Here is a 64,964-nt window from a genome sequence, read left to right as displayed (position 1 = left end):
ATAACTTCCAGGTATGTGTGGATACTGCGGGAGGTGCAAAATTCGAAATACATCCCGTGCCTAATTCCCCTTCGTACCTCTGTTCGAGCGTGGAGGCCCAAGGAGGGGCCAGACGAGGGGCCGGCAGAGAGACCAGCGTTCCGGACCAGGCCACGGATGGGGACGAGCGGAGGGTGTCCAACTCCGTAGCCGCTGGAACTTGCTTGATTCGGGTCGACGAAGATGGTGGCACTGACAAACTACATCTGTTCAACTCCACGGTTGTCGACGATCGGTTCTCCGTTCTGTCCGGGACTACCACCGGAGGTCGCTTCCACGTCGCGCACCTCGGCTCTACTCGGCTGGGGGGTAACGGCGGGCTGGGTGAGTCCTGTTCCACTGCCCCGATGTCGCGCTGCAGGCTGAATGATCGCGACGCTGCAACAAGACCCGCTGCGCGCAAAAGTCTAAACCCAGCGATTCTGAAACTCAGAAAACACAGTTTTCTCCGTACAGTAAACCATGCTAGAATAATTTGGGACACTCACGCCAAACCCAAAGGACTTTTCGGAGGACATCTGAATATCCGCAGTCTCATCCCCAAAAGTGATCAAATAAAACATCTACTTGAGCATTCTAATTTGCACTATTTATGCCTCTCTGAGACCTGGCTACATAGTAACTCCCCCCCGGCTGCTGTTAACATATCTGGATATAATGTATTTAGAAAGGATAGATCCGAAAATAGGTATGGAGGAATAATGTTTTACATCAAAGATACCATTCAATGTAATCAGATTCAATTACCATGTGAAAACGATCTTGAATGTATTGGTTTGAATGTGATATTGTCTCCCCAAATGTCTCTCACCCTTATTGGAATCTATCGTCCACCCACTGCCAAAAGCATTTTCTTTGAGCAAATTCAATCTATGCTAAAAGGATGTAATCTCGAAAAGGAGGTCATAATAATGGGTGATTTCAACATCAACTGGGAGAACAAATCCGTCAGGAAACCCTTAAAGCAGGTTGTTGATGCTTTTGATTTAACTCAGCTGATCAAAGGCCCTACTAGGATCACCTCCACAACCCAGTCACAGATTGATCTTGTATTCAGTAATAAACCAGAAAGGATCACTAAATCATTCAACATGGTGACAGGTCTCTCTGATCACAATCTGACACTCATAGCCCGGAAACTCACTAAACACCGTTTTAATTTTACCACAAACAGAAAGCCACAACGTCCCAGAATACCTAGGGGTAACATCACTGAATTTGAGAACACTATCAAAGAGATTAATTGGATATATAATCTGAAAAATCTTAATGTTGAGGAAGACAGTCAGGTCATGATCTCCACCATCCAGTCCATAAAAGGTAGATTCCAGAAGGTCTCAAAACCAAAACATGGGCAAAAAACATCTCTGCCATGGATAAAGGGTGACATCTGGAAGATCATGAAAGAACGGGATAGGGCACTTAAATCAGCCCTCAGTTCCAAACTAACTGTTGATAGACACAGATTTGTTATGCTTAGAAACAAGGTCACAAAAGAAATCAGGAAGGCAAAAGCTAACTTTTTTATCCAAATATTAACTGAAGCAAAGGGCAACCCTAAAATAATTTGGAAAAATATTAAGCTGCTGGCAGGGAAAACTGGTGACAACTCAGAAGATCAAATCCAGGTTAACTTAAATGGCAACTTAACACGTGACCAGCAGGAGATCGCCACCGCCTTTAATTCTTACTTTGTAGATACCGTTAAGTCTCTCACACAGAATGCAAACAATGGGCCCACCATTCTCCCCTCCACAGACTTTACTCAACCAGTCTTCAGCCTAAGACCCATTTCTGAAACTGATGTGCTGAAGGTGATAGATTCACTTAGAAACTCTAAAGCCTTAGATGTATTCGGACTAGACACCATGTTTCTTAAGAATATGAAGGAGTCACTGTTATATCCCATCACTAAATTAGTTAATCTGTCTTTTGAACAGAATGCTTTCCCTAGGGTCTGGAAGCCAGCTATAATTACACCCATCTTTAAGGCAGGTGATAGAACCCATGTAAATAACTACAGGCCAATAAGCATTCTCCCCGCTTTCTCTAAGGTAGCCGAGAGGTGTGTAGCACAACAAGTAATTGCTCACCTCAATAGCAGTCCCTTCAGACTCCACCCCATGCAGTTTGGCTTTAGAGCCCAGCATTCTACTGCAACAGCCAACTGCTTCTTTACAGAACAGGTTAAAGCCAAGCTAGATAAAGGGGGAGTGGTGGGAGCAGTGTTTCTAGACCTAAAGAAAGCCTTCGATACAGTAAATCATTCCATATTAATTACAAAATTGGCCAAATTTAATTTTTCTCCTGACACCCTATGCTGGTTCAAATCCTACCTGGACAATAGAACGCAGTGTGTACAGATCAACGGTGTTTCATCCCCCATCCTCAATTACAGTGTCGGTGTTCCACAGGGCTCTGTGCTTGGTCCTCTTCTTTTCAGCATGTACATTAATGATCTGCCATCAGTATGTGCACGGGTGGATATACAGATGTACGCTGACGACACAGTCATTTTTGTACATGCACCCAACATCAAACAGGCAGCAGACAAACTCACTGAAGAAATGGTCCATGTCACTAAGTGGCTGTCAGACTCTTGCTTACATCTCAATGTGAAAAAAACAGTCTGCATGTTTTTCTCAAAGAGGGTGAATAATATTACAACAGAGCATCCTGTGTACATATCTGGTGAACAGCTTCAGGTGGTCCCTAACTACAAATATCTGGGGATCATTCTTGACTCCACACTCACATACAAAAAACAAGTGAAGCATGTAATGGCAAAAGTCAAGTTTAGTCTACATAATTTCAGATACATACGCAACAACCTCACAACTGAAGCTGCTAAACTGTACTTTCATGCAATGATCCTCCCTCATATCACTTACTGTCTAACCACCTGGTCACACACTCACAACACAACCCTGAAGCCCCTACAGTCCGTCTATAAGCAGGCTATCAAGGTACTTGACATCAAGCCCAGACACTACCACATTTGCAACATCTTGCCCAAATACCATCTTCTGTGTTGGGATAGTCTTGTCAAATTCCATAACAGCTGCTTAACCTTTAAAATTCTTAATGGCCTTGCACCTCCCCCGTTGAGCACTTTCATAACACAAAAGACCAATAGCAGACTAACCAGAGCAACAGCTCGCGGGGACCTAGTGGTCCCAGGCAGGAGAAGCAAGTTCAGCCAGCTATCATACTCTGTCACAGCTTCCGTCACCTGGAACACTCTCCCATCACACATAAGACAGAGCACCACATACAGGTTCTTCACACACAACCTCAAAGCCTGGCTCATTAACAACCAGGTGTGTCAGCACTAACAGTCTCATGCCTGCCATGTCCGTATGTAGCCTGCCTGTCTGCCTGTCTGCCTGTCTGCCTGTCTGCCTGTCTGCCTGTCTGCCTGTCTGCCTGTCTGTCTGTCTGTCTATCTGTCTGTCTGCCTGCCTGCTTGTCTGTCATGTTTGATCCTGTGTCTGCAGGATTGTATTGCACAGCTCTGTTTGCTTGTTTTTGTGTTGTTGTCTTTTTAAACAGTTTTTAAATGTTTAAATGTTTTTAGCGGCTTCTAACACCGTGCCCAGGGACAACGGTTGAAAATTAGCTTTTTTAGCTAACACTGTCACATTTACAGTCATGTTTTTATTAATGTGTGCTGTCGATTAATGTGAACTGTCCCTGTACAAATAAAATCTTAATAATAATAATAATAATAATAAAAAACCTCATTCTAGAACATTCTAGAATGTTATTGACATTCTAGAATGTTATTGACATTCTAGAGCATTTGTTGATGTCATGTTTGTTCCGAATGGTGGTCACATGACTACACTTGGTCACATGACTTCTCCAGACTAAAAAACCTGCAAAATAGAATTACAAAAAGGGATAGGCTACAGAAAATATATTGTATTAATAAAAGGTTTGTCTTCCTCTATAATCTTCCTCTACTCAAACTGACAAAGTTTTACTTTTCAAACTTAATTACAACACTGCAGGCCATCGCTCTCTCTCTCTCTCACATACACACACATCAAATTTGCTTCAAAATGAACACTTACAAATCAAAGTTTACTAGATTCTGGGGCAATACATTTGGTCAACACACATCTCTCACTCGTAGCTCTGGTGACTGGAAGTCCCTGTCATACTGGAGAGTATTTATTTGTGAACTTCACAATAGTTGTGCAGAACAAAATAAGTATTGATAAGAAAAGGAAAGTCCTCCTTTTTGTGTCCTACACCCTCCTCAAAGCCGCAAACCGTGACTTGAAACGTCCGCTCATTGTATATATTTGTGGATTATTTTGTCCAGTCTTTATTTTTTAAAGGAAACACTGAATAAATCATCTCATCCATCATTTACTCTCGTCATTTATTGTTGTTTAAAAAAAATTACCATTTCAAAAAATTGTTACAGGCTAATTGAAATCTAACTCTGCTCTAATAAAAGTAATTGTTTTATACATACAGTATATGTATGCAAAATTGTTAATTGTGATGCACCAGCTGGTATTTTGCTGGTGATTGAAATCAGGACAGTTTAAAGTATGGTCCTGGATGTGTTGACAGCATTGACGTTAACTTAAGGAAGGAAATTAAGAAGCTGGTAGTGCAAAATTGAGTTTTCATGTGATTTGATAGTCATGGTATTGTGAAGGACTTCTTTGGGAACAAAGAGATTCATTTTTTATTAATAATAGCAGAAGAAATATCTAAGTTGTAAAAGTAATAATAAAGATAGAACAGATTGATAAAACTAAATAAAGTATCACGGAATATTTGTACAAAAGTACAAAATATGAAGACTTGTAAACGCTGTAGCTGTTTGAGTTAGGGCGACATAAAGCGTAATGGTACTTTAAGATCACTTTCAAAAGCCGCACTTAAATATAACTCAGGATAATCAAATACTGCCAACTGAGAGCAGATAAAGGCTGAAGGAGCCTTTTCTCTTAACTTTATAGTTTGCATAGAGTTTGCATGTGAAGTCTTCCATCATTTAAATCCTGCAATATTTCATATTTGACCTCTTAAAAATTACAAAATTTGCGCAATGTTAATTATTTAATCGAAAGTTTTTCATAACACAAATGCAAATGTGATTTTGTACATTCAAGCACATGAACATGATAAATCATTTGTAAAATGTGACACTTTTAATGAGCGCAACAGCAAGAAAGCACATGACAAAATGAACAGTAATAATATTAAATATAATAGCACACAAAGTTATTTTGGCAGCAGTTTCAAATTTCCTTTTGTTAGACTGCTGAAGTCATGAAGGATGCCCACCTTAACAAACGTGGAGTAAGGATACAAAACCTGGTTTTAATGACCTGAGAAGAGAGCAGGAGTTTTGTTTTGAAACAAAATTTTGAACTGAGCCATGTTGGTTTTTAAAAAGCTGACTTTTCAAAATGAAACGGATTACTTTTCTTTCTTCAGGTCAAACGCGCCATAGAGCGTTTGACCTGCAGAGGGAGCCGTTGCTAAATAATAGAAACCCTCTTGCTGATTGGTCAGTTTTGTGCTTCCAGATTATCAGCAGTTATGTAGCACAAATGATATATATTTTATATATGAATATGTCATGAATATGATGAATATGTCAATGTATAATGTTTGAACCGCTCTTAGTCTGGGCTCTCCCCTGAGACCTGTTTGCCTTGGGAGACCCTACCAGGGTCCCCGGACAACATATAGCTCCCAGGATCACTGAGCCACGCAAACTCCTCCACCACGTTAAGGTGGCGATTCACGGAGGAGTATCAGTGTGTGCCTATGTGTGTGTCTGTGTGTGTGTGTGTGTGCGGGGGGGAGGGGGGGGGATAGGGTAGAAGTATGTGTGTGTGTGTGTGTGTGTGTGTAGATAGGGTAGAAGTGTGTGTGTGTGTGTGTGTGTGTCTTCTCCCTCTCTTTCTCCTCTTTCCTGTCCTTCTTCAGGATCTTTTCGACCACTTTCCTGGCCTTCTTCTCCTCCTTCTTAAACTGTGCCTTCCCCTTGTCAGTTTGCAAATCACATCACGTGATTCAGCTCAGCCAATCAAATATGGCTATTCTGACAAGTTTCCTGACTCGAGTGAGATGTACACACACCGGGGGAGAGACGAGGAAAGAGAAGGAAGAGCAGGAGAATAATGCTTGAGTCAGAGAAGTTATTTCACATAACGTTCTCCAAAAAGAGAAAAGTGGTCAAAGAGACCAGAGTCTTGAACCAAGAATGAACAGACTCTTATAGGTTCATTCTTCACACGGACAGTTTATAACCAGTGTGTCTCCAGTACGTCGCATATGTTTAGAGACAGTGACGATTAATAAAAGCGGTAAATGAAGCGACACTACCAGACAAAGCACAACTCAAGTTGAGCAAATGTTGCCACTCACATAAATATACAAAATAAAACTAAGGCCGGGTAGGTTAGGGTAGAAGTGGGGATAGGTTAGAAGTGGGGATGAGTGAGGAGAAGAGAAAGGATGTTGCTTCTCTTTTCTACTTCCTCTCCTCTCTCTTCTCCATCAATTTCTTTTCTTTCTTTTGCCTTTTCACTTCCTCCTTTTCTCTTTCCTCATTGTCCTTCTTCTCCTTCTTCTGTCTTTTCAATTCCTCCTTTTCTCTCTTCTTGTTCTCTTCCATCTCTTTCTTGTCCCTCTTCTCCTCCTCCTTCCTCTCCTTCTTCAGCGTATTTTCCGCCTCCTTCCTCTCCTCCTTCAGCGTATTTTCCGCCTCCTTCCTGGCCTTCTTCTCCTCCTTCTTAATCTGCGCCTTCTCCTTGTCAGTTTGTTGGGCGAGCACTTGAAGCCTGAGGTTATCTACCTGGAGGTCAGCGTTTTCTCTCTGGAAGCTCTCCTCCTTTGCAGCAAGTTCGCTTCTCATCCGATCTTCCAGAGCCGTGAGTTTTATTTTCCACTCCGCCTCGCTCCAGATGAGCTCGCTGTCTTTCTGAGTAGCGTAGCTCTCCAGGTCCAGGATGGTCAGCTTCTTCTGCTCCTTTTCAAACTGCTCCTTCCCCTTGTCAGTTTGTTTGGTGAGCTCTCGAAGGTTGATGTTATGTTCCTGGAGCGTTTTAGCGTAGCTCTCCAGGTCCAGGATGGTCTGCTTCAGCAAGTTCTGTTCCTCAGTTTCGAAATTTGCCGCCATGGCCATCATCTCGTTGTTCTCTTTCAAGGACTTTACAACCTGGTTGAACTCGGCATTCTCGTTCTGCTTTTCAAGCAGTCTTTGATTAAGAGAAAGGATAATTTCGTCCTTCTTCTTCTCTGTGACCACCTTTTCTTTTTTTCTACGCTCTAGCTCTGACTTGAAAGCATCGATTATTTGCTTTTTCTCACGGTTCCAAATGCGCTCTTCTGAGGCCATCCGCTTCTTCATGGCAAGAATTTCTGATTTCTTAACCCTGATTATTTCCAGTTTCTCATTGTCCCAAGTGAGCTCTTTGCTGGCCATCTGCTTCTTCATGTCAACAATTTCTGCTGCCTGCCTTTCACAGAGAACCCTGATTCTTTTCTGTTCCTCACGGTCCAAAATGAGCTCTTTGGCGGCCATTTTCTCCTTCAAGGCAACACTTGTTGATGCCTGCTCGTTGTCTGTCTTTTGAAAGTCCATTTTGGCTGTTCTCAAGTCCTGTATTTTTTCACAATGGTAATGCGCTATTGTTGCTTGAGTGCTACTTTGAGTATGTCTCTCTGATGGATGTCAAATGATAACTAAGTAGAATAAGGTTCTAGAATGACACTGACTGCATTGACATTCTAGAGCCTTCGATGATGTCATGTTTAGTGATGTCACGGAATTCTTTAACCGCCTTTGATGATCAAAGGCGGTTAAAGAATTCCGTGACATCACTAAACATGACATCATCGAAGTGTCATCCTAGAACCTTATTCTAGAACAGGGGTGTCAAACATCCGGCCCGCGGGCCGCATCCGGCCCGCCACGTCATTTTATGTGGCCCGCGAATCCGCCAGCAAAAAAAAAAAAAAAAAAATATATATATATTTTTATTATTATTTTTTTTTTTACAAAAATTAAAAGTTAGATGTGAAAATAAAAATATCCCCATGGTCGAAATTATGAGATAGAAAGTCGAAGTGATGAGATAGCATGTTGTCTGTGTGCCGACATTAAAACGATCACAACAGGTGGACAGGAGATGCAACAACCCATAAAGAGGATTTACAACAAGTGATCGTGTCTTTCTCAACATGCGTACTTCTCTGCACTTGTAAACTCGTGGACTTGTGAAACGTCATCAGTCTCAGCCCAAGTACTGTTCCAATTCAAAGTTCACATCGAGCGGAGATGTTTGAGTATAAAAAAACTTTGAGTTGAGCCATTCGCGCCGCCGGTCTCACCGGGGGCTATTTGTGTTCATTCGCACTGGACGCGTCGGAGAGGGGGCGGGGCTTATCGCCCTGAAAGCCGTTCAACTGTCCGCCATTAACCATGGAAAAAATAACCTCTATTTCTGCTTAGTACGTGTTGTGGAAGTCACAGATATCCCGGGAAACTAAACTAAATATGTTAGGAGTGGTTACATTTACAACCGGCCCTTTGAGGGCGACCGTGATGCTGATGTGGCCCCAGAGTGAAAATGAGTTTGACACCCCTGTTCTAGAGCATTTGTTGATGTCATGTTTGTTCCGAATGGTGGTCACATGACTACACTTGGTCACATGACTTCTCCAGACTAAAAAACCTGCAAAATAGAATTACAAAAAGGGATAGGCTACAGAAAATATATTGTATTAATAAAAGGTTTGTCTTCCTCTATAATCTTCCTCTACTCAAACTGACAAAGTTTTACTTTTCAAACTTAATTACAACACTGCAGGCCATCGCTCTCTCTCTCTCTCACATACACACACATCAAATTTGCTTCAAAATGAACACTTACAAATCAAAGTTTACTAGATTCTGGGGCAATACATTTGGTCAACACACATCTCTCACTCGTAGCTCTGGTGACTGGAAGTCCCTGTCATACTGGAGAGTATTTATTTGTGAACTTCACAATAGTTGTGCAGAACAAAATAAGTATTGATAAGAAAAGGAAAGTCCTCCTTTTTGTGTCCTACACCCTCCTCAAAGCCGCAAACCGTGACTTGAAACGTCCGCTCATTGTATATATTTGTGGATTATTTTGTCCAGTCTTTATTTTTTAAAGGAAACACTGAATAAATCATCTCATCCATCATTTACTCTCGTCATTTATTGTTGTTTAAAAAAAATTACCATTTCAAAAAATTGTTACAGGCTAATTGAAATCTAACTCTGCTCTAATAAAAGTAATTGTTTTATACATACAGTATATGTATGCAAAATTGTTAATTGTGATGCACCAGCTGGTATTTTGCTGGTGATTGAAATCAGGACAGTTTAAAGTATGGTCCTGGATGTGTTGACAGCATTGACGTTAACTTAAGGAAGGAAATTAAGAAGCTGGTAGTGCAAAATTGAGTTTTCATGTGATTTGATAGTCATGGTATTGTGAAGGACTTCTTTGGGAACAAAGAGATTCATTTTTTATTAATAATAGCAGAAGAAATATCTAAGTTGTAAAAGTAATAATAAAGATAGAACAGATTGATAAAACTAAATAAAGTATCACGGAATATTTGTACAAAAGTACAAAATATGAAGACTTGTAAACGCTGTAGCTGTTTGAGTTAGGGCGACATAAAGCGTAATGGTACTTTAAGATCACTTTCAAAAGCCGCACTTAAACATAACTCAGGATAATCAAATACTGCCAACTGAGAGCAGATAAAGGCTGAAGGAGCCTTTTCTCTTAACTTTATAGTTTGCATAGAGTTTGCATGTGAAGTCTTCCATCATTTAAATCCTGCAATATTTCATATTTGACCTCTTAAAAATTACAAAATTTGCGCAATGTTAATTATTTAATCGAAAGTTTTTCATAACACAAATGCAAATGTGATTTTGTACATTCAAGCACATGAACATGATAAATCATTTGTAAAATGTGACACTTTTAATGAGCGCAACAGCAAGAAAGCACATGACAAAATGAACAGTAATAATATTAAATATAATAGCACACAAAGTTATTTTGGCAGCAGTTTCAAATTTCCTTTTGTTAGACTGCTGAAGTCATGAAGGATGCCCACCTTCACGTGTGACCAGCAGATCACCACAGAGCGTATACAGTGAATAGTGAAATACACAATACACCTTTGACTTCATCCTTGAAGTTTTTGTTTTTATTAGTTCGTCCATCAACTTCTGACGAGACGACTATCGCCGAGCACGCAGTCCCACAGCCGACCTCTGCACCACAACTGCACACAAGACAGGGTTGAGTGTGTGTGTGTGAGTGTGTGTGTGTGTGTGTGTGTGTGCGTGTGTGTGTGTTATTGATACCAGCATATGTGTTTGCATGGCTCCTGCTTGGTGAATACAGGGCAAGTGCACAAATGTGGGTCACCCAAGCACACCTAAACAACACGAACAAACGTGGAGTAAGGATACAAAACCTGGTTTTAATGACCTGAGAAGAGAGCAGGAGTTTTGTTTTGAAACAAAATTTTGAACTGAGCCATGTTGGTTTTTAAAAAGCTGACTTTTCAAAATGAAACGGATTAATTTTCTTTCTTCAGGTCAAACGCGCCATAGAGCGTTTGAAAGACTAAATTAAATTGAAATAAAGCAAAATATCTGATAAAAAAAGTAAACAACACTAACTAACAGTTCTTTGCACTACAGGCGCAATTTGATCAGTGGTCAAAAGGTTCTGAAAAGTACCAATTCCAATTATTAGGTACTGCAAAATTTGAAGGATTTAGGAAAAATAATCCATGGTTTTCTCTGACAAATGTTTTTTTCACATTATGTAAGATTCTGTACTTGTTTTCACATCCACTGCAACACATTTCAGGGATAAGTTTTATATAACCTAGTCATATGAATGCAAAATAAATGGCAGTGTTGATGAATATGAATATGTCATGAATATGATGAATATGTCAATGTATAATGTTTGAACCGCTCTTAGTCTGGGCTCTCCCCTGAGACCTGTTTGCCTTGGGAGACCCTACCAGGGTCCCCGGACAACATATAGCTCCCAGGATCACTGAGCCACGCAAACTCCTCCACCACGTTAAGGTGGCGATTCACGGAGGAGTATCAGTGTGTGCCTATGTGTGTGTCTGTGTGTGTGTGTGTGTGCGGGGGGGATGGGGGGGGGGGGATAGGGTAGAAGTATGTGTGTGTGTGTGTGTGTGTGTAGATAGGGTAGAAGTGTGTGTGTGTGTGTGTGTGTGTAGACAGGATAGAAGTGGGGATAGGATAGAAGTGGGGATGGGTGAAGAGAAGAGAAAGGATGTTGCTTCTCTCTTTTCTACTTCCTCTCCTTCTCTCTCTTCTCCATCAATTTCTTTTCTTTCTTTTGCCTTTTCACTTCCTCCTTTTCTCTTTCCTCATTGTCCTTCTTCTCCTTCTTCTGTCTTTTCAATTCCTCCTTTTCTCTCTTCTTGTTCTCTTCCATCTCTTTCTTCTCCCTCTTCTCCTCCTCCTTCCTCTCCTTCTTCAGCGTATTTTCCGCCTCCTTCCTCTCCTCCTTCAGCGTATTTTCCGCCTCCTTCCTGGCCTTCTTCTCCTCCTTCTTAATCTGCGCCTTCTCCTTGTCAGTTTGTTGGGCGAGCACTTGAAGCCTGAGGTTATCTACCTGGAGGTCAGCGTTTTCTCTCTGGAAGCTCTCCTCCTTTGCAGCAAGTTCGCTTCTCATCCGATCTTCCAGAGCCGTGAGTTTTATTTTCCACTCCGCCTCGCTCCGGATGAGCTCACTGTCTTTCTGAGTAGCGTAGCTCTCCAGGTCCAGGATGGTCTGCTTCTTCTGCTCCTTTTCAAACTGCTCCTTCTCCTTGTCAGTTTGTTTGGTGAGCTCTCGAAGGCTGATGTTATGTTCCTGGAGCGTTTTAGCGTAGCTCTCCAAGTCCAGGATGGTCTGCTTCAGCAAGTTCTGTTCCTCAGTTTCGAATTTTGCCGCCGTGGCCATCATCTCGTTGTTCTCTTTCAAGGACTTTACAACCTGGTTGAACTCGGCATTCTCGTTCTGCTTTTCAAGCAGTCTTTGATTAAGAGAAAGGATAATTTCGTCCTTCTTCTCTGTGACCACCTTTTTTTTTCTTTCTAAGCTCTAGCTCTGACTTGAAAGCATCGATTATTTGCTTTTTCTCACGGTTCCAAATGTGCTCTTCTGAGGCCATCCGCTTCTTCATGGCACGAATTTCTGATTTCTTAACCCTGATTATTTCCAGTTTCTCATTGTCCCAAGTGAGCTCTTTGCTGGCCATCTGCTTCTTCATGTCAACAATTTCTGCTGCCTGCCTTTCACAGAGAACCCTGATTCTTTTCTGTTCCTCACGGTCCAAAATTAGCTCTTTGGCGGCCATTTTCTCCTTCAAGGCAACACTTGTTGATGCCTGCTCGTTGTCTGTCTTTTGAAAGTCCATTTTGGCTGTTCTCAAGTCCTGTATTTCTTCACAATGGTAATGCGCTATTGTTGCTTGAGTGCTACTTTGAGTATGTCTCTCTGATGGATGTCAAATGATAACTAAGTTTCCCAGAGGATTTGAGGTACCTATATCAACTTCATCAAAGGCGGTTAAAGAATTCCGTGACATCACTAAACATGACATCATCGAAGGCTCTAGAATGTCAATGCAGTCAGTGTCATTCTAGAACCTTATTCTAGAACATTCTAGAATGTTATTGACATTTTAGAATGTTATTGACATTCTAGAGCATTTGTTGATGTCATGTTTGTTCCGAATGGTGGTCACATGACTACACTTGGTCACATGACTTCTCCAGACTAAAAAACCTGCAAAATAGAATTACAAAAAGGGATAGGCTACAGAAAATATATTGTATTAATAAAAGGTTTGTCTTCCTCTATAATCTTCCTCTACACTGTAAAAAAAATCCTGTGTAATATACGGTAAATTACCGACAGCTGTGGTTGCCAGAACTTCACCGTAAAAAATAAAGTGAGAATGTATAATACATCACGGTATATATTTTTGCAACCGTAAATTTCACAGTTGAGAACAGTTTTTTGTTTACGGTACATTACTATAAAAAACAAGAGATTTCATAAACCTGTTTACGGTAATATGCAATTAAACGGTAAATTACCGGCAGCTGTGGTTGCCAGAACTTCACCGTAAAAAATAAAGTGAGAATGTATAATACATCACGGTACATATTTTTGCAACCGTAAATTTCACAGTTGAGAACAGTTTTTTGTTTACGGTACATTACTATAAAAAACAAGAGATTTCATAAACCTGTTTACGGTAATATGCAATTAAACGGTAAATTACCGGCAGCTGTGGTTGCCAGAACTTCACCGTAAAAAATAAAGTTAGAACGTATAATACATCACGGTACATATTTTTGCAACCGTACATTTCATAGTTGAGAACAGTTTTTTGTTTACGGTACATTACTATAAAAAACAAGAGATTTCATAAACCTGTTTACGGTAATATGCAATTAAACGGTAAATGAACTATATTCCATGGATATTGAGGCAGTAATAGCTTCCAAACATCAAACAGATGGCAGAAATGAAGTTTGGGATTTGGTCATTCACAACCTTGCCGTCGACACTTAGCATGAACTGCCTCGATGCATAGCAGGAGGTTCCTACAAAATAGACGTAGAAAATAATTACAGCAAACCAGCCATTACCATCCAAAAAAAAGTGAAGTGGATCTGGACCAGCAAACACCAGCATTTTGAGCTGGCACAGGTGTTTGAAGAATAAACAACAATAACAGAATGAACAACAAATATGTATTCTTCAAAACCTTTTTTAGCTCAAAATGCTGGTGTTTGCTGGTCCATTTCATTCATTTTGGAGTAGAAGAGTCCCAGTGAAGCCTCAGGAAAGAAGCTGATAGGTCAAACTTAATGAATCTATTACACCGTTATAGAGAAGAAAATACTACTGGGAAGAAACACACCTAGCACTTTATAGCATGACGGTGCATTCCATGCAATATTTCCTTACATTAGTTACGGTTTCTTCAGTAAAAATAAATATCAACTTACCACATACAATGATGCATGGTGTCACCGGTAAGCTTTCCACTTCTACTTCTTTTACCAGACATGTTTCTGCCACATAGTGGAAGAGGTTCTCCTCTTTTTCATCAAAATAGGAGAGAAGGTGCACCATATCCTTCACATCTTCTGAGCAGCCCTCCAACTGTCCTAGTAGAGAGAGCCTTATCCTGATTTTAAAAACATACGGTAACGTCAGTTCAAAAAAGCTGTTACTCTCCTCTCCGACTGTAATGCATTATGTAGATATGCTTACCTCCAGAAGAAGTGTTTTGTTAGGAGTCAGGCAGTTGTTCTTCAATAGTGTTCAGGATAATCCCCACAGAAGAGCAGACGAGCAGCTCAGGTGCTGAGCACGTAGAAAGAGCGCGTAGAAAGCGCGCGGACGTGGGTTCAAAAGTTCAACCTGCGACCAGTGCTTTTTTTTAATTAATGTGTTGGTTGATCACTGCAGCCTCTCTGACGAGCAGCGCAGGTGCTGAGCAGAGCAGAGCAGAGCTGAGCGCGTAGAAAGGGCGCGTAGAAAGCGCGCTGAAGTGGGTTCAAAAGTTCAACCTCCAACAGGTGCTCCGACCACTGCCGCCCCCCCCTCTCTCTCTCTCTCTCTCTCTCTCTCTCTCTCTCTCTCTCTCTCTCTCTCTCTCGAAAATGCACTATATTACATTTATTTGAAAGTGTGTTTAAAGATTTAATTTGCAAATTGTTATGCTGCGTTCACACCGGTCGCGTTGATTTTTTGACGCACTGCAAAAAAGCGTCCAACGCACTGCAAAAAAGCGTCCAACGCGCCGCCGGTCGTGTTCACACCGGTCGCCGCAAAATCTCGTAGCGCCGGAGAGGGGGCGTGGTTTATCGTCCTGGAAGCCTCGATCTGGCCGCCATTGTTTTCCGCCGTCAACCATGACAGGAATAAGGACAATTGCTGCTTTGTACGTGTTGTGGAAGTCCCTCAAACATCGGAATGCCAAACGCCGTCATGTCTGGTTCATAATATTGTTCAGAGGAGCTCCGTGGATTGTATCGAGCTGTATTCACTGTGTCTAGCAAGCCACCGGTCGCTGTTTACTACAGCTGTAGGAACACAAAATAAACTGATTTGGCTGTGATTCAACGGCAATAAACCGACAAAAAGGGACTCCGAAATAACTACGTAATGATGCCGATTTGTACTTGTCTTCTCCGACAAAAAGGGACTCCGAAATAACTACGTAATGATGCCGATTTGTACTTGTCTTCTCCGACAAAAAGGGACTCCGAAATAACTACGTAATGATACCGATTTGAAGGTTACTGGTCTTCTCAATGGAGCTCTGATGGATCGGTGCTAGGCTATGCTAACATCGTAGCAGCTCCACCAGCACTCAATAACGTCACGTAGACGTAAATACGGCAGCGTCTAATTATTGTTTGTACCGTATGGTTTACACACACACATGCATACACATAGTTTGGTCCGGTCTCTGTTGATATGAGGTATCGTAGCGCTCTGGGTGAACACAGACGGCGACAGGATTTATTTCCTGATTCAACAACGGCAGGAAGCCAGTGATGACAGGGGGAGCAACTCAACGCTGATAGGCTATCGCGCCACAGCGTCACGCGATTATGTCGCTGAAGTTGAAAAATTTCAACTCGCGCGTTGGCGATTTTGCGGCGTCCAACGCGTCCACCGCGTCCACCGCACTGCAATAACGCGTCCAACGCGCCGCGGGATCGCAAAATCGAGGCGGGCCAGTCTCATCGCGTCTGTGCATAGACTTTGTATGTAATCTCGACGCGCGTCAAAAAATCAACGCGACCGGTGTGAACGCAGCATTAGACGTACAATGTTAGTATATTTTATATATTTGCAAATAGTACAATTATTGGCAATGTATGCCATGCCTCATGATCATGAACACAAGCTCGCTCTTCCATGTATGTTGAGTTCTTAAATTACACAAATATAACATGTAAATACATGATGTATACAACTAATGCAAATTAACCATGAACATCAAATATCAGATGAAATAATCAGCATTAAATACATCTGTATCAATAACCTAGAGGCACCGGTAAATATGACTAAATCTATGGTTTAAATACACTTAAAACTGGTAAACACTTTGACTTTGCATCTACTTCACGTTCACTAAATCAACAGCAAAATACGGTGGAAAAATAAATATCAGTGCCTACAACTCTGAACTTTTATTATTTTGGTTTTATTTTGGTTTTTCCGAATTAACGGTAAAACAGATCACTAAAACGTACACGGTCCGGTCTAATCTATATCATGAATTAGGTTAACGTGACTTCAGACGGGGCCGCTCTGTAGGTCTGCCAACGCCGCTGGACATGCTGCTCGCTAATCTGTGGGTTCTGGGACCCATATTTGAGAGATTATGGCAATTCTTGCATATGTCAAAAAATCCACTCATATAAGGGAATAAGGCATCAATTAAGCCCTTTGGGGCTGTTTTTGGGGACCTTAACTTGCAGCTACGAAGTCCAGATTATAGGTAGGTAATGGTGATGAGGGTTTCCCAAGGAGAAAATGAGTCAAATCTCTACCCTGATTTAAAGTATAAAAAGTTAGAGAAAAGACTGGTGAAAACTGGCTTTCGGCCATTTGGGAAAATAAGTGCCATCTGGTTCGAATCATCTCTGTTGGGTGCATTTGAAAAAACTTGGAAATGGCTTGTTGTCCTAATATTCACATATGATGGACAAAAGAGGACCCTCTTTAAGGCTCAATTGGATTCAAGTCATTAGCATGCCGACTATTTTACGAATAATAAATGCAAAAAATACGGGGCCGGCTGTTGAATGTATGATGCGTTTTACCTCCATTGGCAGTACAATGGTCCGTACATGTAACAGTAACACAGTGTAATATTTAAAAGTAAGAATGCAAAAATCACGGTATGGATTTTTGTTCATATTACGGTGTATTTCCGTTACAATACAATGTTTAGTACATTTAACAGTGAGATACCGACTATTTTACGAATAATAAATGCAAAAAATACGGGGCCGGCTGTTGAATGTATGATGCGTTTTACCTCCATTGGCAGTGCAATGGTCCGTACATTTAACAGCAACACAGTGTATTTCTTAAAAGTAATGAATGCAAAAATCACGGTATGGATCTTTTTTCATATTACGGTGCATTTTCGTTATCAGTACAATGTTTAGTACATTTAACAGTGACAAAATGTATTTTATACGAATAATAAATGCAAAACATACGAGGCTGCCTGTTAAATGTATAATGTGTTATTTCTCCATTGGCAGCACAGTGGTCCGTACATTTAACAGTAACCAAATGTATGTTTTAAAAGAAATGAGTGCAAAATGTACGGTATGGATTATTTTTCATATTACGGTGTATTTCCGTTATCAGTACAATGCGTAGTACATTTAACAGTGACAAAATGTATTCTATACAAGAAATACATGCACAAATTATTGTTTTAGCTGATATTTGTATTTACGGTGTTTCACTGTCCGATAAACTGAATATAACCGATTTACAATTTACGGTCTCTTACTGTTGTGATTTAACAGTTTATCACCGTAAAATTCACTGACTTTTCTTACAGTGATACTCAAACTGACAAAGTTTTACTTTTCAAACTTAATTACAACACTGCAGGCCATCGCGCTCTCTCTCTCTCTCTCACATACACACACATCAAATTTGCTTCAAAATGAACACTTACAAATCAAAGTTTACTAGATTCTGGGGCAATACATTTGGTCAACACACATCTCTCACTCGTAGCTCTGGTGACTGGAAGTCCCTGTCATACTGGAGAGTATTTATTTGTGAACTTCACAATAGTTGTGCAGAACAAAATAAGCATTGATAAGAAAAGGAAAGTCCTCCTTTTTGTGTCCTTCGCCCTCCTCAAAGCCGCAAACCGTGACTTGAAACGTCCGCTCATTGTATATATTTGTGGATTATTTTGTCCAGTCTTTATTTTTTAAAGGAAACACTGAATAAATCATCTCATCCATCATTTACTCTCGTCATTTATTGTTGTTTAAAAAAAATTACCATTTCAAAAGATTGTTACAGGCTAATTGAAATCTAACTCTGCTCTAATAAAAGTAATTGTTTTATACATACAGTATATGTATGCAAAATTGTTAATTGTGATGCACCAGCTGGTATTTTGCTGGTGATTGAAATCAGGACAGTTTAAAGTATGGTCCTGGATGTGTTGACAGCATTGACGTTAACTTAAGGAAGGAAATTAAGAAGCTGGTAGTGCAAAATTGAGTTTTCATGTGATTTGATAGTCATGGTATTGTGAAGGACTTCTTTGGGAACAAAGAGATTCATTTTTTATTAATAATAGCAGAAGAAATATCTAAGTTGTAAAAGTAATAATAAAGATAGAACAGATTGATAAAACTAAATAAAGTATCACGGAATATTTGTACAAAAGTACAAAATATGAAGACTTGTAAACGCTGTAGCTGTTTGAGTTAGGGCGACATAAAGCGTAATGGTACTTTAAGATCACTTTCAAAAGCCGCACTTAAACATAACTCAGGATAATCAAATACTGCCAACTGAGAGCAGATAAAGGCTGAAGGAGCCTTTTCTCTTAACTTTATAGTTTGCATAGAGTTAATTATTTAATCGAAAATGTTTTCATAACACAAATGCAAATGTGATTTTGTACATTCAAGCACATGAACATGATAAATCATTTGTAAAATGTGACACTTTTAATGAGCGCAACAGCAAGAAAGCACATGACAAAATGAACAGTAATAATATTAAATATAATAGCACACAAAGTTATTTTGGCAGCAGTTTCAAATTTCCTTTTGTTAGACTGCTGAAGTCATGAAGGATGCCCACCTTCACGTGTGACCAGCAGATCACCACAGAATAGTGAAATACACAATACACCTTTGACTTCATCCTTGAAGTTTTTGTTTTTATTAGTTCGTCCATCAACTTCTGACGAGACGACTATCGCCGAGCACGCAGTCCCACAGCCGACCTCTGCACCACAACTGCACACAAGACAGGGTTGAGTGTGTGTGTGTGAGTGTGTGTGTGTTATTGATACCAGCATATGTGTTTGCATGGCTCCTGCTTGGTGAATACAGGGCAAGTGCACAAATGTGGGTCACCCAAGCACACCTAAACAACACGAACAAACGTGGAGTAAGGATACAAAACCTGGTTTTAATGACCTGAGAAGAGAGCAGGAGTTTTGTTTTGAAACAAAATTTTGAACTGAGCCATGTTGGTTTTTAAAAAGCTGACTTTTCAAAATGAAACGGATTACTTTTCTTTCTTCAGGTCAAACGCGCCATAGAGCGTTTGAAAGACTAAATTAAATTGAAATAAAGCAAAATATCTGATAAAAAAAGTAAACAACACTAACTAACAGTTCTTTGCACTACAGGCGCAATTTGATCAGTGGTCAAAAGGTTCTGAAAAGTACCAATTCCAATTATTAGGTACTGCAAAATTTGAAGGATTTAGGAAAAATAATCCATGGTTTTCTCTGACAAATGTTTTTTTCACATTATGTAAGATTCTGTACTTGTTTTCACATCCACTGCAACACATTTCAGGGATAAGTTTTATATAACCTAGTCATATGAATGCAAAATAAATGGCAGTGTTGATGAATATGAATATGTCATGAATATGATGAATATGTCAATGTATAATGTTTGAACCGCTCTTAGTCTGGGCTCTCCCCTGAGACCTGTTTGCCTTGGGAGACCCTACCAGGGTCCCCGGACAACATATAGCTCCCAGGATCACTGAGCCACGCAAACTCCTCCACCACGTTAAGGTGGCGATTCACGGAGGAGTATCAGTGTGTGCCTATGTGTGTGTCTGTGTGTGTGTGTGTGTGCGGGGGGGAGGGGGGGGGGGGATAGGGTAGAAGTATGTGTGTGTGTGTGTGTGTAGATAGGGTAGAAGTGTGTGTGTGTGTGTGTGTGTGTGTAGATAGGGTAGAAGTGTGTGTGTGTGTGTGTGTGTGTGTAGACAGGATAGAAGTGGGGATAGGATAGAAGTGGGGATGGGTGAAGAGAAGAGAAAGGATGTTGCTTCTCTCTTTTCTACTTCCTCTCCTTCTCTCTCTTCTCCATCAATTTCTTTTCTTTCTTTTGCCTTTTCACTTCCTCCTTTTCTCTTTCCTCATTGTCCTTCTTCTCCTTCTTCTGTCTTTTCAATTCCTCCTTTTCTCTCTTCTTGTTCTCTTCCATCTCTTTCTTGTCCCTCTTCTCCTCCTCCTTCCTCTCCTTCTTCAGCGTATTTTCCGCCTCCTTCCTCTCCTCCTTCAGCGTATTTTCCGCCTCCTTCCTGGCCTTCTTCTCCTCCTTCTTAATCTGCGCCTTCTCCTTGTCAGTTTGTTGGGCGAGCACTTGAAGCCTGAGGTTATCTACCTGGAGGTCAGCGTTTTCTCTCTGGAAGCTCTCCTCCTTTGCAGCAAGTTCGCTTCTCATCCGATCTTCCAGAGCCGTGAGTTTTATTTTCCACTCCGCCTCGCTCCGGATGAGCTCGCTGTCTTTCTGAGTAGCGTAGCTCTCCAGGTCCAGGATGGTCTGCTTCTTCTGCTCCTTTTCAAACTGCTCCTTCTCCTTGTCAGTTTGTTTGGTGAGCTCTCGAAGGCTGATGTTATGTTCCTGGAGGTCAGCGTTTTGCTGTGTCAGGAGCTTGATGTCGTCCTCCTTTTGGTTGCGCCACTCCTCCTCCAGCTGTCTGCTCTGTCTCTGCAGATCCTGCTCTCTCTGGAAGCTCTCCTCCTTTGCAGCAAGTTCGCTTCTCATCCGATCTTCCAGAGCCGTGAGTTTTATTTTCCACTCCGCCTCGCTCCGGATGAGCTCGCTGTCTTTCTGAGTAGCATAGCTCTCCAGGTCCAGGATGGTCTGCTTCAGCTTCTTCTGCTCCTTTTCAAACTGCTCCTTCTCCTTGTCAGTTTGTTTGGTGAGCTCTCGGAGGCTGATGTTATGTTCCTGGAGGTCAGCGTTTTGCTGTGTCAGGAGCTTGATGTCGTCCTCCTTTTGGTTGCGCCACTCCTCCTCCAGCTGTCTGCTCTGTCTCTGCAGATCCTGCTCTCTCTGGAAGCTCTCCTCCTTTGCAGCAAATTCGCTTCTCATCCGATCTTCCAGAGCCGTGAGTTTTATTTTCCACTCCGCCTCGCTCCGGATGAGCTCGCTGTCTTTCTGAGTAGCATAGCTCTCCAGGTCCAGGATGGTCTGCTTCAGCAAGTTCTGTTCCTCAGTTTCGAATTTTGCCTCCGTGGCCATCATCTCGTTGTTCTCTTTCAAGGACTTTACAACCTGGTTGAACTCGGCATTCTCGTTCTGCTTTTCAAGCAGTCTTTGAGTAAGAGAAAGGATAATTTCGTCCTTCTTCTTCTCTGTGACCACCTTTTCTTTTTTTCTAAGCTCTAGCTCTGACTTGAAAGCATCGATTATTTGCTTTTTCTCACGGTTCCAAATGCGCTCTTCTGAGGCCATCCGCTTCTTCACGGCAAGAATTTCTGATTTCTTAACCCTGATTATTTCCAGTTTCTCATTGTCCCAAGTGAGCTCTTTGCTGGCCATCTGCTTCTTCATGTCAACAATTTCTGCTGCCTGCCTTTCACAGAGAACCCTGATTCTTTTCTGTTCCTCACGGTCCAAAATTAGCTCTTTGGCGGCCATTTTCTCCTTCAAGGCAACACTTGTTGATGCCTGCTCGTTGTCTGTCTTTTGAAAGTCCATTTTGGCTGTTCTCAAGTCCTGTATTTTTTCACAATGGTAATTGTGCTTGAGTGCTACTTTGAGTATGTCTCTCTGATGGATGTCAAATGATAACTAAGTTTCCCAGAGGATTTGAGGTACCTATATCAACTTCATCAAAGGCGGTTAAAGAATTCCGTGACGTCACTAAACATGACATCATCATGTTCTAGAACAGGGGTCGGGAACCTATGGCTCGCGAGCCAGATGTGGCTCTTTTGATGATTGCATATGGCTCGCAGATAAAACAAAATATTCTCACTTGTTTTAATCCATCCATCGATTTTTCACTGCGCATGTCCTGTTCAGGGCTGCAGGAGCAATTGTCGACGAGTATCGTACATTTCAGGACGAATGGACCGAAGAATTCGCCTTTGTGGAGAGAGCGGGTTCTGCGGTGTGTCTAATTTGCAATGACAAAATTACATCGTTGAAACGGTCGAATGTAAAGCGGCACTTCGACACGCGCCACGCTACCTTTGCATCAAAATACCCTGCGGGAGACAGCAGAAAGAAAGCGTGCGCGCGTATGGACCCGGCAAGGTGACTATAATTCGGCTAGCTTTGCTGGTTCTTTAGCAATAGTGAGGAACGGAAAACCATTCACAGATGGCGAGTATGCTAAAACGTTCATGCTGGATGTAGCCAATGAACTTTTTGATGATCTTCCGAACAAAGAAAAGATAATCAAACGGATACAAGACATGCCTCTGTCGGCAAGAACTGTTCATGATCGTACCATCGTGATGGCAAACAAAGTGGAGGAAACGCAAGTGAAGGACATAAATGCAGCGCCGTTCTTTTCTCTGGCTTTGGATGAGTCAACAGACGTGAGCCATTTGTCGCAGTTCAGCGTGATTGCAAGATATGCTGTTGGTGACACACTGCGCGAAGAAAGTCTTGCTGTTCTGCCATTAAAAGGGTCCACAAGAGGTGAGGATTTATTCAAGTCTTTCATGGAGTTTGCTCAAGAAAAAAGTCTACCTATGGATAAACTTCTCTCAGTGTGTACTGATGGTGCTCCGTGTATGGTGGGGAAAAACAAAGGATTTGTGGCGCTTCTCCGTGAACATGAAAATAGACCCATCCTAAGTTTCCATTGCATTATACACCAGGAGGCACTTTGTGCTCAGATGTGTGACAGGCAGTTTGGCGAAGTGATGTCGCTACAGTCCTTCAAAGCACGCTTTGGAGAATTTCGTGAGCACACTCGTCTTTTTAAGTTCATCACCCATCCAAACGAGTGTTCACTGAACACAGCCGACCTGAATTACATCCCTGGTGTCTCCGTCAGAGATTTTGAAGCAGAAGTGGCTGACCTGAAGGCCTCAGACATGTGGGTGAATAAGTTCAAGTCACTGAATGAAGATTTGGAAAGAATCACACGACAGAAAGCGGAGTTGGCGAGCAAGCACATGTGGACAGAAATGAAAAAACTCCAACCCGAAGACCAGCTGATTCTCAAAACTTGGAACGCGCTTCCTGTCACATACCACACACTGCAGCGTGTGAGTATTGCTGTATTGACCATGTTTGGATCTACGTATGCATGTGAGCAGTCATTCTCACATCTTAAAAACATCAAGTCCAACCTACGATCACGTTTAACGGATGAAAGCCTCAACGCTTGCATGAAGCTTAACCTCACCAAGTACCAACCCGACTACAAAGACATCAGCAAATCCATGCAGCACCAGAAGTCGCATTAATGGTGAGTGTTATAACAACATTATTTAAAAGAATAAATTCAGAGGCTTATTATACTGACATTTAGTTGAATTCACTTTTAAAATATATTATATGGCTCTCACTGAAATAAATTTCCAAATTTTTTGCTTTCATGGCTCTCTTAGTCAAAAAGGTTCCCGACCCCTGTTCTAGAATGTCAATGCAGTCAGTGTCATCCTAGAACCTTATTCTAGAACATTCTAGAATGTTATTGACATTTTAGAATGTTATTGACATTCTAGAGCATTTGTTGATGTCATGTTTGTTCCGAATGGTGGTCACATGACTACACTTGGTCACATGACTTCTCCAGACTAAAAAACCTGCAAAATAGAATTACAAAAAGGGATAGGCTACAGAAAATATATTGTATTAATAAAAGGTTTGTCTTCCTCTATAATCTTCCTCTACTCAAACTGACAAAGTTTTACTTTTCAAACTTAATTACAACACTGCAGGCCATCGCGCTCTCTCTCTCTCACATACACACACATCAAATTTGCTTCAAAATGAACACTTACAAATCAAAGTTTACTAGATTCTGGGGCAATACATTTGGTCAACACACATCTCTCACTCGTAGCTCTGGTGACTGGAAGTCCCTGTCATACTGGAGAGTATTTATTTGTGAACTTCACAATAGTTGTGCAGAACAAAATAAGCATTGATAAGAAAAGGAAAGTCCTCCTTTTTGTGTCCTACACCCTCCTCAAAGCCGCAAACCGTGACTTGAAACGTCCGCTCATTGTATATATTTGTGGATTATTTTGTCCAGTCTTTATTTTTTAAAGGAAACACTGAATAAATCATCTCATCCATCATTTACTCTCGTCATTTATTGTTGTTTAAAAAAAATTACCATTTCAAAAAATTGTTACAGGCTAATTGAAATCTAACTCTGCTCTAATAAAAGTAATTGTTTTATACATACAGTATATGTATGCAAAATTGTTAATTGTGATGCACCAGCTGGTATTTTGCTGGTGATTGAAATCAGGACAGTTTAAAGTATGGTCCTGGATGTGTTGACAGCATTGACGTTAACTTAAGGAAGGAAATTAAGAAGCTGGTAGTGCAAAATTGAGTTTTCATGTGATTTGATAGTCATGGTATTGTGAAGGACTTCTTTGGGAACAAAGAGATTCATTTTTTATTAATAATAGCAGAAGAAATATCTAAGTTGTAAAAGTAATAATAAAGATAGAACAGATTGATAAAACTAAATAAAGTATCACGGAATATTTGTACAAAAGTACAAAATATGAAGACTTGTAAATGCTGTAGCTGTTTGAGTTAGGGCGACATAAAGCGTAATGGTACTTTAAGATCACTTTCAAAAGCCGCACTTAAACATAACTCAGGATAATCAAATACTGCCAACTGAGAGCAGATAAAGGCTGAAGGAGCCTTTTCTCTTAACTTTATAGTTTGCATAGAGTTTGCATGTGAAGTCTTCCATCATTTAAATCCTGCAATATTTCATATTTGACCTCTTAAAAATTACAAAATTTGCGCAATGTTAATTATTTAATCGAAAATGTTTTCATAACACAAATGCAAATGTGATTTTGTACATTCAAGCACATGAACATGATAAATCATTTGTAAAATGTGACACTTTTAATGAGCGCAACAGCAAGAAAGCACATGACAAAATGAACAGTAATAATATTAAATATAATAGCACACAAAGTTATTTTGGCAGCAGTTTCAAATTTCCTTTTGTTAGACTGCTGAAGTCATGAAGGATGCCCACCTTCACGTGTGACCAGCAGATCACCACAGAGCGTATACAGTGAATAGTGAAATACACAATACACCTTTGACTTCATCCTTGAAGTTTTTGTTTTTATTAGTTCGTCCATCAACTTCTGACGAGACGACTATCGCCGAGCACGCAGTCCCACAGCCGACCTCTGCACCACAACTGCACACAAGACAGGGTTGAGTGTGTGTGTGTGTGTGTGTGTGTGTGTGAGTGTGTGTGTGAGTGTGTGTGTGAGTGTGTGTGTGTGTGTGTGTGTGTGTGTGCGTGTGTGTGTGTTATTGATACCAGCATATGTGTTTGCATGGCTCCTGCTTGGTGAATACAGGGCAAGTGCACAAATGTGGGTCACCCAAGCACACCTAAACAACACGAACAAACGTGGAGTAAGGATACAAAACCTGGTTTTAATGACCTGAGAAGAGAGCAGGAGTTTTGTTTTGAAACAAAATTTTGAACTGAGCAATGTTGGTTTTTAAAAAGCTGACTTTTCAAAATGAAACGGATTAATTTTCTTTCTTCAGGTCAAACGCGCCATAGAGCGTTTGAAAGACTAAATTAAATTGAAATAAAGCAAAATATCTGATAAAAAAAGTAAACAACACTAACTAACAGTTCTTTGCACTACAGGCGCAATTTGATCAGTGGTCAAAAGGTTCTGAAAAGTACCAATTCCAATTATTAGGTACTGCAAAATTTGAAAGATTTAGGAAAAATAATCCATGGTTTTCTCTGACAAATGTTTTTTTCACATTATGTAAGATTCTGTACTTGTTTTCACATCCACTGCAACACATTTCAGGGATAAGTTTTATATAACCTAGTCATATGAATGCAAAATAAATGGCAGTGTTGATGAATATGAATATGTCATGAATATGATGAATATGTCAATGTATAATGTTTGAACCGCTCTTAGTCTGGGCTCTCCCCTGAGACCTGTTTGCCTTGGGAGACCCTACCAGGGTCCCCGGACAACATATAGCTCCCAGGATCACTGAGCCACGCAAACTCCTCCACCACGTTAAGGTGGCGATTCACGGAGGAGTATCAGTGTGTGCCTATGTGTGTGTCTGTGTGTGTGTGTGTGTGCGGGGGGGAGGGGGGGGGGATAGGGTAGAAGTATGTGTGTGTGTGTGTGTGTGTGTAGATAGGGTAGAAGTGTGTGTGTGTGTGTGTGTGTGTGTGTGTGTCTTCTCCCTCTCTTTCTCCTCTTTCCTGTCCTTCTTCAGGATCTTTTCGACCACTTTCCTGGCCTTCTTCTCCTCCTTCTTAAACTGTGCCTTCCCCTTGTCAGTTTGCAAATCACATCACGTGATTCAGCTCAGCCAATCAAATATGGCTATTCTGACAAGTTTCCTGACTCGAGTGAGATGTACACACACCGGGGGAGAGACGAGGAAAGAGAAGGAAGAGCAGGAGAATAATGCTTGAGTCAGAGAAGTTATTTCACATAACGTTCTCCAAAAAGAGAAAAGTGGTCAAAGAGACCAGAGTCTTGAACCAAGAATGAACAGACTCTTATAGGTTCATTCTTCACACGGACAGTTTATAACCAGTGTGTCTCCAGTACGTCGCATATGTTTAGAGACAGTGACGATTAATAAAAGCGGTAAATGAAGCGACACTACCAGACAAAGCACAACTCAAGTTGAGCAAATGTTGCCACTCACATAAATATACAAAATAAAACTAAGGCCGGGTAGGTTAGGGTAGAAGTGGGGATAGGTTAGAAGTGGGGATGAGTGAGGAGAAGAGAAAGGATGTTGCTTCTCTTTTCTACTTCCTCTCCTCTCTCTTCTCCATCAATTTCTTTTCTTTCTTTTGCCTTTTCACTTCCTCCTTTTCTCTTTCCTCATTGTCCTTCTTCTCCTTCTTCTGTCTTTTCAATTCCTCCTTTTCTCTCTTCTTGTTCTCTTCCATCTCTTTCTTCTCCCTCTTCTCCTCCTCCTTCCTCTCCTTCTTCAGCGTATTTTCCGCCTCCTTCCTCTCCTCCTTCAGCGTATTTTCCGCCTCCTTCCTGGCCTTCTTCTCCTCCTTCTTAATCTGCGCCTTCTCCTTGTCAGTTTGTTGGGCGAGCACTTGAAGCCTGAGGTTATCTACCTGGAGGTCAGCGTTTTCTCTCTGGAAGCTCTCCTCCTTTGCATCAAGTTCGCTTCTCATCCGATCTTCCAGAGCCGTGAGTTTTATTTTCCACTCCGCCTCGCTCCGGATGAGCTCGCTGTCTTTCTGAGTAGCGTAGCTCTCCAGGTCCAGGATGGTCTGCTTCAGCTTCTTCTGCTCCTTTTCAAACTGCTCCTTCTCCTTGTCAGTTTGTTTGGTGAGCTCTCGAAGGCTGATGTTATGTTCCTGGAGGTCAGCGTTTTGCTGTGTCAGGAGCTTGATGTCGTCCTCCTTTTGGTTGCACCACTCCTCCTCCAGCTGTCTGCTCTGTCTCTGCAGATCCTGCTCTCTCTGGAAGCTCTCCTCATTTGCAGCAAATTCGCTTCTCATCCGATCTTCCAGAGCCGTGAGTTTTATTTTCCACTCCGCCTCGCTCCGGATGAGCTCGCTGTCTTTCTGAGTAGCGTAGCTCTCCAGGTCCAGGATGGTCTGCTTCAGCTTCTTCTGCTCCTTTTCAAACTGCTCCTTCTCCTTGTCAGTTTGTTTGGTGAGCTCTCGAAGGCTGATGTTATGTTCCTGGAGGTCAGCGTTTTGCTGTGTCAGGAGCTTGATCTCTTCCTCCTTTTGGTTGCGCCACTCCTCCTCCATCTGTCTGCTCTGTCTCTGCAGATCCTGCTCTCTCTGGAAGCTCTCCTCATTTGCAGCAAGTTCGCTTCTCATCCGATCTACCAGAGCATTGAGTTTTATTTTCCACTCCGCCTCGCTCTGGATGAGCTCAATGCATTTCTGAGTAGCGTAGCTCTCCAGGTCCAGGATGGTCTGCTTCAGCTCCTTCTGCTCCTTTTCAAACTGCTCCTTCTCCTTGTCAGTTTGTTTGGTGAGCTCTCGAAGGCTGATGTTATGTTCCTGGAGCGTTTTAGCGTAGCTCTCCAGGTCCAGGATGGTCTGCTTCAGCAAGTTCTGTTCCTCAGTTTCGAATTTTGCCTCCGTGGCCATCATCTCGTTGTTCTCTTTCAAGGACTTTACAACCTGGTTGAACTCGGCATTCTCGTTCTGCTTTTCAAGCAGTCTTTGATTAAGAGAAAGGATAATTTCGTCCTTCTTCTTCTCTGTGACCACCTTTTCTTTTTTTCTAAGCTCTAGCTCTGACTTGAAAGCATCGATTATTTGCTTTTTCTCACGGTTCCAAATGTGCTCTTCTGAGGCCATCCGCTTCTTCACGGCACAAATTTCTGATTTCTTAACCCTGATTATTTCCAGTTTCTCATTGTCCCAAGTGAGCTCTTTGCTGGCCATCTGCTTCTTCATGTCAACAATTTCTGCTGCCTGCCTTTCACAGAGAACCCTGATTCTTTTCTGTTCCTCACGGTCCAAAATGAGCTCTTTGGCGGCCATTTTCTCCTTCAAGGCAACACTTGTTGATGCCTGCTCGTTGTCTGTCTTTTGAAAGTCCATTTTGGCTGTTCTCAAGTCCTGTATTTTTTCACAATGGTAATGCGCTATTGTTGCTTGAGTGCTACTTTGAGTATGTCTCTCTGATGGATGTCAAATGATAACTAAGTAGAATAAGGTTCTAGAATGACACTGACTGCATTGACATTCTAGAGCCTTCGATGATGTCATGTTTAGTGATGTCACGGAATTCTTTAACCGCCTTTGATGATCAAAGGCGGTTAAAGAATTCCGTGACATCACTAAACATGACATCATCGAAGTGTCATCCTAGAACCTTATTCTAGAACAGGGGTGTCAAACATCCGGCCCGCGGGCCGCATCCGGCCCGCCACGTCATTTTATGTGGCCCGCGAATCCGCCAGCAAAAAAAAAAAAAAATATATATATATATTTTTATTATTATTTTTTTTTTTACAAAAATTAAAAGTTAGATGTGAAAATAAAAATATCCCCATGGTCGAAATTATGAGATAGAAAGTCGAAGTGATGAGATAGCATGTTGTCTGTGTGCCGACATTAAAACGATCACAACAGGTGGACAGGAGATGCAACAACCCATAAAGAGGATTTACAACAAGTGATCGTGTCTTTCTCAACATGCGTACTTCTCTGCACTTGTAAACTCGTGGACTTGTGAAACGTCATCAGTCTCAGCCCAAGTACTGTTCCAATTCAAAGTTCACATCGAGCGGAGATGTTTGAGTATAAAAAAACTTTGAGTTGAGCCATTCGCGCCGCCGGTCTCACCGGGGGCTATTTGTGTTCATTCGCACTGGACGCGTCGGAGAGGGGGCGGGGCTTATCGCCCTGAAAGCCGTTCAACTGTCCGCCATTAACCATGGAAAAAATAACCTCTATTTCTGCTTAGTACATGTTGTGGAAGTCACAGATATCCCGGGAAACTAAACTAAATATGTTAGGAGTGGTTACATTTACAACCGGCCCTTTGAGGGCGACCGTGATGCTGATGTGGCCCCAGAGTGAAAATGAGTTTGACACCCCTGTTCTAGAGCATTTGTTGATGTCATGTTTGTTCCGAATGGTGGTCACATGACTACACTTGGTCACATGACTTCTCCAGACTAAAAAACCTGCAAAATAGAATTACAAAAAGGGATAGGCTACAGAAAATATATTGTATTAATAAAAGGTTTGTCTTCCTCTATAATCTTCCTCTACTCAAACTGACAAAGTTTTACTTTTCAAACTTAATTACAACACTGCAGGCCATCGCTCTCTCTCTCTCTCACATACACACACATCAAATTTGCTTCAAAATGAACACTTACAAATCAAAGTTTACTAGATTCTGGGGCAATACATTTGGTCAACACACATCTCTCACTCGTAGCTCTGGTGACTGGAAGTCCCTGTCATACTGGAGAGTATTTATTTGTGAACTTCACAATAGTTGTGCAGAACAAAATAAGTATTGATAAGAAAAGGAAAGTCCTCCTTTTTGTGTCCTACACCCTCCTCAAAGCCGCAAACCGTGACTTGAAACGTCCGCTCATTGTATATATTTGTGGATTATTTTGTCCAGTCTTTATTTTTTAAAGGAAACACTGAATAAATCATCTCATCCATCATTTACTCTCGTCATTTATTGTTGTTTAAAAAAAATTACCATTTCAAAAAATTGTTACAGGCTAATTGAAATCTAACTCTGCTCTAATAAAAGTAATTGTTTTATACATACAGTATATGTATGCAAAATTGTTAATTGTGATGCACCAGCTGGTATTTTGCTGGTGATTGAAATCAGGACAGTTTAAAGTATGGTCCTGGATGTGTTGACAGCATTGACGTTAACTTAAGGAAGGAAATTAAGAAGCTGGTAGTGCAAAATTGAGTTTTCATGTGATTTGATAGTCATGGTATTGTGAAGGACTTCTTTGGGAACAAAGAGATTCATTTTTTATTAATAATAGCAGAAGAAATATCTAAGTTGTAAAAGTAATAATAAAGATAGAACAGATTGATAAAACTAAATAAAGTATCACGGAATATTTGTACAAAAGTACAAAATATGAAGACTTGTAAACGCTGTAGCTGTTTGAGTTAGGGCGACATAAAGCGTAATGGTACTTTAAGATCACTTTCAAAAGCCGCACTTAAATATAACTCAGGATAATCAAATACTGCCAACTGAGAGCAGATAAAGGCTGAAGGAGCCTTTTCTCTTAACTTTATAGTTTGCATAGAGTTTGCATGTGAAGTCTTCCATCATTTAAATCCTGCAATATTTCATATTTGACCTCTTAAAAATTACAAAATTTGCGCAATGTTAATTATTTAATCGAAAATATTTTCATAACACAAATGCAAATGTGATTTTGTACATTCAAGCACATGAACATGATAAATCATTTGTAAAATGTGACACTTTTAATGAGCGCAACAGCAAGAAAGCACATGACAAAATGAACAGTAATAATATTAAATATAATAGCACACAAAGTTATTTTGGCAGCAGTTTCAAATTTCCTTTTGTTAGACTGCTGAAGTCATGAAGGATGCCCACCTTAACAAACGTGGAGTAAGGATACAAAACCTGGTTTTAATGACCTGAGAAGAGAGCAGGAGTTTTGTTTTGAAACAAAATTTTGAACTGAGCCATGTTGGTTTTTAAAAAGCTGACTTTTCAAAATGAAACGGATTACTTTTCTTTCTTCAGGTCAAACGCGCCATAGAGCGTTTGACCTGCAGAGGGAGCCGTTGCTAAATAATAGAAACCCTCTTGCTGATTGGTCAGTTTTGTGCTTCCAGATTATCAGCAGTTATGTAGCACAAATGATATATATTTTGTAATAGTATATCCATATCTGCAATCAGTCTGCAATCGTTTAGGTCTGAGACTCTTTCTGTGAGCTTGTTGACCTCATAGGATTATTACGTATGTTTTCCTCCCATGTAAATCAACTTTTGTCGATGCATATTCACCATTTGCAACAGTACTCATGACCATAACAGCCACATATACTAAAATAAAGCACAAAAAACAATAATACCTATGTCGGCACATTGAGTAACAGGTTGCAGCATATGCAATAAAGGTAATTAATTAAGTGAATTAAGTTCATGATTTACAGACTCTAAAGCTCAACACCCAGGATATTAAGGTTTACTTTACATCGTATATTATATATCATACATAATATAAATGACACAGTATTATGGTCATCAATTGCATCAGTGGTTTTTAATACCCATTACACTGTAGGGATGTCCCTCTATCTGCCTCCACAAAAAGCAAGCATGTGATGTCATCCACAGCCCCAGCCAGCTCTTATCAGGACAGCTCAGTGTCGCCTCTGACTCTGCTGCGAAACACACGCTGAAGAAGTACTCTTGAAGACATCTCTAAAACAGTGTTTTTTTCTCTCTTCAACTCTCAGACTGAAGGAATACTTTTTCTGCCATTGTAAAGGTAGGTTTCTTGAATAGTTCCAGCATGTAGATTTTGATTCATATTTAAGCACTGTGGTCATGAAAACAGGTCAAATGTTCGTTTTCGAATGTCACATTGAATTGTGAAATGTTATACTTCAGGATATATGTTATAGGCCACATGGATAACAGGGATGCACACATACACATCAAGTTGTTAAATGTGAGAGAAACAAATATGCTGCCTCTTAACTTAGCTTGAGTAAAATGTGATGAAAATCATCTCACAAAAATCTGTTTATTTACTAAACATGAGTATTATGAAACTAAATATGTAAAGCTAATGTGTACATATTAAACGTATCCATGAATGTCTGCCACTTTGTGGAAACCTCGTTTGGTGGAAAGTCTTTCTCTCTTTGAGGGATCGCATTGCTTCTTAGAACTCAAATTGATTGGGATCATTTTAAGGTCAAGTAAAAAAAGAGGGTTAAGTTATGTTGTTGTGATTCGTGTACTTTCACTGTATTTTACTGGTGTTGAGTTGTGTTGAGTTGTGTGAAGGCCTATAGGGGCGGATGATGCTAACTAGATTGGGCTCACAGAAGGCTGTGGTCATAGGTCCATGATACTTGTGTGTAAAAAGAATACGGTACATGAAATAAATATAATCTCTTAGTAACAATCACCTTTTCATAACATAGAAAACTTCCAGTCTATATATATATATGTATATATATGTATATATATATATATATATATATATATATATATATATATATATATATATATATATACATATATATATATATGTGTGTGTGTTATTTACTCACTTTAAACAGTATCATGATAGAGTAAAACTATTGATCATTATTTGATTCTATGCAGCAGAGAGAGAGATATGATGTTTTGCTTGTTACTGCTTTTCCTATTTAGAACTGTCATAATTTCCACTGTTTCACATCTTGTAGACATACAGTAATTGCTTAACATTTAGTTTTCGGATGAAAGCATCTGTATAGCGACTTTGCAGCACATGCTTTTGCTTATTTTGCCACATTTATGTCTTTTGGCCTAACCTTAGTTAAACTTGCGTGACGTGCATAATAAGTAGGGGTGTAACGGTTCACAAAATTCACGGTTGGATTCGATACGATACAGTGGAGCCACGGTTCGGTACGTTTCGGTACAGTAGAAAACTATAAATGCCAGAGAAATGTACTTGATTTTAAAATATATTTATTCATTACAACTAACATCATGAAGTTATTCTTTGACTTTGAACAATGATGGAACTATACCTGAGTGACCCATCTTCTGGGGTGTCTTCTTAGCAACACATAAGCATAAAAAACAAAAGCTGCTCCTTAATGTTATGTAGTATTGTTACTTACATCTTACTTACATCTTGCAAAAGAGATTTTTAATCTCAATGGGACTACCTGGTTAAATAAAGGTTTTTAAAATTTTTCTTTTTTTTTTATTCAAACGTATTCGGTTCGTCATGCGTACCGAACCGTGAGCCTCGTACCGAACGGTTCAATACGAATACACGTACCGTTACACCCCTAATAATAAGTATGCAGGAAGGAAGCTGTGAGGAACAGAGGAAGCAAAAGGACAAATCTGTAACCCTAACGTCCAAAAATGGAGACCTCCCTTTCAAAATTTAAAACATGGCTTTGCAGACAAACTTTCTAACATTTAAGTGTCTATTGTTACAAAGTCTGTAACAGTCTATGCTCTCCTTTTCTCAGTTACAAACGTACCTCAGAATACCCACGGTGATCAGAGCACAGATGGATCTAAACTGCTTCACGTATCTGCTGGTCCTGTGCGCCCTCAATAAGGTATAGCTGTTATATATCTGATTCTGATTCTGATTCTGTTGTATCTGATCTGTGCAGTGGTTCAGCTGAAATATGCTGTTTTAGCTAAATATGTCACCTTCACATTAACGTATTGTATGATTGTGCAGCGTCATCATTTCTTTTTAGATCATCCAGTCAGTTTTGAAGCAAGTTGTTTCAGTTATTCTATTAATTCGATTTTTTGTTTTGTTTCTGTATTCCATATATTCTGGCCATGCATTTGTGAAATTAGAGCAATATGATCTCAGTACTAAATATCCTGTTTCTAGAATATTTATAACCATAACTAAAGTTGTTTGCTTCTAAAAAGCAGCCCTCCTGTTATTTCTCTTTATTTGATTGACAGAACCATCAAATCTTCCGGATGCCGTCGTTAAAGGGACACTCCAGCGATTTTGATATTGTGCCTCCATAAAGTTGAGGGACGAGTGAGAGACAGATTAAAAGAAGAATGGAGAAAATTGCAGCAGTAGAGGCTGAAATGTAAGGCAAGGCAAGGCAAGGCAAGTTTATTTGTATGGCACATTTCAACAACAAGGTAATTCAATGTGCTCCACATGAAACCATTAAAAGCATAAAGGCGAAAGTAAAGGAGATTAAAAACATACATTGAAACAATAATCGATGTCTCCCTGAGACATTACGCTGCACGCAATCAACCATACACTGCCGCAATTCTGCAATTACTCGCACACAAACCACGTCTGGAAAAGATCTCTGGCGATCTGCGTTTTATAGTGTACGCCTTGCACGAACTCGGTCCCGGAGGAAATGGCGACATATTGTGCACTTTCTAAATTTGAATCGATGTCTCCCTGAGAAATGTACTATTATTTCGGTCCTGATATGGGTCAAAGTTATTACTACACTTCCCATAATTCAACTTGATAGTAATTGTAGCTCCCCCAGAGCCCTTGAAGACATAATTCTGCTTGTGACATTGTCATTGCATTAAAATGATTTATATCATGTGTTTTGTCAACTTAAGTTCTCATTTGTTAGCTCTCACTTGACAGTTGCACTCTGATTTTGTATATAATCTCTCTAAAGCTGCTTGTTGTGGCGAGCCCTGACGACGAATACCAGGAGCATCTGAACCATCGGGGGGAACATAAGTGGACGCGGAAACAAATCGCCACGGCCCAGTACGAATGTTTCCAGAGGATTGTGAAAGAATCACAGCGTAAAACAAAAACAATAGGTGAAAGGACTGTCTCAAAAACATCTTTTGATGTTACTATAATTCATATTAAGTCACTGTAACATTTCACTGTGTGTCCGTTGTCAGCAGGGCCAGTGTGCAACAGGACGTGGGATGGGTGGCTGTGCTGGGATGAAACTGAAGCCGGACAAACGGAGCAGAGCTGTCCGGACTACTTTAAAGATTTTGATCCTAATGGTAAATTTAGTTGTTAATCCTTACTAATTTTACAAACCTTTAATATTTATTGTGTAATATTGAGTTGAGACTATAATATTAGACATTTACTAGCTTGGAGCATAAAAACACTCCTATATATCTGCAGTTAATACTTATTTTGAGAGCAGTTTCCCTGTTTTTAAAAGCTTAATTCTAGTTTTTAGATGATGAATCTCGTCGGCGAGCTTTCTGATCATGAGTTAGATGTGACGTTTGACACCACTATTATGCCTGTACGTTAGCTTAGCATACGGACCAGCATAAAAACTGTGGATCGGTAAACAATCAAAGTTTTCATCTCCTCTAATTACCTCACTAATTAGCATGCTGTAGCTCATTTCTGTATTCCGTGAACAGAACTGTAAAATCGTGGTTGCAAATTTGTTGACAGCAATTGCATCGAAAGTCTGCTCAGAGACAGGCCAGTGGGGACGCCACCCAGAGAGCAACAGGACGTGGACAAACTTCACAAACTGCGAAGCCAACACAATACATCATGGGACAGTAAGGAGGAATAAAGACAATAGAAATATGTAAAACACCTTTGACTGTGGACTTGCATTCATTTTGTTTTCTTGCAGGTGGCAATGACTCACTTCTACTTGGCCATGATTGGTCACGGCCTGTCGCTGGTGTCACTTCTCATATCATTAGGAATATTCTTGCATTTTAAGTAAGTGTAGAAGCTTTATTTATGTCTCAGTTATGAAAAGTCATGTCTAGTCTGAAATGTCTTCTCTTGTAGGAGTCTGAGCTGTCAGAGGATAACGCTCCATAAAAACCTCTTCTTCTCATTCGTGCTGAACTCCATCATCACTGTTGTCTGGCTTACAACAGTGGTGAAGAAACAGGGACACACATACAACGATTCTGTGAGTGATTCGACTCGACACGTTGAACCAAACAACATTTTCAGCGTCGGTAAAATCATGACGGCTCGTTTTCTCATGTAGGTGAGCTGCAAGCTGCTCATGTTCATCCACCTGTATCTGTTGAGCTGCAACTACTTCTGGATGCTGTGCGAGGGCATCTACCTGCACACTCTGATTGTTGTGGCAGTGTTTGCAGAAAAACAACATTTCATGTGGTATTATCTGCTGGGCTGGGGTAAGTAAAGCCATCTGTCAATATTTCACTCTGCACATTTCACTCTCTCACACTGAAACGTCATAAAAGTTCTCATGTGTTTTGTAGGTTTTCCACTCGTGCCAGTGGTGATACATTCAATAGCACGTCAGTGCTACTACAACGACAAGTGAGTCTTCTTGATCTAAAGGTATGATTGTATCTAAATCATGTGTCTCCATACTGTATAGTATGATGATCTGATTTATGCATTCACAGATGTTGGGTCAGCTCAGATACTTCCTTGCTGTACATTATCCACGGACCCATCTGCGCCGCATTGGTGGTAAGCACCAAGCCCTCGTGGGATAGACACTTGTCAAGACTGTTGTGCAGCCGTCCTTACTTGTTACTTGTTGTGAGGGATCTTTTCCTTCAGTATGGTCATCATGAAAGTGTTGAAAATGATCGTCACCATGTTAAACTTTCCTTTGTTTTTGCGTCAAATGTACAACAATGCCTTTTGGATTCCAGGTGAATCTTTTCTTCCTGCTGAACATCGTTCGGGTTCTCATCACCAAGCTGAGGGTGACGCACCAGGCCGAGTCCAGCCTCTACATGAGGGCCGTGAGAGCCACCCTCATCCTCATCCCCTTGCTTGGCATCCAGTTTGTCCTGCTCCCCTACAAGCCCCAGGATCACTGGGTCTCTGAAATCTACCTGTACATCATGGAAATCCTCATGCACTACCAGGTCAGTGCATACTTACAAGGAGTGTTCCACAGTCAAAAAGCATTTGTATTAACCAAATGAAAGTCACTAGTGCATGCTATTAAAAGTGCTGCTGTAGGAACCGACGGTGAAAGGGCAATATCCTCAATCATTTTGTGGTTTAACATTTCAAATAGTTCAAGAATAAGAGCATGAACATGTGACACAGTAAGCAGCTGTTTGAGCTCAGGGGATTTCCTGTCTTGTGTAATTTCTCAAGAAACTTTTTTTTCTCATGCAGGGTCTCTTGGTTTCTACAATATTCTGCTTCTTCAACGGGGAGGTGAATAATGAGCACTAACAACATTTCATGTTTCAGACTTAGATTTTGAATTCGCTGCCCATTTAATTCTCCCTATGAGATCAGGCCACCGATTATTGAGTTCTATAGGGACAGAAAGGTACCAAGTGTCTTTCTAAGGGACAGTTTCAGAGTTCACATGGCCTTTAATGGTAACATTGGACCTGTTCACGCTTGGCAATAAAAAGCATATGGTTCACAGAAGGACACAGGATTTTTTAAATTTTGAGGTTGTGAGTCCCCCAAACCCATCAAGAAACCAAAAAGACAATCTATATATTTTTTTAAATGGTTGGATTTAATTAATTCAGTTAACTGTTTGTGCTACATGTTGTTTAAAGCCCCTTTTCCTTTACAGTGAATGCATAAAGATGTCGTTTGGTTGCTGTTTTCCCAAAGATAAGATGAAATGTGAGAAGGCGCTTAAATCCGTAAGCCACTTCGCCATCCTCCACACATCCCCTTTGTGTCTCTTCCTGCAGGTCCAGAGTGTTCTGCGGAGACACTGGAACCAGCAGCGAATGCAGTTCCCCGGCACATTTGGCAACGCTGAGTTCTTCCGCTCGGCCTCGTACGTGGCGTCGTCACTCACAGAAGTCCACCGCTGCTACAGCATCGAAAGCCACACAGAGCACATCAACGGCAAGAGATACTCAGACATATTCAGATCGGACAGCCCGTTCGTGTGAAGGTGGTGCTTCAGGCTCACTGTTTCTTTGACTTGTCACAAGATGTTATGAAGATTCATTTCTTCTGGGAGTTTTACTGCTGTTCATGGCAACTGAGTACAAACTTTTCCCTTTCACACAAACTCACATATTTCTTTTCTTGACTTTTTCTCACGAATATTACACAACAGAAGGAGCTTGAGACCAAAGCCACGGTTTCTTCATCATTATTTACACCCCACTAATGGAAAGGACACAAAGAAGACACGAAGAAGACCCTGTGATTCAACCGGCCTCACCGGCCTCAACCCATTAACACAAGGAATAAATGCTTTTTGCATCACGTGGAATAAACTTGGACAAGAAGCTGTTCTGTTGAGCTGATATGCAAAGAGAGATATTTCTTCTGGCCATTTTGAGGATGTTGATGCCATTTAGAAATGGGCAGTTATTGATTGAGGGTGTTGTGGAAAGGACATGCACAAAAACCCTGTCGAAATACTCAAATCTGAAATAGCATTTCAGGTTAATAAACTTTTCTTTGCAGGCAGAAATAATTTCATTGATTAGTGCTGAAACAACACAAAGAAAGTGTTGGTCTCTCTGACTGGGCAACTGTTATCCCTTCAAGAAAGTAAAAGAGCAAAGTACCTAGATTCCTGTTGTTAGTACTCTCACTAGACTTGTAAAGTATAAAAAAGTGAAAACACTCACAAAAAATAAGAAATAAACAGATAGCTTGCTTTGCTAAACATAATTCCTGCTTTGACTTTTGAATTGAAGGCGTGCAACTCAGAATATAGGGAGAGTTTTCTATTTATGTATTATTTCCTTTAGCTAAGTTAAAAACAAATAAAGATGTTGTCAGAAACATACGCTTACATTGTCTCATCCCGTCATAGTCAATGCTCTGTAAGGCTCACCATTTTTCTTTCTTCATAACTGATTTTTCCAAAATGCTGTAGAGATTATTGTGAGATAATCACAGTGAAAATACAACTGAAAAGCATGTTTCTGTACATTTTATTTGTGTATGAATTAAGTATTTCAAGGCACAAAATATGAAGCCTTTCGTGTACTTTGTATATTTTTCCAGTCAACTAAAGTTGTTGAAGGTTAAAATGTTTTTAGGTTCATTATGTAAAGATGTTCGTGTCCAGGAAACAATTTCAGCAGGAACTGACTTATGTCACCTCCAGTTAGAAATAAAAGTTAGAGTGAATTTCCTGACAAGCGAAGAGCTGCTGGTTTCAGCCTTCCAAAAAAGAAACAATAATAAAATGGGGGAAATTATGTATAGCTTTCAACCAATGTTATTAGGTGATGTAAACGTGTAAAAGTGGTCTTATATAGATGTAGACCATAGAATATAGTCAAAAGTCCTGCAAAAAGTTAGTAAGTGACTCTTGAGTTTAGAATATTTTACCACAGATGGACAGAATTTGATATAAAACATAGATGTGTGTGTGTTTTCTCACTGCACAACATTAGTTGTCTGTCACAGTCTGAATCTTTGTATTGAAATATAAATGTTGTAAATAAAGGCAGGCTGTTTTAAACTGACATTCGGGGGAAAAAGAGTTCCTGTTTTTGTGTGTCTTTCCTTAATGTCTCTTCTATTGTTCTCCTTAAAGACAAAAAGAAAAGAAAGAAAGAAAATATGCCTACCCCCCCCCCCCCCACACATATTTAATTAAGGGGGAATTCCCTTGTCTGACCGTAGAAAACGTTTCCCTCTGAAATGAGTATTGTTTCCAGACAAAGCAGGGCGTGTTGTCTGTTCCTCATCCAAAAATGTATATAAGTGACCATGCAGGTGTAATTAGGAAGTCCCAAAGGAAAAGGGCTCTATCTATTCTTTCAGTGCATCGTTCTTTAAATGAACAGAGATGCTGTTAACTTTACATGCCACTCCTCCTTCATCCGTCTGCAAACACATGATGATCAGAAGCTTGACGGTTTATCATTGCAAGTGATCTACGAGCTACTTGCCTTTCACTGTGATGACCTCAATGCGTGGAGGATTTTGTGGGTTTGCATGGCGCATCGCAGTAACACTAAACATCTGACACAACTTTTAACTTGCATCCTGTTGCATCAACATGAGAGAGTATCCTGTGTGGTATCTGATGGCACAGGCTTCCTTTAAAACGGAGATAAAAAATACCGTCAACTTAAAGCGTGCACACAGAGATCTCAGTGAAGATGTTTTTAATGTTTACCTATCCCAACATCGATCCCACATCCCTTTATTTACCTCAGTGGGAATCAGACCAGTGGATGCATTGCAGGCTTCCTGTTTCTAAGAATAGATTGCCATTGAACTCTTGATCCGCTGGCTCTTGTGTTCTGGTAGCGAACACTTCCTCAGTCTCATGACTAACACTTGTTTACTGGCTTAACTTCCGCACGCTTCTACTGAAGTTTGAAGCATTTAGCCGATGTTTTGAATTTCCAGTGTGCGACATTCGTGGGTATTTGTCAGGGACATTTCCACAGGAGTTGACTGAATGGAGACATATACATCAGTTTTCCTCGTGGTGCTGCAGTAAATCTGCTCCACATTTAGCTTTAATTTGGATTTCCCCTGAATGAGAAACAGACCATTATGACCGTATGTAAAGTACAGTGACTTGATGTTTCATCCGACCGTAGTACATTTCTGCGGACCTTAGCTTGTCCTCATAGCAGGAACAAACACACTGCAGGAATTTAGCTGGGAAGTTACCTCAGTAGGTACGAGCTAAACATTACATGCTGGTAGGTACAACGGGCAGAGAAATACTTCAGAGACTCTGCAGAGGGACAGACAAAGACAAAGATCTATCTGTGAAGAGTGACATGCATGTATCATGAACATGGAAGTCTCCAAAAAAAACTCAAGCTTGCTACTGTTCAATAATTCATTCACACCTAAAATTAAATTCATGCGTGTAATGTCTCAGAACAACCTGCTGGGAAAAAAACTGGAGCTCAGATGAGTTTGTGGGACATTGAGATTGTTCCTTAGAGAGGGACATTTCCTATTTGTCAGGAGTATGAGTGCATCCTTGGAAAAAATCCTTGATACACAATATATGATGCACTTTACCTTCCCAGCAACAGTGACAGTGGTATGTTAGCCAAACACCATTAGAGGTGAAGCCAGAAACTGTTGGTGATTTCTGGGAAGTGCAGCGAAGAATCTCCACATCAGAAACAAAAGATATTTTTCATTACAGCTTTACAAAGTGATCAGAAACATAAACTGAAAAAACTGGCAAACTTTTTCTCTTTCGAAAGGAAGAATGACTCAAACTTGAAACAATGAGTTGCTGCTGTTTCCAATAACTCCACTTCATTAGAAACCCACGCAGCATGCAGAGTTATCAGTTGTCAAACTCATAACACAATGCTCTGCCATTCACGCACACACACATACTTATATCTGGCTCATAGCTTGATCTGACCACTTGTGCATGCTGGGGATGTCTCACTCTTGAGAACAATGGAATGAGTTCTTGGCTGTGCTCGAGGGCATGCAGGGCATACAGTACAGGGGTTGGGGTGAGCAATGTGGCCCGGCTGTATGGATGTGACCCGCGTTTGGGTGGGGCCTGCAGGAAGTCTGCTGCTTTCAGCCCGCTGCTGCAGGGTCAGGAATTATCTGAGCAGCTCATCACGGAGTGATGTCAACACTCGTTGTCGGGTAGCGATGCTGTTTGGTGTTTCTGGAGGGACGGCATGATCAAAAGTGTGAATGCATCATGTGGAGAGTTTATTTCCAGAGTTCTAGCTATTGGTGTAGTGCTCTTACTACTTTTATGTGTGTTCTTTGGAGCTGTGGCCCTCAATAAATGTCATCACCTTTTACCCTAGCTGCATCGAAATAGAAAGAAAACCCTGCCTGATATCGATTATTTTAGAGATTTAAATAAATGTCTCATGTTGTAGTCATTTCTGGTGTTCAGGTTGCACCACATTCCCAGATCTCAGCATTTAAAAGTACAATATTATTACAATAGTAATAAAACATTAGTCAAAACCTATGCAAATATAATCCAAGCTTTCATAAACAATAATTATCATTGAAAGAGCTGATGCATAGTCTCATGATCTGGTGCATGCCAGATGAGCTCTGGTGTTTTTTCTCATTCGGCTCATTTAGGCTCGTATGAAAGCTGAACCCTGGTGGGGACCAACGAACCGGACCAGGACCGCCTGAAGAGGTGGACCACAACTAAAAGTCAACAATGCAGGTATGAAAGTGACCTTACTGATGGGTGGGAAACAAAGGGCACAATGATGAAGGCTATTTGCTTTGCAAGCGATTTTGTTTTGATTTCGATTTTTAGATTATTTTAGCAGCAGAACATGTAAAACATCCCGACCTTCAAACGTCAGACATTTGGAATCAAGAGCTTCAAAACATCTCAAACAATAAGCTTATTACAGTTTTAAAGAGCCCAATTCCTTTCGGCCCAGGGCGGCGAGCCAGTGTCCACTTGTAACGAGGCGCGTCCCCGCTCTCGTCTTCAGCATCGTCCTGCCAACAGGAACTCCCTCACTCCTCTCCCAGTTTCCTGCCATTGTTCTCCCCCCCTGCCACCAGGCACACGCTCCGCCCAGGATCTGGGAAAAGGTGGGATGTTAAAGCGGCTCATTTCCCTTTCGATCAGCTTCGACCTCAGCTGGGTGGAGGAGGGGTGTCTGTCAGTGTGTGCGTGTGTGTGTGTGTGTGTGTGTGTGTGTGTGTGTGTGTGCGTGTGTGTGTGTGGGTGTGTGTGTGTGTGCGTGTGTGTGTATGTGTGTGTGTATGTGTGTGTGTATGTGTGTGTGTGTGTGTGTGTGCGTGTGTGTGTGCGTGTGTGTGTGCGTGTGTGTGTGTGTATGTGTGTGTCAGTGTGTGTGTGTGTGTGTGTGTGTGTGTGTGAATAGCGAGGCAGCACCCGTCTGACTCACTGACTGTGAATTTCACTTTTTTATATCATGTATCATGTAGGAGTATCTTTTGAATAATGTATTGTCCCGATTACAACCAAGCTCCCGTGCTCCATCAGAGAGCTTTTATCCCCTGAGCTTTTATATTCTTTATTGAATAAAATGGTGTATAATCTTAAGAATAAAATGCCAGGGGGGAATAAACCCCCTGTACAGGGAAAATAGAAAGAAGCTGGTTGAGATATTGTGACTGACTAGCAGCTAGCGTGTTTGATTAGGGAGGATGAGAGTCAGGTGTGTAGGCAGGTGAGTGCTGAACAGGATGTGCATGGAAAATGGGCCGTAAAAGTCAGAAATCTATATGTAAAATGTGAAAATGTTCCATCCAGAAATGCTAGAAATCCTCTGTACAAATCTGTACAATAAACTAATCAGTCTATAGTTTTACATGCAAACCCTATGATAGAGGCTAATAATATTGTTGGAGAATCTGACAACATACTCCCACTATAACCAGCAGACTTCATCACTTTGATGTCAGAGAAAACTCTTAATACTTTCCCATAATTGTGTGCTCTTGTTTCAGCCTGGCGTTTTCATGCCACCGAGAATAATTTAGGCCAACAGTTTGATCCCTTCTCATGATCCTTTCCCAGTGTTCTCTAAGTGTTCTGGAGGGGTGCAGCGAGGTGGGGTTGGAAGGTGCACAGGAAGGAAAAGGTGTAGCTGGGAAATCTCATCGAGGCTCCTCAGCGAACAAGAGACACCCCATTCAGGATCTGGGCGTCGCTGCCAAGTCGTCTCAGGGTCGCAGACTCTAGCGGTCCACGTTTGGAGGAAGCAGGCACAAATGCGTCTCGTGCAACACACTCTGTTTTTTCACACACGTTGACGCAGACTACATCAGAAGAAAGACTTTCAATTGTACGTGCAAGCAAGAGGAGGAGATGCAAGATGAGCGAGAGGATAATGTGGCTCATGTATACATCAATAACTTTGGTGACCCCCTGACTTTTCATTGTGCACCATCATCAGGTCTAAATTTGTATTTGTCCAATTTCTTGGTTTGTGACCAAATACATAAAACTACCGCTAGACTATGGAATTGTAATTGTATTTCAAGGCAGATCTATTAATTTCACAGGTATATTTACACATATATATATATTTATTTATTTAATGTTGACTTCAATGGCATTCCACACTATACTGCTAAATTAAGATGGCATGACTGACTGAAGTGTTTTACAGGACAAAAGCAAGATAAATCCACGAGTAACAATAAAACAAGGTTAAAACAGGTTTAATACTAAATTGAGTATGGTTAACTAAAAACACAAAACTCATTAGAATAAGATCATACATGAGGATTTTCAGTAAGTGTAGGGAGGGCTATAAAAGTGATATGGATGAATGATTAAACCTGACAATAAATATGAAAATGTAACAACAATAGTGTGGTTTCTTTTTCTCTGGCTGTGAACTTCTGTAGTCATCTGCAATTCTGTGGTTTTTCTTTTGTTTTTATTCTTTATTTTCCTTGAAGTCGTGAACAATGAACACATTATTGAACTCATTTTAATGGACCTGACTTCCAGGAAAAAAAGTGTGGTGAAGGTTTGAATTTCAAACACAGGTTTCGATGTATAAATTGACTTGAGCAACACTGGAAAACAAACAGTCTCAGAACCAACACTTCTACCTGCTTAAATTGTCCATGCTCAGAATGAAAATAGCAGCCCCGGCTAAAAATGACCACCTCAACAGATGTGGAGAGCCCAGGCTGCAGGAAACGGTGAGAGTGTCACGTCTTTCACCGAGCGCAGAGAAGAGAGGTCCCAGAAACATGTGCTGCCTGAACTTTGGCTCTTTTTCTTCCTGTAAGGACGCCTTCTCTCTCCCTCTCGCTCATTTGATCATACACATATGCATGCAGCCTTTTTCAAGCTGAAACTAGGCAGTAAACCAGCGTGTTGTTAATAAATAAGCACTAATGCAGGGTGGGTTCACCATAAATCCATGTCTGTTTGTATTTAGACACAGGTTTATTGTTGTGCAACCACCAGAGCCCTGCTGGTTTTTCATCTCAAAGGCCATCTAATGAAGGAAATCTTTTTCCTGGGATGTCAGGTGAAAGCAGTTAAATCTGATTAAAAGACTGTATAGAAAGTCTTTGTCTCCCCCGAGTGGTGAGATGGTTTAGTGTCATTTCTGAGCTCATTCAAACTCATTTTCTTGAAGGGTAACTGATTTATTCAACTTCCTAGGCTTTGGTTTGTGGGAAGAGCACAGTCATTCCAGAGAAAGACATTTGTTCCACATCCATATTCAACAACAAACAAATCATTTGTAATTTACAGTCATATGTTGCATTTACAGTTGGGGTTTTGAAAGGAGATACAAAGGTTTTCTGTTGAAAGAGTAAATGAGTTCCTGCACAGAACTTAATAATTTAGGTTCAAGCATGATTCAAATTTTTTTAATCCATTAAAATTAAGAACTACAGTCATTGCTATATTACCTCTTTCCCTATCCAGGCCTCTGGACGTGCATTTACTGGAAATAAAAAGCTAAATGAAAAGGTTTGATTGCTTTTATTTTCTAAAACAGTTCCAATGTGATCTGCTCTGAGACTACATCTCTTTCAGCTTTAATATTATTGGCTGTTTTTCCAGTTTATGCAACTTAACAATCCATCTAAACTCCACTTAGATTTCATATTAGCACCTCAGACTTTATTTTTTCCATCCATATCCCTGTAGAGGTCTGATGCTCCAGATTGTACATTTATTGACAAGGTGAATAAATTACGTCAGCGTCCTGCCGGTCACACAGCAGTTACACTGTACTTCAACAGCTTTTGGGAAACGCAGCCATGTGTCGAAGAATCTAACCTCCATCGACTTGTACGCTCACAGAAAGATGAGTCCACATACTTTAATTTACTGGTGATGATGTTACTTGTGTTGTTTTATGAGAAGCACACAGGGCCGATGTCCAGGCCGAACTCCTGATCAGGTTTTCCAATGTCCATGGGGGCCACGTCCACGACAGGCAGCCTGGCAGAGGTTTGAGTCCTATACTCAAGGACCGTCTTGCCCCACTCTCCGTTTGATTTCTGAGGAACAAGAAAGCCAGATAATTCAGTAAAAGCATTTTCCAATAACTCTTTTATGAAATTGAGAGTCCTGTAATGACTCACCGTGCAGCCGTCCTCGAGGACGGTGTACCGGAGGCGCATGTTTCCTTGCGCTCTCAGCTCCTGGCCGTTGGAACCTCTGAGGAGCAGTGCTTTCTTCAGGTTGGTGCTCCTCTCGTCTTTATATGCCACGCTGTTCCTGCAGTGGTAGGTGATGTTCTGGTGTGACTCTTTGGACAAAAGCTGCAACAGCTTCATCTGAACCGCCACCGCGTTCGGCTGCTCCTCAGTATTTCCATAGCGGAACTGAAATTGGATGACAGTTTGACATGATTACAACCAAGGCAGGTCTGGATTCAAAGATTTCCAGGCTTATACTAAAAACTTCAGATTTGGAATTAAAGATTTTGAAGCCAGGAAATGCATATTTTTGGATTTCTTACTTTAGTTCCACCGTTCATGTCTGCTTCAAACCAGACGGGTTTGTTGGCTCTGGGACTGGATTTCGTCCACCAGGCTTTGTGGGGAATGTTGGCCGGGTTGGCGGAGATGCAGGTTTCACCATTTTCCATGTTACAGTAGACCTTGATGGCATCTCTTGTGCTTCCCTGATTTGGATCAATCCAGTACTCACCTGTATCAAATGTGCGCTACATTAATACATTTGTGGTACTGGTCGAAACAGACCTGAAAATAATTTGTCAATGCAGAAAACAGGAGCCTCACCGCTCTTTTTCTGAGGGTAGCACTGTTTGATGTCCTGGCAGGTTTTCGCTGGGTTCACCTTGCTACCATCAGGACTGCGGAGGTTTTGCAGATGTCCGCTGAGGGTCTTCAGCGTGGCGTGGACTCCGGTGTCTGCACGCAGGATGGCCGACTTCTTATTGGGAATGGCTTCATCTCTATTGATCTCTGGAAGAGGAGGAGGATCGGCAGCCACATCGTCCTCGACGAACTCCATGGCTTGTGGCACGTGGCCGTTCCCGTCGTAATCGTAAAGGGCAGCAAAGAGGTCATCCAGAGCCGCGGTGGGAGGTCCAGGGGGGCCTGGAGGGCCGGACAGACCCGCATTACCAGGTGGACCCTGACAAGGAAAATGATGAAGATGAAGTATGTTTTCAACTTCATTTTTGCCGTTCTAGCGGTGAGAACTAACACTTTATGATATCTCAACAATGAAACTTGAAATTGAAACTTATGATCCCGAGAGGTTGATTCCAAATTATAACAAATTATTGCAGCCACTGAACTTGTCTCATAAGTTGATTGTTTGTAATATAAAAAAAGTGAACGTAATCTTGTGTCACCTGTGCCCCGATGTCCCCACTGGAACCTCTGCTTCCAGGAGAGCCCATTGGTCCGGGCTGACCGATGTTTCCTTCCTTTCCTGGAGGACCCGCCACTCCTGGAGGACCCTGTACGATAAAAGAGTGAGTCATTTACACTGTTTAACAAGACAGAGCTTCAAATGTGACTGCATGGTGCTGTTATACACTCACCCTCGGCCCAGCTGGTCCAACAATACCTGTCGCTCCTTCATCCCCTGTGGCGCCCTGAAATAAAGAAGAATGACATTTCATTGTCTGAAACATTCAGTGTTATTAATGTATCAATGTGTATCTGAACTAACTACTAACTACACTAGTATGTGAACTATCTAAAGGACGAGAAGTATTTTAAACATATTGCTTACAGTTGTTCCTGGCAAACCGTGGAGCCCGGTGAAACCTCTGTGTCCTTTCTGACCCCTGTCTCCTTGTTCTCCAGCAGCTCCTTTCTCTCCCTGTGGTCCTTGAGGGCCCTAAAGTTAGACACAGCATTAAAAACAATGTTTTACACTTAAAGTTTTAAGTTGATGTTTTCAGGTATCAATTTTGTCAAACATTTTCATGTCATGCTTACCCCTTTCCCCCGTACTCCAGCTGCTCCTTGAGGTCCAGGGGAGCCTATGGCACCCTAAACTCAAAACAAACAAAGAGCGCTGACAGAGCCGACTTTGCAATTGTGTTAGAGCTCAACAGAGCTATTGATATGATATGGAGCACATTATTATTTGTGAAACTCACATTCTCGCCTCTTTGTCCTGGACCGCCTGTCATTCCCACAGGACCCTCAGTTCCTGGAGACCCTGGAGTACCAGCCAGACCCTCTGAGCCAACATTACCCCTGTTTCCCTGGAAAGACACACACATGCCAGCGGTTAGTACACACAGCTGTATGCATGGTAGCACATCCTGTCCACTAAAAGTCTTACCCTGTCCCCTACGAGACCGTCCTTCCCAGGAGGCCCCTCTGCTCCAGCGATACCCTGAAAAAACACAGATAATGACATGATAAAGTACAGAAGAGTGACTTAAAAGCTGAGTTGTCAGCAAAGAAACTATTATATTATCAAACCTGTCAAGATATTTTTAACTGTCATACAGTGGTTCATGTTTCCAAGAAATAAGCAGCATGACTGTGAGGGACTCCATATAAAAACATCAGCTAAACACTTTGTAATAAAAGCTGTGTAATGACTGAGATGGACTCGACTAACCTCAGGGCCGGCATCTCCTCTTGGCCCGGTGGCTCCTGGTAAACCGACTCCACCAGCAGGCCCGGTGCCGCCCTGAACTCCGGGAGCTCCGGGTTTTCCGGATGGACCCTGAGGAATAAAGAATAAAGTTTTCATCACTAAAATCTCAACGCAAGACGTAGTGCAGCTAAAATAAAGACCAGCAAACACTGTCAGAAGGAATACATACAGCAGGACCTGGCAGTCCCAGCATGCCCGCCTCTCCTCTCAGTCCAGGCTGACCCACGATCCCTCGCTGTCCTGTGGCACCATTAGGTCCTGGAGGCCCATCAGGACCCTGGTAGAGAAACACAAGAGCAGACAAGCAATTGAAATATCTCAGCATTTATTGGTGTGTAGCCGCTGGAAGATCAGCACAGCCTGAACATAAAGATGATCATCTCACCCCAGGGCCGTCCTCTCCAGAGTCTGCCTTCTCTCCCGGGCTGCCCGGTGCACCTGAAGCTCCCCTCTCTCCTTGACGACCTTGAGCTCCGTTCTCCCCAATAATCCCAGCAGCTCCAGATTTTCCTGGAGCTCCAATAGGCCCGTCTGCTCCAACAGCACCCTAAAACACACACACATGATCTGCCCTCAATCCAGAGTTACGAAATCCACTGCAGGTATGAGATTGAAACATATTTTATAACCAATTAACTCACATGAGAACCAGCTGGTCCAACTCCTCCTGGCAGCCCAGGAAAACCAGAAGAGCCCTGTGGCAAGAACACACTCCCAATAAGATACACTTTGATAATAACATAAGACAGTTGATACACCAAACTACGTTAAACATAGAGCCAAACTCACCGTTGCCCCCTGTGTTCCTCTGCCTCCTTTCAGTCCAGTCACACCAACAGGCCCCTAGAAACACATACGAGTAGCATGTAGACAAGTTGTTTGACCATTTCTTTACGTTTTTTTTGGTCAATGTGTTTACCTGTCCTCCTGATATCCCAGCCATTCCTTGTGGTCCAGGTGCTCCTCCCTCTCCCTTCAGACCTGCCTCACCTGTGTCACCTTTGACCCCAGGTTGACCATCAGGACCCTGCGACAGAAACAGGAAATGAATCAAGCCTTTATTGGTTTATTCAGCTGTATATTTCGGACATGACTGCCTTGCTTTAGCGGGCCACTTACAGCAGGTCCAGGGAAGCCAACGGCACCAGTAGGACCAGCGTCACCAGTAGAACCCTGTTAATACCATCACACAAATGCACACTTTATCAAAATGAAATGGAAAAACAGTCAAAGAAAAAACATTTCTCTTCAATTTAATGTCAGTTGTAAAATAATAACTTGTACTGACAGCGATTCCTCTTGTGCCTCGGCGTCCTGCAGGTCCTGGTGGGCCGGTTTCACCCTGAAACAAAGGAACAAGTTAAGTCAGGATCATAGTACACGTGTGTTTCATTTCAAACTGGAACCATAAGTAATTTGACTGATTTAAGTTTTTAAATAGATGCTTAAATAGATACATGTGTGCTTCTGAGCCCACCTTCTCTCCATTGGGTCCACCAGAACCAGCAGGTCCAACAGAACCAGGAAGCCCCTTTAAATATAATGATAACATATATTGGAATATCACATTACACATGAGAAAACTCAATTGTAAGATCGTCAGCCGGTGACCGTCTAACGGTGAGTACTTTGTCAGCCATGAGAAAAACTGTTTTGCCACAAACGTTGGGCTTGTTCTGCTGAGAGATGTGCGGTGTAGTTTGAGTCCTGACATCATGTTGAGACGACTCACCCGTGCTCCGTCAGCTCCGGCTTTCCCCTCCAGTCCGCCCTCTCCAGCAGAACCCTGTTAGAAGAAATCAACCTCATCAGTGCCTCAGGTTGATCTTCCTCTGCTGCGGGTCATGTTAATGGAGAAAATGGTATCTGTAATATTTGACTTACTGCATCTCCCTTCGGACCTGAAGGTCCGGATGTGCCTCTCTCTCCTGGCATCCCCTGAAGTCCTGGACCTCCCGCCTCTCCAACACCACCCTTTGGACCAATGCTACCCTAGAATGTGCGAAACATATCTCAGGTAGAGCTTATTGCAAACAAGATTTACAGCAAGTAAAAACGACAAGTTCTGCATGTGTCAGTGTCTTTAAGGTTACAATACCTTTGGCCCATCTAGTCCTGGTCCACCTGGACTACCTTTGGTTCCCTGCAGCCCATTGGTCCCGATTTCCCCTCTCTCTCCTGGAGGGCCTCTTTCTCCCTGCGAGAACAACCAGGGGCTCCAGTCATGCAACAATTCCTCCTTGCACTAAATGACTTAAGTGACAGATTTAAACGCTGTGAGTGATTGAAGACATTTGATTGTGGAAACTGAATGAGAGCTACACCTTTAAATCAGGTGAGAGAACAGTAATGGACTCACCCTTGGACCTGTACCTCCACCAGCACCAGCTTCTCCAGCGAGACCCTGGGGATAAAAATGCATTATGTTTAATGCAATATGATAGGAAGAGCTTCTCAATCAAAATGTATTTCACTGTCATCTCTGTAAAAATGCTTACCTCAACACCTGGTTTTCCTGACTCTCCAGGTGGTCCTGGCAGTCCTGGCAAACCCTAAAAAAACACCAAACATGTTTTGCTTTAATGCTAATAACAATGTGTGAAAAAGAATTGCATGCTCAATATGCTGAATATCAATTCATATTTTTTTTATGTTTTTAGGTGCAATGTACCTGGAAACCATGCAGTCCCTGTGGTCCCTGCTCTCCCCTCTTTCCTGTAAGACCCTGAAGAAAAGCAAAAAGAATATCAATCATCTAAACATCATGTTATCAAATCATTGATGATAAACAGTTGGATGCTTACAGCTGGACCAGCTGGACCAGCAGCGCCTTCCTCTCCGTCTTTTCCATTCACCCCCTAGAAGACACACAGTATCTATCAGGATATTACTGATGTATTTATGATTTAGTATGGAGTATAAATACACTATAGTATATGAATAGTGAAAGTAACTTGCCCTTTGACCTGGAGACCCGGAGCTGCCGGCCTCTCCAATCTTCCCAGCATCACCCTGAAAGTCAGGAGCCACAGAAGTCATCATCTGTTGCTGCACAAAATATCTGATTACTTGTGTTAAATACACAACATGTACTGACAGCGAAGCCTTTCGGTCCCAGCAGGCCCATCGGTCCAGATGACCCTCGGTTCCCCATAGAACCAGCTGGGCCTTGTTTACCATCGTCTCCTGCTGAGCCCTGGATAAACCCAACAAAGCGTTAATACACGCCGTCTTCCATTCACACTTTGGTGAGTGGTGACAATGAAAGGTTTGGCGCACCATTGGTCCTTGCTTTCCCTCTGATCCCTGGGCGCCAAGAAGTCCTGACAGACCCTGTGAAATCAGACACACAGTTACAGACCAACCTTAGACACATGTCTCATTCTCTTCAGCTATTATTCTATACATATTGTACAGTAGTCTAGACAGAGAACAATACTCCTGATATTTTCTATTTCTTTTTACATAGATTGAATGCTTTCATTCATGTTTTCAACTGTTGAGTGTGTTGACAGACACATTTAAAGAGTCATTTAAAAGCCGGCTGGAAGTTTGTTGCATCTGTAACCACGCCAGTGATGTCACGGTGTACTGACACACCCAGGAGTACATTTCTCCATCACTGCAGCAAGGTCAAAGGTTAAACCACTCGAGGTCAGCAAATACAAGATTTTCTTCAGATGTGGAGTTGCTCTAACTGCCTGTCTAGACGCAGGAAGTTTATTGTACAAAAACACAGCAAATATTGGCAATAAATGATATGTCTGCTGTACCCGAGCTCCTGTTAGACCTGGCTCTCCATTACGTCCTGGATCTCCAGATAAACCATTGGCGCCGGTCGACCCTGACGGTCCTCTCTCACCCTGAGCTCCCTGTTTGTTTCAAAAGCACGGAAACACACGTCATGGTCTAGAATAATCATAACTAACAAGTGATTGAATGCTGCCAGTGCATTTTAATTAAGTCCACTCACCTTATGTCCTGGTAAACCATCTCCACCTGGGAAACCTCTATTTCCTGGAGCTCCCTAGAAAAAAAAATGAACTATTGTTTCCAGATTTGGAGTTTGCGACATTTCAGGCCCTGATATCGTGAAATTTCCTCTGCTTAAAGGATTTTAAATGCAGTTTTCTCAAACATCAAGTAAAAGTTGACTAACTGTCTCTCCTTGAGCTCCTAGAGGCCCGATGGATCCAGCATCACCTCGAGGTCCACGCTTCCCATCCTCTCCCAACGGGCCCAAAGCACCTGGAACACCATGGTTGCCCTAACCCAGCAATCAATAATCGGCCAATCAATTATCAGACTCAGTCAGCCAAAATAACATTAAAAATGAACTTTTCTCAGCTTACTCTTTCTCCCTTGAAACCAGCTTCTCCTTTGAATCCAAGCAGTCCAGCTTCGCCCTGTAGAAGAGGATCAGATAACCTGGAGGTCAACACATTAAAGCTCCTGGTGCATTCTGTTATGTGAGCCACAAAGTTACAAACAGAGACGGAAATGGAGAAGGAGGCAGACTTCAGGGATTCATCAAATACAGTTAGATGCAATAGGAGCTTGTACCAGTTGGCCTTTTGGTCCTTGTGTTCCTGTAGTTCCCTGGGGGCCGGGGGGGCCGGGTTGCCCCAACAGCCCTCCTGGACCCTGAACACCTGCTAGACCCTGAAGAGGAGAAGGAGCAGAGACAGATTTGAGTTAAAAACAGATTTACAGACAAAGATGTGCTCCATAACTTATGGTGTTATACTTACTGCAGAGCCGCGGCTACCTGAAGATCCATCAGGTCCCAAGGTACCCTGTTAAAAACAAAATATGATAATGTCATAATTATTCACCTGAAGCCAAATATCGTCCAAACATATGTGCTCACTTTCACAGTTTGAAAATGAAATCCCAACAAAAGAGAGAATGATGAAATTAGAGCAGACCTGCTGTCCTTGTGGCCCAGCTGGTCCCACGTGACCTGCATCCCCTCTGGGACCCTGCTGTCCTGGACTTCCTCTGACCCCTGTTGGTCCTGCTTCTCCCTGCACCCCGGGACCGATTCAGGTCACATTCAAGAAGCTTGTTATTGAAATTTAAGAGCTCATATTTTCACAAACTAAGACCTCATTTTCTACAAATGAGTAAGCTAAATAACATACAGATAAAAATGGATTCATGTTATAGAACGTTCTGCCAGTAGAGCATCTCACCTTCATTCCTGCGTTACCAGGAAATCCTGAAACTCCGGGGATTCCTATTGAACCCTGTAGTGAAAGGAAATGTTTAAAACATTCTGACATACGCATTGCAGTTTGTTTTGTTCACAGTGTGTGTTATCTGGTGAAATAATGTCCAAAAACAAGTCAAGCATAAAAGTAGAATTGTAAAGCAATAAATCATCGTGTGCATATTCATTTTCCTGCAGAGAGAGCGGCAATAACCTTAGTTCCTAAATGATCAAACTATTTCTTGAAAGTACATTAATGTTAGTAGATATAATTCCTCACCAGAGGACCGGGTTTGCCAACATGGCCGTTTTCGCCACGTTTTCCCTAAAAGAGAAAGAAAATGTTTCAACTCCATTTTACATTTTTGCATTTTTCCGAAACGAGTAAAGATGTTTTGTGTTTCTTACCAGAGGACCAGTTGGTCCGGCTCTGCCTCTTTCTCCCTGCATGCCCGCTGGTCCCTGAAACAAAACACTGGCTCAGCATCTGTGTGACTGACAGCTGTATGAGATGCTCTGCCATCTGTTCTCTGCATGTGTTCTATACCTGTTGGCCTGCAGCACCCATCGCACCCGTCGTACCAGATTTACCCTGCAAGACACAAAGACACAGACACAATGCAGGATTGAAATGTGCACTTTTGTACAACAGCGGATAAAAGCTTCCATTGATATTAGGAGGTCCTAGGAGGGTAATGTATTTTAGAACGATTGATGTTATATTTGTTGAAATTCTCTTCACATCCCAACAGCAATTAATATATCAAATGCTCTGACAGAGAAAAAGAAAAAAATCCGGAATCTATTGGACTGTAATAACTCCGTCCAATAATTTAATTTGGCCCAAATGACTGGGTGCAATGCATCCTGGTACATGTAGGCAAATTCATACCTTAGTTCCAACCGCTCCAGACTCTCCTTTCGGCCCAGACAGACCGGCAATTCCCTGTTGCAGAGATTCAAATGAACAATCAGGTAATAAGTAAGCGATGTTTCTACCATTAAAGCATGAAAAGTGAGGCTTGGTATAGGCTTTGATCAGGGAGCATGCATTGCTGGGTAACACTGATATTTTGTGTGTGACTACCTTGTGACCTTTCAATCCTGGATGACCCGGAAGTCCTGGGAATCCTCTTGCACCCTGCATTCAAACAAATGATCAAGACACTCTGGGCAAAGAAGCAAGTCTATGTCTATAGATCATGATCAGTGTTGATTGCTCTTTGGTTCGATTTTAATAGAGTGTTTTGTGTTGCTTGTTTATGATGAGGACTGGGAGAGGGACTTACCACAGATCCTAGAAATCCTGGTTCTCCTGTAGCACCAGCAGCTCCAGCTTCTCCCTGAGCAGGAAAAGTAAAAAGTTATTAAAAAAGATCATTGCTGATAAATAATTACTGACAACAGTATATTCTGCATTCTCACGAGGACGCATGTATGTTCGACTCACATCACGTCCAGTTTTCCCAGGAGGCCCGTCTGGTCCTCGATGACCTGGCTCACCCTGTTCCACACAAGGAATCAGGAACACAGTTTTTCTTCAGCACAGTTCAATTTAGATCTAGCACTGCCGGTTTAGAGACACGTTTAGATTTGCTCCTCATAGATACTTGATGTGGAAATGAGCATCAAATATAAAATATAACATGAAGAGGCAGAAATGTTCCTACCATTGGTCCTGGGTCTCCAACCTCTCCTGGATATCCCTGTCCCCCTTGTGGACCCTAAACAAAGGGGATTCAGATAGTAATATATGATACAAGAAAATATACAGTGTTCATAAATCAAGTTTTATGACAACAGGCAAAAATTAAGTATTTTAATCTTTGCTTAGAGGAAGAAATGGCGTACTTCATGTCCAGGCGACCCTAGAGGTCCTCGTGGTCCTGCTTCACCCTGAAATAACCACATTGCATACACTGTGGGTTAAATTCAACAAACGTGTTTGTGTAAAATATGTAGTTTGCTTTCCCACAGCTTTGCAGCACTCACCCTTGTTCCTGACACCATGCCAGCCACACCAGACTTCTCCCCGAAACCTGCAGCCATCTGTGACACCAGGTTGCCCTTTTTGGGAAGAATATATTTTCAGAGAAATGTTTGTGCAAAGGAATGTTCAAACTTTTTTTCTATGAATTAAGAAGATTTCGAAATTGACTCTGAGACAAACTCACCCCAGGGTGGGTAGGATGGCCTGGGGGTCCCGGAACTCCCGGATTTCCTGGCACACCGGGCTCTCCATCAAATCCTTGAGGCCCTACCAATCCCTGCAGGGTGAATAATGAAACATCATTCATTAGAGACAACACGTTCCCCTTCAAGAAGAAGTTTCCATAAACAGATTAGCTTCTAGATTACAGCGTTAAAAGTATTCATCCAGACTGACCCGTCTGCCTTTAAAGCCTCTTGGTCCAGTCTTTCCCTGAGTTCCTGGAGGACCCTGAACAAGAAACACAAGTGTAAGAGAACTTATTTTACACACAGAGATTTGCTGTCTGCAGACTGCTTTTAGAAATATATTTCATGATGAACTAATATCATTTAAAAAGAGGCCCATTCATCTTTACACGGATACAGGTTCATTTCTTTGGCTTTTCCTTGAAGCAGGTTGACAGATATTACTGCAGTTATAATAATATCCTTTGCTTTTCTGCAGGGTGTTTCTAATCACCAGCACTATTATGACATGCTGGTGCCCTCTAGTGTCAAACTTAATATATTATAAAGGAGATTGTTCAAACAATCCTTCTGTCATATATTCTTAATAATTTCTTCAACCTTATATCTTATATTATCAGTTGAAAACAAAAACAATAGAGAGAGTAAAAGCAGGAAAAACCCACCGAGGGTCCTGAAAGTCCAGGGAGCCCCACCACCTGAGAGTAAAAAGAAACAGTGCTTGTAACAAAACACACTGCACATTTTAACTTTCATTTATTAGAAGCTGGAATATATTTATTTATTTTTACATGTATATATATATATGAATAAATATATGTAAAAATAAATTGCATGTACACACATGTGAGATTACTTACATATGGGATATCACCTGGTTCACCTTTCTGTCCCTATAAAAGAAACATATTTACAACTTGTTTAAATTTAAAGAACAACAGTAAATTTGATATTTGTGCGAAATATTGATCGATGTCGGAATTAACCATGACTCACCTTGAAGCCCATAATTTCTTGGGAAAAACACATGAAAAAGAGAGTTACTTACATTTTTACTCATCAACTTTGTCTGAGAAGAGATACACTGTTCTTAACCTAAATTGAAAGTCAAATTCGTTACATGTGCAACGGCTGCTGATTCTGATTGGTCTCACCTATTGCCCTGCTGGCGCTGGCGAAGCTGTCACACACGGGGCAGCACTCTCCCTCAGGTGTGGACACCTTCTCGCAGTTTGACAGCAGTTCACAATGCACCTCGTCGCAGATGGCGACACCGTTGTCACAAACACACACACTACAAGGCTCTGGTTTCCAGATGTTGTTGTGCTGGTAGACCTCCCCATCGACCGTGCAGCTTTCCCCTTTCTTCTCATCTACAGCTGGAACAGAGGACAGATGTGTTAAAAGAAGCACATATTAAACAGCCAATAATATGACAGGATTATAAATAACTTTACCTTTTGTGGTGTCTGAACTGGGAGCTGATGTTGGAGCTGCAGTCAAGCACACGGGGCAACACTCGCCCTCTGGGGTTACAGTTTTCTGACAGTCGCCGAGGTCCTCGCAAATCACGTCTTCACACACGGCGGCCCCCATATCACACACACAGATCCGACACGGCTCTGGGTTCCACATGTCATTGTGGGCGTAGACTTTTCCATTTTCTGTGCAGGTGTCTTAATGAAACAGAAATCATAGAGATCATTGATCTTCTCATCTAACTCTTGGCAATAAAAGCATGAAAACAAACGACAACATACTCAACATGCATGCTCAGATTGCAGGCACAAAAGTAGGTTGAGAAAAACGTGTTCCATTTGCAAACAGACAGTCAAAGGGAAACTCCGAACACAACATTTAAGAATTAAAAAGAAGTAGGCCGCTGTGCTGCAGCCAAGCACACGGGGCAGCACTCGCCCTGAGGGGTCTCACACACCAAGTCCTCACAAACCACTGTCCCCATATCACGAACAGACTCGACACGGCTCTGGGTTCCATATCTGATTGTTGGAGTAGACTTTGCCATCCTCTGTACAGGAATCTTTATGAAAAAGGACAGCAACGGACATCAGAACCCAAGGTCGCTCTTTCTCAGCTCTCTCTCTCTCTGCAGCTAGATATCCGTATCGTGTGATTCCCTTTCAGTTGGCAGTGATGGTGAACATCATCACGGGTTCAACAAAATAAATGTGTGCAATTCTCCTTGACTATAGTGCACTAATTATTGCATCAAGCCTAGTCCATCAATTAAAACGTTTCATTCTAATTATTTTCAATATTTGGGCAATCTCTGACACATGCATAGATCCACTTTTCTCACTAGAATCTATGGAATGCCTCGTTACAATAACAGCTGGTCTATTTTCGCTCAGAAATGATCCAAACTCCAGTGGAGGTAAACCAGACTCCTCCATTCATGACTCTTGTGGGACTGTTATTGCTTAAAAAACAACAATTGCAAACACAATAAGGGGAAAGCTGGTTTCCTCAGCTCGACTTGTGGCGTCTGTGGTGAAGGCAAGCAGCAGAAGTAACACTCCACAGAAGACCAGTGTCACATTGGTTTCAATGGACCACATGCATGACAAAGGCCTACTCGTGTTTTGTTCATGATAACACCCACTGTTTCCATCTAGCCATGCTTCCTGTTTAAACTCATGAAGTACAACTCTCTGAAAGCAGAACAGATATTTCTAACCTCAACAGACAAAGTTTATTATTTCTGATTATTTCCGCCACCAGAAGAACATTACTTCTAAGTAAAAACTCTACTTTGCGTCTAAATGTCTGTTAAAGGTGAACTATTGGATCACAGGTTGAACTGATATGTTGCACTCCAAAACCCCACCAGCAGTTGGGCTCAATTTGGCACACAAACATCCTCCGAACCAAAACAGACTAATAAGAAACAATATCACATGGCTTAACTTCGTACCAACACCTCAAAGTAAATTAAAGTTTACCAGAGCCTCTCCTCTGAACCTGCTGCTGATTAAATGTTCCCACAACAGCCTGAACACTGACCAATCAGATCACTAGAAACAGTGAGTCATCACTCCTGCAGGAGCCTGACAGAGACAAAGGAGTTTACAGTCAAGTGACAAATAATAAAGAGCAATAAATAGCACTGCTCAAAGCTTTCAGTGCGTCCATAAGAGTTTACAACAAACCCGACTGACAGTTTACCCGACGAACAAGATGCACTGTTATTCCATCACTGCAGCTCAGTGGCAGCTTTGTGACGAAGACTGGACATAAAAACACCATACTTGTCTTTTACTGGAACAAGTAATTGTAAAAACAACTGTAAACACATTTGTTACACTAACTGATAGGAAACTAAGGAGTGTGGTAGCAGTACAACCAACACGGCTAACACAACCTAAATATAATATTTTAGGCTGTTGTTTTATTTGAAAACATACAGTTATACATACAAATCTTTAAGAACACACCTAAATACTGTAACAAGCTATTTTACCTGTACTTCCCCCCTCTGTCCAGTAGGCTGCACCCATTACTAAGCAATGCAATAAAAGTCAGTTGCACGTATTGATTCATTCATGTTGCAGGCAGAGAAAAACACATAAAGTTCACTGAAAGCTAATAAACTAACATGAAGCCTCATAATTATGACCCGCCAGTCATAAAGGGAAATTCCACAGATTCTATGCATCCGAGTCAGTTTATAGTCACGAGGAGCTCCACTCAGCCTGTGAATATAACTGTTTCATAACGTCGTCTGTGGCTCTGGAGACTGACGGACTATGAGGTCTGAAAGCTCTTGGAAGGTATAATGAAAGAAAGTTACTGAGTTGCATTATGGGAAGTGTAGTATCCAGCAGTTTTTTGGAATTGCTGCATTCATTTGACCTTCTTATTTTTCATCTGTCTCTCACAAGTCACCAAACTTATATATGTATAATGTTAATATCAAATATATAGCATGAACCAATGCCTCATATATTCCACAGTATTTATAGCCAAAGCTATCTGGCATGCTCGCCTCACAAACAACAATATTACCACAAAGATTAATAAAAAGCAACAGATAATTCATGACTGATCCCTCTACTATATCGTTGGAGTTTCCCTTTATGCTCCAGTTTTTCACTTGCATAACGTTTCAGTTATGCACATCAGTCTGAAAACCAACAATGTAGTTCCAAACTATGTATTAATGTAAGAATTCAATGACAGACACTTTCAGGCAAATTGCCACTGAGCTGCACTTGAGCAAGGCATTCATAAGAAGTGAGTGACTAGACTGTGGTTGGACTTGACAGCTCCGGGCTGTAAATATGTCTAGAAATGTGTCTGTATGCAATTATGTAATCATCTTTGAACCAGCAAATGTCTCTAACTGTGAATATGAAACAAGATGAAACCTATAGTCTTCATGGTTGCACATTATGGTTCATAAAATCTATCTACATGTCATCTCATCACAAGGTAAAGAAGTCAAATGTGTCTCAGGAGTCCTGTGATGTAAAAAAAGAAATATATTCTCTCTGTTTTTCTCAACTTGTTTAAATCTACTGACACTTTATCAACATAATGTTTCAAACACATTCAGAAGGGGAATCAAGATTCCTTATTGTGATGTTTTTTCTGCGGGAAAAAAAGGTTGAAAGACAATTAACAATTAAATTAGTTGTTAACTAATTCGATAGTTTTTGTTGTTTTGAATAATTGTTTAATAAATATAGAAAAATCGGATTACTTTACTCCTCCTTGACAGTAAACAGAATATATTTGAGTTGAGGACCAAGAAAAGACTTTTGAGGACGTCATCTTGGGCTTTGGAACACTGATCAACATTATTCATAATTTTCTGACATTTTATCGACCAAACAACAAATCTCTTGGTTAAGAAAATGATTTAGAATTAAAAGAATTGTTAGTTGCAGCACTAAAACAATTAAAAGAAAATTAAATGATTTTTCGGAGTGTATTTGTATTACCCTTGCAGGTCAAAGGTCAAAGTGCTCAACCTTTCTGTCCACCAGTCTTTAAAAAAATAAAGAAAAGTATCAGGAAAAAGTGCAAATCTGGAAAAAGAAGAAGCGAAAAAAAGCATATACGGCCACCTGCTGCGAGCGCTGAGAGCGTATTTTAATCCAGGCAGTTTAGTGAAGTCCTAAGTACTAATTATGTGGTGGAGCCTCTCCCCGCGAGGGAGGCTGCTTTTCAAAAGCAGGAGTTATTTCAGAGAAACCACTGTGGCAGTATTATACGTTTGGCTTGGGTAGAACTTGTGGTTTTGTCTTTTTTTGGGAGAGCACAGAGGTGCCACACCCGGAGAACTCCTGCTATGAAACCTGCTGCACCCTGAGGAGGAGGCTGCAGCATGACAAGACTGCAACTGAATAAATCAATGAGCTGGAGGTTCATGCAGCAGGTTGTTCAGCCACAGAGGTCTCATTAGATGTTTTAGTTTTCTAAAATACTGATGAATTGAAAGAAAATGCATTTATTTCATTGAGCTTTGCAAAAAAAGCTGTATTCTTTATGCTGAAGTTTTGCAGAAAGTTCGGAACGGTTCAAACCTGCAGACTCCTATGATCAAAACTATACTTTTTGGGCATTTAAATGTAATTATGGGACGGATATACAGCATGAGACCGATTATCATGACGAACTGTGGGCTTCTTTCACAGTGGGAACTGTCCGTGCAGCTTTCTGACATTGTGGTTGGCAGACACCAAAACCTCCTCAACTCAGGTTTATTGCTAAACAATATTCAATCCACATAAACTGTACCTTAGGCCAGTAGTTCCCAAACTGGGGATTAGGACTCCTCAAGTCAGTCCACAAGATGATTAATATGTCATTTCCATCATCTTTATCTTAATTGTTTTGCAGCCAGGTAACTAAGAAAGTCAAACACCAGCTAAAATCAACATTAAATCCAGTATTCAGTCTTAAAATCAGCCTTAAAAGCAGTATAAAATGTGTGGAGAGAGATCCAAATAAACTCAAGCCTGCTGATGTCGGTTGCTCCCATAGTCTCAAACAAGTCACATCCACGAAGCCAAGAAGAGCACACTAAAATGTTGAATGGCCAGTCGACGTCTTTGCAAACTGACTGCCAGTGTCATAAATCTCAGACTTCAACTATTTATTCACATCAACAACAGCTGAGAAACCAAACAAACTGTTTTAATTCCAATCCTCATCATGTTGCTCATTGGCTCTTAAACTGGTGGTTTGGAGATGATTCACTGGAGCAACAAGTAGAAAACTAATATTTCTGCAACACATGTTTTGCTTATTTCCTTGTTGCTTAATGTATGCACAGTATGGTTTGATTAACCACTCTGTTGAGCTGGTTACAACCAACAAATGACAGGTGACATGTACTCATACAATAGCTTCATTTTAAAAGGTAACAAGCCCTTAAAGACACGTTTTTTAATTAATACAATATCGGTAATATATTGATAATAAAGGAATAGTTCCGGGAAACAGTTGTCATGTCTGTACGGTAAATATGAAGACAACAGCTGGTTAGCTTAGCATGAAGATCATAAGGAGACCATGGAGACTGGAAGAGTTCAAATTATCTTTGAGGTAAAAAGAAACAAACAATGCAAACCTTCAACTCCAATAAAGAATAAAAACCTTCTTCTTCTTCTTCTTCTTGTTACACTTTTAGAACAGTAGTGTTTGTCATATTTTGTTTTCACTGATGTTTCACCTTTTTTATTGCTAGAAATAACCTTTCCCTCTGGTTTTGGCCTGAGACGGACAGAAACAACTTCTACACATCATGACCTGTAAAAATAAGCATCTAAAAGTAAAGTCTTTCTTTCTCCTCTTTCAGCTTGAGTGGAGGTGAACTTGGATGGAAGCGAGTGAGGCATATTTCATATCCAGCATCCTTTCTCTCTGGGTGTGTCTTGTCTGCCTTTGGCCCGAAGTCTGACCAAAATGAGTGGCCTGCTTTTGTCCATCCCATCTGCAAGGCCACATCATTATAGCCGTGGCACTCAAAACCCCATCATTCAGCCTCAACCTTGCACAGAAATAGTACTGCAGCCTGTAGGGGCGGAGATATTTTTGACCCAGGATCACATTCACTGGGACATTTTATTTTCGACTATTTTGGTGTCCATCTTTCAGATCTTGATTTGGAGATTTGTTTCTTGGCAACGTGAAGTCGATTTAGCCTCAATATCAGGCGTTAGTGTCACTTTTCTTCCAAGAGATCAGAGCTCGTTATCATTTGCTCTAATTAAGCCTTTCTGGCCTGTTTTCACAGGGCTTGGTTGCACAATCATGAATCATTGGAGGACAGCAAATCAGGAGGAAACATTGAGGAACCATTATATATTCAGCATTTGTAGCATTGAAGTGTAGGTGAGTTAGGCCAGAAGAAATTGACCCAGAGTGATTTTATAAACATAAAATGTATATATTATCAGGGGACAGATGTCCATTTCTGCATGAACCTGTCAGCAACCGCAACATATCAAGTCTCAACAAAGTAAACCAATCAGGAGGAGCTGTCCCATCTGAGCGGCTGTCACTCACCTTTCATGGCATCTTCTTGGCAGGTCACGGCGATCACCTGAGCCAAGGTGATGAGCAGGCCGACGGTAATCCCAGAGCGTAACGAGGGGCCCATGTCTGCACGCCAGACATGCAGCGTCCTCTCACACAGTCGCCGCTACACAGACAAGGAGGTCAGAGAGAGAGAGAGAGTCCAACCCCGAGCTACAGCATCCAGACTGAAAAATCCAAATATCCCTGAGTGGAACAGGCTCCTGGATGAGCGATTACTGCAAACTGAAACAGGCTCCCTCGCCTCCTCCCTCCTTCTCTGACTCTCCTCCTCCTCTCTCATCATCTTTTCTTGCTTTAATTCAACGCCAACCTCCTCCTCAGGCTCTTACAAGTCGCCTTGAAAGATGCAGCTAATTAAAGGCTGAGTGAAATTTGTCCATGATGAAAGAAGATGAAAATACTTTTGAAAAGCTCAAATTAATCGTTTCAATTCAGGAGGAGTAGAAATGCAAAATACACATTTATAGTTTGCTGCACAACCTTCGACTGTGGTTGCTTTGGGATTCAAGAAAAAAGTCTGCTCGACATAAACCACCAAAGGTTTCATGTTTTGGTCATTGAAATTTTGATATCAGCAACTTATATGATGTAATGGATGCCCTCCCTGCCCAGCACCAAATGTCAAACAGACAAAGTTAGTGTCCAGCTAAGAAAGTGACACTTCATCTAGCTGCTAGTAGCCAGATATTTCACTCAGGAGTTGGTGGAGACCAAAAACAGAGCTAAGAGAAGAGAGAATATTAGACTAAGATTCTCCAAAACATGACCCCAAATAAATGATAATCGCTTGCTAACATGTTAGGCACCAACTTTATAAATTGATAATATGTCGGTATTGTGTTTGCAGCTTGTTGCGCTGCACCCTAGTGGCCAAATAATAAACTACTGCAGGTTTAATCCGAGAATATGGTTGTTGATGAAGATTTGAAA

At 41.3% G+C, this 64,964-nt stretch overlaps 2 protein-coding genes across 2 annotated transcripts; one reads left to right on the top strand and one right to left on the bottom strand.

The window, feature by feature from the left end:
• Positions 1-32,275: 32,275 nt before the first annotated feature.
• On the top strand, positions 32,276-39,964 carry LOC306796988 (calcitonin gene-related peptide type 1 receptor-like). Its single transcript, XM_079296108.1, has 13 exons — positions 32,276-32,382; positions 34,100-34,192; positions 35,264-35,414; positions 35,502-35,612; positions 36,025-36,137; positions 36,215-36,306; positions 36,379-36,505; positions 36,587-36,740; positions 36,828-36,888; positions 36,978-37,044; positions 37,233-37,451; positions 37,711-37,752; positions 38,253-39,964. The coding sequence occupies exons 2-13, from the start codon at positions 34,142-34,144 to the stop codon at positions 38,457-38,459; spliced, it is 1,395 nt and encodes a 464-aa protein (XP_079152234.1). The 5' UTR covers positions 32,276-32,382; positions 34,100-34,141; the 3' UTR covers positions 38,460-39,964.
• Positions 39,965-44,645: 4,681 nt separating this feature from the next.
• Positions 44,646-64,231, bottom strand: LOC306797068 (uncharacterized protein). Its single transcript, XM_079296250.1, has 55 exons — positions 64,002-64,231; positions 57,923-58,141; positions 57,620-57,844; positions 57,462-57,478; positions 57,326-57,358; positions 57,131-57,163; positions 56,674-56,727; positions 56,462-56,554; positions 56,280-56,354; positions 56,139-56,183; positions 55,958-56,011; positions 55,738-55,791; positions 55,577-55,630; positions 55,375-55,428; positions 55,180-55,233; positions 54,835-54,879; positions 54,696-54,749; positions 54,568-54,612; positions 54,271-54,324; positions 54,004-54,102; positions 53,827-53,871; positions 53,639-53,737; positions 53,428-53,481; positions 53,235-53,342; positions 53,049-53,102; positions 52,849-52,947; positions 52,355-52,408; positions 52,173-52,271; positions 52,034-52,087; positions 51,880-51,933; positions 51,747-51,800; positions 51,574-51,627; positions 51,435-51,479; positions 51,174-51,272; positions 50,960-51,067; positions 50,808-50,861; positions 50,553-50,606; positions 50,364-50,417; positions 50,195-50,248; positions 49,995-50,102; positions 49,865-49,918; positions 49,717-49,770; positions 49,461-49,622; positions 49,245-49,352; positions 49,037-49,144; positions 48,752-48,805; positions 48,564-48,671; positions 48,400-48,453; positions 48,191-48,298; positions 47,997-48,050; positions 47,805-47,912; positions 47,224-47,581; positions 46,941-47,131; positions 46,561-46,803; positions 44,646-46,476 (listed from the first exon to the last, which is right to left on the bottom strand). The coding sequence occupies exons 1-55, from the start codon at positions 64,093-64,095 to the stop codon at positions 46,330-46,332; spliced, it is 4,770 nt and encodes a 1,589-aa protein (XP_079152376.1). The 5' UTR covers positions 64,096-64,231; the 3' UTR covers positions 44,646-46,329.
• Between the last annotated feature and the right edge of the window lie 733 nt (positions 64,232-64,964).

This window comes from Melanostigma gelatinosum, assembly GCF_949748355.1.
Source record: "Melanostigma gelatinosum genome assembly, chromosome: 24".
Lineage (NCBI taxonomy): Eukaryota > Metazoa > Chordata > Actinopteri > Perciformes > Zoarcidae > Melanostigma > Melanostigma gelatinosum.
Note: the sequence above shows the minus strand (reverse complement) of the source record. Positions and strands in the feature narration are given on the sequence as shown.

What these genes read in the sequence shown, in the direction of transcription:
- LOC306796988 (XM_079296108.1), top strand. Translation starts at nt 34,142, where the DNA reads ATGGATCTAAACTGCTTCACGTATCTGCTGGTCCTGTGCGCCCTCAAT. An exon ending in TAAAGATTTTGATCCTAATG is followed by an intron (nt 35,613 to 36,024) that starts GTAAATTTAGTT and finishes ATTTGTTGACAG; the next exon opens with CAATTGCATCGAAAGTCTGC. An exon ending in CCATCTGCGCCGCATTGGTG is followed by an intron (nt 37,045 to 37,232) that starts GTAAGCACCAAG and finishes TTTGGATTCCAG; the next exon opens with GTGAATCTTTTCTTCCTGCT.
- LOC306797068 (XM_079296250.1), bottom strand. Translation starts at nt 64,095, where the DNA reads ATGGGCCCCTCGTTACGCTCTGGGATTACCGTCGGCCTGCTCATCACC. An exon ending in GCATGGTGTCAGGAACAAGG is followed by an intron (nt 56,184 to 56,279) that starts GTGAGTGCTGCA and finishes TGGTTATTTCAG; the next exon opens with GGTGAAGCAGGACCACGAGG. An exon ending in CAGGACTAGATGGGCCAAAG is followed by an intron (nt 51,068 to 51,173) that starts GTATTGTAACCT and finishes CGCACATTCTAG; the next exon opens with GGTAGCATTGGTCCAAAGGG.